Below are 72089 nucleotides of genomic sequence, written 5' to 3' on the forward strand. Positions count from 1 at the left end.
GAACTTCACACATAAGTGTCTCATCAGAACTATCATCATTTTGACCGGAGGCAGGCTCTGTAATGATATCTTTCCGTTCCATAATTGTAGCAACTCATTAGTCGCCGAACGAGGTCCCCGATTTAGCTGAGTGGTCTTGTAAGCTAGCAGCTTGCTCGATTTATGATAGGGGTCAGTGGCGAGATCTGTCCAAAGGGAGATGGGAGAGGCAGCATCGTGGTAAGTGTTCGGTGTTTTGTTTCCTAAAAATGGTGCTTTTCTTGTTGGCTTATTAACTCAACTGCTGCAGGTATCGGAGATTTTTCTGAAATAAAACCGTATCCTCCGGGAGAGGAGGAGAGATTGCTGGCCTCAGGATCGAGGATCGATGACAAACAAAAAGATGCTCCGGGGTGCGAAGAAGCTTGTAGTGGTGAGTTTTTGATCGTTGTAAGATTATTCCGGTCCCGTGCCTTTCTTTTTTCATTTAGTTTTCTTTCATAGGCCTTTGACATGCTCAAATCCGAGCTGCTTCACTGTGGGGACACGTTACAGGAGGTTTTGGGTAGGGAAAAATCCCTTAAGCTTCTTTGTGAGGAAAAGGAAAGCGAGCTGGTTTCCCTGCGGTGCGAGGTGGACCGAAGCCGGAGCCGTGAGATCTACCTAGAAAAATAGGTACTCTGCATTCCATGCTAGCTTGCACTCCCCTTTTGATCTCGGCGTCTTAATGTTTTGATATTTCAGTTAGAGAACAAGGCGGATGAGCTGGGATAGCTCTCGGGCGAGGTTAGTCGAGCCAAATGCGAATTTAACGAGATGCAGACGCATGTAAGTACCCATTTTGCGATCCAAGAGAGTTCTCTAGCCATAGTTTCTGCTCTTGAGGTGCAAATCAAGACCGTTTGTGCGAATGATTTTGCACGAGGGAATATGATCGCAAGGATTTCGTCTGAGCTTTCAAAGGTGAAGGTCGAGGTGCTGAATGTTCGGGATAAGGTTGTGATGAGCAATGCCAGGGCAGGACAGAAAGCGGCGGCCTATTTGAGGAGTGTTGCCATTGTTAAAGCTGAACTGAAGAGAGCCCTTGATTGTACAAGCAGTAGCAAGGAGTATATGAGGAGAAAATCTCGGAGGGAAGTTCTCGAGGAGATTCATGCCAGGGGCTTTGATCTTTCGGAAGAGATCGACCAAGCCAAAGGCGAGGAGTATGATGCCAAGTTCCTTCTGTCCGATGCTGAAGATAGTGAGGAAGGGGCCGTTGGGCCATAGTCACAGAGGGGGACGTTTACTTCCTACCTTGTTCTTGTGTGCATAGCTTTCACAGTATGTTGTAAATGGAGCTTGTATTTTATCACATGTATGTATAAGGGGGGAACCCCGCAATTTGTGTCTTCTGTGTTTCTGTTTGTCAAGATTTCAACCAGGTCGATTCGACCTTTGAGCTAGTAGAAATCTTTAAATCCGTGGTACGGCTCTGAGGCTTGTTAGGCTAGCGACAATAGCTCTTACCCTTTGCCCTCGGGCATATGCATTTTAACTACTTTGGGTTCAGTCTCCGAGTCGGGTTTTGACTCGAGCTCAATCGACCCTCAAGTTTTGCATTTGTGCGGGCTGGCGACAATGGCTCTTACGCCTTAGGTTGAATCGACCTTCTATATATGTGGCCCTGAGACTCATTAGCTGGCAACAATGGCTCTAACGCTTTGCCCTAAGGCATGTATAGTTAACTATTTTGGGTCTGGTATCCGAATCGAGTTACGACTCGAGCTCATTTTGACCTTCAAGCTTTCAAATTTTAAGCTAGAGACAATGGCTCTTACTTTTTTTGTCGTTGCGACCTTTTAGTGTGTGTGACCTGGGGCTCATTAGGCTGGCGACAGTGGCTCTTATGCTTTTCCCTTAGGCATATGTAGGCTTTGTTTTCCTCTCGTTAAGGACTTTTTGAAATGGTTTTTCCTGACCCATCGTCGGTTCGGGAAGAACCTCGATTTCAAGTTGTTTGCGGCGATGTTCGAGCACCTCAAAAGGTTTGGCTCGTAGGCTGAGTAGCTCGAAGCCTTGTGATTTGGAGCTGATATGGTCGAAGCTTTTTTTCCTGTCGAGGGTAGCCTGTTTAACCGGCTCTTTTCGAAGTAATGGCCTATGATTTTGTAGCCACGGTCAGGCATCCCCAAGTTGCGTTAATTCAGCTGGTACAGTCGTATGACCGTAGTTCTTTGTGTTAGGCCAGAGCCATTTTTGATCCTGAGTGTAGTTGTTTAGGCATCTACATCGAGGGTATGCCCTTTCGGGAGTCTTACAAATGCGACATATAGCCTAAACTTCGAGATTGGGTTTATGCCTGTAGTAAGGTCTTACAAAATTTTCATGCCTTTTGAGGCCTTACAGTTTTGTTGATACTTGGTACAAGTATGATTCATGTCTTGCTTGAGGTCTTACAGTTTTTGTTGCTGCCTTAAATAGGTCTTACTAAACCGAGTCTGCCCGCTCGGGGTCTTATGGCCTCGGGTTTTTAAGTGAATGGCAATTTAGCGACAGTCATCGAGTTTGCTTAGGCTCGAGGGTCGTTGCTCGTGAGCTCAGAATTGCCTCATTGGGGGCTTATGATTTTGGAGATTCCGACCTTGGGGTCATGCGCTTTCTGAGTTTGCGATGCCAGTCTCCGAGTGTTCGGGACATTTTTTCTTTTTTGGAGATGTTTCGTGATTTTCGTGCTGCCTCGTTAAGGGCTTATGAGTTTGGAGTCCCGGCCATGAGGACATACGGGTGCCGAGTCATTGGCGCTAGTCTCCAAGTATTTTGGGGCATTCTCGGTGGAAGGACATTTACTGTGAAAATGCCGAGTTTCCTTTGGAGTACGAGATGTTTTGGCGAAAGATATTCTTTGATTACTTGGCAAAAGTATATGTCGTTTTGGTGTTGTTAGTCCGCCTAATGCGGACACGATTCATTTGACTGTTTGTCCCGGTACATCATTTCCTATAGGAACCTTGTTCGTCGTTCCTTGGTTTTTCCAAGTGGATGACATCTCGAGAGGGCGTCCTCTAGTGTTCGGGGTCGATTGCAAAAGAAGCCTTCTATGCCTGTTGGATCTTCCTTAGGTGGCGCGTAGACGTTGCCTCGTTAAAAACCTTGCTGGTGAAACCCTCTTCGGGACAAAAGCTTGGCTGAAGTAAAAGAGTGCAAGGGATGCCTTTAAGGCCTTGAGATCTTCGGGTTGTGTCACGACCCTAAACCAGGACTCGGTCATGATGGCGCCTCTCGTGAAGACAAGGCCATCCGACACTTCCTATTTTTCCAATTATTAACAATTTAGCATTTAGAAACAGTCTAAACATGATTAGATAATCCAAAGTAGCAGATAATATCATAAATACACGGAAGAACAACCCAACACAGCCCTAACCGGGGTGTCACTAGTCATGAGCATCTATAAAACCTAGTACAAGTCTGAAAGGTCTACAACTAGTACAAAAGTCCGATATGAGATACAAATGATAAAGAGGGAGAAACACGGGTCTGCGGACGTCAAGCAGTTACCTCGTGAACTCTGAATGTTCGCCGAGATCTCTCAACTCGCACTGGCGGGATCAGCAACGCCTGAATCTACACACAGGGGTGCAGAGAGTAAAGTGAGTACTCTAACTCAGTGAGTAACAAATGTAAATAATGACTGAAAGTAAGAAAACATATAAGGCACAAGGCATTCCATAATGAGGCAGTAAAACCATTTAAAAGCGGTAGAACTGTCAAAAGTCAAGAAAAACCCTCTTTCAACAAGTAAACAAGTAATTGACAGTCAATTATGAAAAGTCAACACATAAAGGTTCGCCCCTTGGGCACAATATCACCACATCTGCCCCTCGGGCAACATCTCAAAACAATAACAGCCCCTCGGGCTCAATCTCACATCACGATGAGTACCCGCGCTCATTGGGGGTGTGCAGACTCCTGGAGGGGCCCGTACGGCCTAACCACAATAACATGTCATCTCGTGGCATCAAACTAGGCCCTCAGCCTCATATCAATCAAGCCACATCGTGGCGAACATTTCTCAGGACCTCGGCCTCAAATCAGTATCAGTGTTTCCTCGCAACATAGGCCCTCGGCCTTACTCAGTCAAAAATCCTCACAAGCCCCTCGGGCAATAGTAAAACAGTGTTTCTCAGCCCAAACATCATTTAAAATGTCATTTAAGTATTAAAATAGAGTAAACATGGCTGAGTAGTAAAACAGTGAAAAATAACATGACTGAGTTCAACTATAAAGTCAAAACAGTGAGGAAATATCAGTAAAAAGCCCTGAAGGGTTGAAACTATTGGCACGAAGCCCAAATATGGCTTTCATCCCAAATAATGATGATAGCAAACAGTTTTTAATCAAATACGTGGTAAAATCATCAATCGGGACGGACCAAGTCACAATCCCCAATAGTGCACTACCCCACGCTCGTCATCAAAGCGTGTGTCTCACCTCAATATAGCACTACGATGTGCAATCATGGGTTTCAAACCCTCAGAACATCATTTACAATTATTACTTTCCTCGAACCGGTCAAATCTCTTACTCGTGATGCCTTTGCCCCTCGAATCGGTCTCCACGCGCGTCGAATCTATCCAAAATCAGAACGAGAACATCAAAATATGCTAAGGGAACGAAGCCCAAGCAAAAACAATCAATAAATGGCACAAATCCCGAAATTATCAAAACCCAACCCCCGAGCCCATGTCTCGGAATTAAATAATTCTCACATCGACGGATTCCTTATCTCCCCACGAGTTCATACATACCAAGAACATCAAAATCCATCCACAAATGACCCTTCAAATCCAAATGTTTGGTCTCCAATTTCAAGCCCTAGCTCATCAATGTTTAGGCTTAGATTTCATGATTTTCTAGGTGGAATTCACATAATTATCAAGTTTTAAGTCCAAGAATCTTACCTCCCAACGATTCACCTTGAATCCTCTTCAATCTCCGTCAAATATCTCCCAAAATGACCAACTATGGAGGAAATGAAACCCAAAATCGCGGACAAGATGAGTTAAAAATATTCTGCCCAGGCCTTAATTTCCTTTTTCGAGAACGCGGTCAAAGCCTCGCGTTCGCGAATCACAAAAATAACGTTGACCATAATCCTCTTACGCAAACGCGATACAATCCACGCGAACAAAATGTTTTTCCCAGATGAACCTTCGCGAACGCGATCCTTCCATCGCGAACGCGATGGGTTAATTTCCACTGAAGCTTGACCTTTCAATTCCTTCTATGCGAACGCGACTAGACGCCCGCGAACGCGATGCACAACCTCGCAACCCTTCGCGAACGCGTCACCAGCCTCGCGAACGCGAAGGTTAAACTTCCACCTCCCTCAGTAGACTCTTCGCGAACGCGAGGGTCCTCTCGCGAACGCGAAGACCAAAATGTCTGCAACTGCTGGAACTCAAAATCTGCAATTTTTCCAACTTCAAAATGATCCGATTGACCACCCGAGGCCCCCGGGACCTCAACCAAAGGCACCAAAATATCCTAAAACCTTATTCAAACTTGTTCCAATCACCAAAACACCTCAAACAACATCAAATCACCCAAAACACATCGGATTCAAGCCAAACTTTCTAAAATCTTCCGAATTACGCTTTTGATCAAAAACCCAACCAAACTACGTCCAAATGACCTAAAATTTTGCACACACATCCCAAATGACACAACGGAACTACTGCAACTGTCGAAATTCCATTCTGGCCCCCATATCAAAATCTCGCCTATCAACCGGAAATCGCTAAAATATCAGCTTTGCAATTCAAGCCTAAATCTACAACGAACCTCCAAAACTCATTCCGATCACGCTCATAAGTCACAAATCACCTCCCAAAGCTAACTGAACCGTTAGAACTCACATATGAGCCCTCTAACTCATCAGTCAACATCTGATTGACTTTTCCAACTTAATCTCCCTCAAAAGAGACTAAGTGTCTCAAACCTTACCAAATTCCTTCTGGATTCGATCCGACCAACCCGATATCACATAACACGGATAAACAAAGCATAAAGAAGCTGAAATGGGGGAAACGGAGCGGTACCTCATGAGACAACTGGTCGGGTCGTCACATCCTCCCCAACTTAAACAAGCGTTCATCCGCGAATGAATAAAGAAACATACCTGAAGCCTCAAACAGGTGAGGATATCGGCTCCGCATCTCCCGTTCCGTCTCCCAGGTAGCCTCCTCCACGGGCCGACCTCTCCACTGCACTTTCACTAAAGATATATCCTTTGACCTCAACTTTCAAACCTGATGACCCAAAATAGCTACTAGCTCCACATCATAAGTCAAATCATCATCCAACTGAACCATGCTGAAATCCAGAACATGAGAAGGAACCCCAATATACTTCCGGAGCATAGAAACATGAAATACCGGATGCACACTCGATAAGCCACCTCCCCAATCCTCCGAATCACCTCAAAAGGCCCAATGAACCAAGGACTCAATTTACCTTTCTTCCCAAATCTCATAACACCCTTCGTGGGCGAAACCTTCAACAGAACCTTCTCGCCAACCATGTAGAACACATCTCGAACCTTCTTGTCAGCATAACTCTTTTGCCTCGATTGCACGGTATGAAGCCTCTCCTGAATCACCTTCACCTTTTCTAAGGCATCCTACACCAAGTCTATCCCCAATAGCCTAGCCTCACTGGGCTCGAACCAACCAACTGGAGATCTACACCGCCTCTCATACAAAGCCTCATATGGAGCCATCTGAATACTCGACTGGTAGTTGTTGTTATAAGCAAACTCTGCAAGTGGTAGAAACTCATCCCATGACCCTTCGAAGTCAATGACACAAGCATGCAACATTTTCTCCAATATCTAAATACTGCGCTCGAACTGCCTGTCCGTCTGAGGGTGAAAAGTTGTGCTCAACTCAACTTGAGTACCTAACTCTTGCTGCACAGACCTCCAAAACTGCAAAGTAAACTGAGTGCCCCTATCTGAAATGATGGAAACTAGGACACCATGCAAACGAACAATCTCCTGGATATAGATCTCTGCCAATCGCTCTGAAAAATATGTAGTACGTATAGGAATAAAGTGCGCGGACTTGGTCAGTCGATCCACAATCACCCAAATAGCATCGAACTTTCTCAAAGTCCGTGGAAGTACAACAACAAAGTCCATAGTGATCCCACTTCCACTCGGAAATATCCATCAGCTTAAGCAAGCCACCTGGTCTCTGATGCTCATATTTCACGTGCTGACAATTGAGACACCGAGCTACAAATCCCACAATGTCTTTCTTCATTCTTTTCCACCAATAGTGCCGCCTCAAATCTTGATACATCTTTGCGGCACCCGGATGAATGGAATACCGCGATCTATGGGACTCCTCCAAAATTAACTCCCGAAGCCCATCCACATTGGGCACAAAAATCCGGCCCTGCATCCTCAACACCCCATAATCGCCAATGGTCACATCTCTAGCATCATCATGCTGAACTCTGTCCCTAAGAACTAGCAAATGTAGATCATTATACTGGCACTCTCTGATGCGATCATATAAGGAAGACCGAGAAACCACACAAGCCAATACTCGACTGGGGTCCGAAATATCTAACCTCACGAACCGATTGGCCAAGACCTGAACATCAACTGCAAGAGGTCTCTCCCCAACTGGGATATATGCCAAACTCCCCATACTCAATGCTTTTCGGCTCAAAGAATCGTCCACCACATTGGCCTTTCCTGGATGGTACAATATAGTGATATCATAATCCTTAAGCAACTCCAACCATCTCGGCTGCCTCAAATTAAGATCATTTTGCTTGAACAAATACTGAAGACTACGATGATCAGTGAACACCTCAAAAGACACGCCATACAAGTAATGCCTCCAAATCATGAATGGGGTAGTTCTTCCCATGGGGCTTCAACTGACGAGAAGCATAAGCAATAACTCTACCCTCCTACATTAATACACAACCAATACCAACTCTCGAAGCATCACAATACAAGATATATGAACCTGAAGCTGATGGCAAAACTAACACTGGAGTTGTGGTCAAGGCTGTCTTAAGCTTCTGAAAGCTCTCCTTACACTCGTTCGACCATACAAATAAAGCACCCTTCTGAGTCAACTTGGTCAAGGGCGATGCGATAGATGAGAATCCCTAAAATAGCCTGCCAAACCAAGAATGTTGCGAATCTCTGTGGCTGAGGACGGTCTGGGCCAACTCTGAACTGCCTATATCTTCTTTGGATCAACCTGACTACCCTCGCTGGACACCACGTGCCCCAAGAAAGCCACTAAACTGAGCCAAAACTCACACTTGGAGAATTTTGCATAAAGCTTATCCTCCCTCAATCTCTGCAACACAACTCTCAAATGCTCCACATGCTCCTCCTGACTACACGAATACAGCAGAATATCATCAATGAAGACTATGACAAACGAATCGAGATAAGGCCGGAACACACTATTCATCAAATGCATGAACGTTGATGGGGCATTGGTCAGCCCAAAAGACATCATCAAGAACTCATAATGACCATATCGGGTCTTGAAAACTGTCTTAAAAATATCCGAGTCCTTGATCTTCAACTGGTGATAAATTTAACAGAGATCAATCTTGGAGAACACTCTCGCTCTCTAAAGCTGGTTAAATAAATCATCAATGCAAGGCAAAGGATACTTGTTCTTAATTGTTACCTTGTTCAATTGCCTATAATCAATACACATCCTCATAGTGCCATCCTTCTTCTTCACAAACAGAACCGGCGCACCCCAAGGTGACACACTAGGCCGAATGAACATTTTATCAAGGAGTTCCTGAAGTTGTTCTTTTAATTCCTTCAACTCCGCTGGTGCCATACGATACGATAGAATAGAAATGGGCTGAGTGCCCGGAACCAAGTCAATACCAAAATCAATATCCCTGTCCGGTGGCATGCCCAGCAGGTCTGCAGGAAACACATCGAGAAAATCCCTCACGACTGGAACAGAATCAATATCGGGAGTCTCAGCACTGACATCCCTCACAAAGGCTAGATACGAGAGACAACACTTCCCAACCATATGTTGGGCTTTCAAGAATGAGATCACTCTACTGGGAACATAATTAGCCATGCCTCGCCACTCGATCCGCGGCACACCCGGTATAGCCAACGTGATTGTTTTTGCATGACAGTTCAGAATTGCACGACACAGAGATAGCCAATCTATGCCCAAAATGACATCGAAATCCACCATACACAATAATAAAAGATCTACACAGGTCTCCAGACCCCCAATAGTCACCACACACGATTAGTACATACGGTCTACAACAATAGTATCACCCACCGGGGTATATACATGAACAGGTAAAGCAAGAAACTCACGGGGCATACCCAAATAACGAGCAAAGTATGATGACACATAAGAAAAGGTGGAACCGGGATCAAATAATACAAAGTCATCTCTATGGAAGACTGAAACAATACTTATAATAACATCATCTGAAGCAATAGCATCGGGTCTGCCTGGAAGTGCATAAAAACGGGCCTGACTGCCACCTAATCGACTTCCCCCCTCTAGGGCGACCCCTAGTTGACTGACCTCCACCCCTAGCTGACTGGACGGGGGGTAGTGAAGTAACTGGCGCTGAAGTCGATGACTGATTCACCCACACGTCTCAAACTGGAACCAACATAGCATATAACCGTGCAATCGACTAATTAATAGTGGACTCCCCCACTTGGCTCGAAGCTATAGACCAAAACATACACAATAACTCATAACGCATATACTTTATTGCTACCATAATACCATAGTGAGATTAAACTCAATCCTTCATAAGCTCGTGGAAAACATACCATCTGGTACTTTATATCTTCTGCAAATCTCGCATTCACTCTCGCAGTAGTCAAGCCTACTCTCTTGAGTAACCCAAATTCAAATTGTAAAACATATATTTCCTTGGTAATAGAGATCTTCCAATAAATGACACAAGGGATTACACAAACTTCAGAACAATCCGCAGGAGATAACCCCACCTGCCTTGCCTCAAACTAACATTTTTGTATATTTTCCACTGTCATAAACATTATGCAGTCACTTAAACTTCCTGAGTCTGAACTCAGGCCGCAACATGAAATTTACTCCACTCCCCATTAGGAAACATAGAAAGATTCTTCACACACCCATAACTCGGGGCTATACCTCAAATCAAGATGAAAATCGATCACCTAATAGTCCTTCTATCCTCTAGCAGACCCTTTCGGTCGCTTCCAAATCACATGAATACATCTCGCAGTCACATCACACTCATCATGTAACTATCCAGTCATCACCTCCCTTAATAGGGACACAACAGAACATATGGTTCCAGAAACACGTGCTCACGAAATCAATAGTTTAGGGCTCAAGCTATAGGCAAAAATCCGGCCTCAAGTCTTCTCGACTGGCCCAACATCAACACATAGAGATCACATCTCGCCCCTTGATCGGGGAATCACAAGCCATCGATACACCTCGGATACTGAGCGCTCATGCGCGCATACGAACCCTTGGAAGGAATTCAAAGAGTTACATTTCAAGCTGAATCAAGTACGCACAATAAGAATTTCAAGAATATGAAATTTTTTCTAAAAGTTCTGCAGCCTCTCGAGGATAAATACAGACGTCTCTGTATCGATCCGCAAGACTCTACTAAACCTGCTCATGACTCGTGAGACCTATGTAACCTAGGCTCTGATACCAACTTGTCATGACCCTAAACTAGGACCCGGTCATGATGGCGCCTCTCATGAAGACAAGGTCAGCCGACACTTAATATTTTTTCAATTATTAACAATTTAGCATTTAGAAACAGTCTAAACATGATTAGATAATCCAAAGTAGCAGATAATATCATAAATACACGGAAGAACAACCCAACACAACCCTAACTGGGGTGTCACTAGTCATGAGCATCTATAAAACCTAATACAAGTCTGAAAGGTCTACAACTAGTACAAAAGTCGGATATGAGATAGAAATGATAAAGAGAGAGAAACACGGGTCTGTGGATGTCAAGCAACTACCTCGTGAACTCTGAATGTCTACCGGGAGCTCTCAACTCGCACTAGCAAGATCAGCAATGCCTGAATCTGCACACAGGGGTGCAGGGAGTAAAGTGAGTACTCCAACTCAGTGAGTACCAAATGTAAATAATGACTGAAAGTAAGAAAATACGTAAGGCACAAGGCATCCCATAATGAGGCAGTAAAACCATTTAAAAGCGGTAGAACAGTGAAAAGTCAAGAAAACCCCTCTTTCAACAAGTAAAAAAGTAATTGACAGTCAATTATGAAAAGTAAACATATAAAGGTTTGCCCCTCGGGCACAGTATCACCACATCCGCCCCTCGGGCAACATCTCAGAACAATAATAGCCTCTCGGGCTCAATCTCACGTCACAATGGGTACTCACGCTCACTGGGGGTGTGCAGACTCCTGGAGGGGCCCCGTACAGCCTAAGCGCAATAACATGTCATCTCGTGGCATCAAACTAGACCCTCGGCCTCATATCAATCAAGCCACATCGTGGCGAACATTTCTCAGGACCTCGGCCTCAAATCAGTATCAGTGTTACCTCACAACATAGGCCCTCGGCCTTACTCAGTCAAAAATCCTCACAAGCCCTTCGGGTAATAGTAAAACAGTGTTTCTCAGCCCAAACATCATTTAAAATGTCATTTAAGTATTAAAACTGAGTAAACATGGCTGAGTAGTAAAATAGTGGAAAATAACATGACTGAGTTCAACTATAAAGTCAAAACAGTGAGGAAATATCAGTAAAAAGCCCTGAAGGGTTGAAACTATTGGCACGAAGCCCAAATATGGCTTTCAGCCCAAATAATGATGATAGCAAACAGTTTTTAATCAAATACGTGGTAAAATCATCAATCGGGACGGACCAAGTCACAATCCCCAATAGTGCACGACCACACGCTCGTCATCAAGCATGTGCCTCACCTCAATATAGCACTACGATGTGCAATCCTGGGTTTCAAACCCTCAGAACATCATTTACAATCATTACTCACCTAGAACTGGTGAAATCTCTAACTCATGATGCCTTTGCCCTTCGAATCGGCCTCCACGCGCGTCGAATCTATCCAAAATCAAAATTAGAATATCAAAATATGCTAAGGAAATGAAGCCCAAGCGAAAACAATCAATAAATGGCACAAATCCCGAAATTACCAAAACCCGACCCCTGGGCCCACGTCTCGGAGTTCAATAATTCTCACATGGACGGATTCCTTATCTCCCCACTAGTTCATACATACCAAGAACATCAAAATCCATCCACAAATGACCCTTCAAATCCCAAATATTTGGTCTCCAATTTCAAGCCCTAGCTCTTCAATTTTTGGGCTTAGATTTCATGATTTTCTAGGTAGAATAATCGAGTCTTAAGTCCAAGAATCTTACCTCCCAACGATTCCCCTTGAATCCCTCTTCAATCTCCTTCAAAAATCTCCCAAAATGACCAACTATGGAGGAAATGAGCCCCAAAATTGCGAACAAGACGAGTTAAAACATTCTGCCTAGGCCTTAATTTTCTTCTTCGCGAACGCGGTCAAAGCCTCGTGTTAGCAAAGCACAAAAATAACGTTGACCATAATCCACTTACGCGAACGCGATACAATCCATGCGAACATGATGTTTTTCCCATATGAACCTTCGCGAACGCAATCCTTCCATCGCAAACGCGATGGGTTAATTTCCACTGAAGCTTGACCTTTCAATTCCGTCTATGCGAACGCAACTACACGCCCGCGAACGCGATACACATCCTCGCAGCCCTTTGCAAACGCATCACCTGCCTCATGAACGCGAAAGTTAAACTTCCACCTCTCTCAACAAACTCTTCGTGAACGCGAGGGTCCTCTCGCGAACGCGAAGACCAAGATGTCTGCAACTGCTGGAACTCAAACTCTACAATTTTTCCAACTTCAAAATGATCTGATTGACCACCCGAAACTCACTCGAGGCCCCCGGAACCTCAACCAAAGGCACCAACATATCCTAAAACCTTATTCAATCTTGTTCCAATCACCAAAACACCTCAAACAACATCAAATCACCCAAAACACATCGGATTCAAGCCAAACTTTCTAAAATCTTCCGAATTACGCTTTTGATCAAAAACCCAACCAAACCACGTCCGAATGACCTAAAATTTTGTACACACATCCCAAATGACACAAAGGAACTATTTCAACTTTCGGAATTCCATTCCAACCCCTATATCAAAATCTCGCCTATCAACCAGAAATCGCTAAAATATCAACTTCGCCAATTCAAGCCTAAATCTACTATGAACCTCCAAAATTCATTCCGATCATGCTCCTAAGTCACAAATCACCTCCTGAAGCTAACCGAACCATCAGAACTCACATTTGATCCCTCTAACACATAAGTCAATATCCGGTTAACTTTTCCAACTTAAGCTCCCTCAAAAGAGACTAAGTGTCTCAAACCTTACCAAATTCCTTCCAGATTCGATCTGACCAACCCGATATCACATAACACGAATAAACAAAGCATAAAGAAGCAAAAATGGAAAAATGGAGCGGTAACTCATGAGACGACCGGTCGGGTCGTCGCAGGTTGGGTTAGCACTTTTGACTGCCCTGACAAAGCGCCTACATATGGGTTAGTGTAAAATAATGAAAAGATGGGGGTGGTATTACTTTATTATGGGATGTGTCGTCGATGTTCCGAGGTCTGATGTGTCCCTATTGTTTGGAGCGAGGACACTTTTTTTAAACCCCTCCCAAATTAGGAGGATCTATAGGGTTTCCACACTTCCCCTCCATGGTGACTCGAACCCAGGACCTAACGGTCGTAAGTGGAGGTGCTTTTACCAACTGAGCAAGCCTCACTTGTCTGGAGCGAGGACTCGGTATAGTCCTCCGTAGTGTTTAGTCGGGCTTAGCCGAAGGCGTAGTTTGGTTATCCTTTGGCTCTTTTGAGAGTGGAGATATTAGTGTCGGCGCTACGTTACGTACCGCGAACACTTCCCTTTCCACGTGTTGTTCCTCGTAGATGGTTTTAACCCCATCTTTAGTTCGAAAATTTCATTATTTGGTGGAGGGTGATGGTACCTCTCTCATGCAGTGTATCCACGGCCGTCCGAATAAGGCATTATACCTCATGTCTCCTTCGATGTCATGGAATTTGGCATTTCGGCCATGCCGGCCACGCTGACTGGGAGAGTGGTTTCTCTTTTTGTCATTTCGATCGCCGTGTTGAATCCATTAAGGATTCAAGAGGCGGGCACGATATGGTCTAGCAGTCCGAGCTGCTCTATTACTCTCGACCTAATAATGTTGGTCGAGCTACCTGGATTCACAAGCGCATGTTTTATTTGAAATGAATAAATGAAGAAAGAGGTTACCAGTACGTTATTATGAGGTTGGGGCGAGGTTTCAGAGCCTTCCTCACTGAATGTGAGGGCATCTTCGGGTACGTATCCCCGGGTTTGTTTTTTTCTAGTGATGGATATTTTTTTCCTCCTCATCACAGGTTCCTGGGAGTGTCGACCCCCTCCAATATCATGTGGATAACATGTCATGGCTCATTTGCTTCATTTTTCTTGGCCACCTCTCTTTCTCGGAACTGAATTTTAGCCCGATCGCTCAAAGATTCTTGGCAGTGACTTTTATTGAGTAGCCTGGCTATTTCCTTTCGGAGTTGGTGGCAATCTTCGGTCCTATGGTCGTGCATGTTATGAAGTTCACACACTAAGTTGTGATTCCTCTGGGAAGGATCCGACTGAATAGACCTGGGCCATTTGGTATCCCTAGTTTTGTTAATGGTGAACACGATATCCGATACATCGACGTTGAAGTTGTATTCTGATAGACAAGGTGGCCCCGTTGGACCCATGTCCCCGTCGAATCCACCTCTATTGATGAGTCCCCTAGGGTTCTGTCCTTGGTTCACCAATCAATAGTTGCGAGGCGGATTGTGTCTCTGGGCATTCCTCGTATCTTTGGGGCACGGCTGATACCTCTCTTTGTTCGGTTTTGACTCCTTCACTAGGAGTCTGCTTGGATACACTGAGCCCGAGGGGGCTCCCAGCTGGCCATCCTCGACCCTGATCTTTGACTGATGCTGGTTGCGGACGCCTGACCAAGTTACGGCGGGAAACTCGATTAGATTCTCTTTCAGCTGCCTTGAGGCCACTGAGCTTCATTCATTCAGGCCTTGAGTGAAGGCCTACACCACCCAGTCATCAGAGACTGGGGGTAGTCATATTCGTTCTGTTTGGAAACGAGATACGAATTCTTGCAACATTTCATTTTCCCTCTACTTAATCTTGAATACGTAGGACTTCCTTGTTGCTACTTTGATGGCACTGGCGTGTGCCTTTATGAAGGAGTCTACAAGCATGGCAGACGAGTCTATGGAGTTGGGAGCTAGGTTGTGATACCACATCATGGGCCCCTTAGAGTGTTTCTCGGAACTTTTTCAGTAAGACAGACCCGATCTCATCGTCTTTCATGTCGTTGTCCTTTACTGCACACGTATAAGAAGTGGCGTGTCCGTTGGGATCTGAGGTCCCATTGCATTTTGGGAGTTCCGGCATTCTAAACTTCTTAGGAATAGGTTTCGGGGCCGCTTCTTTGGGGAACAACCTTTGTATGGACTTCTATGAATCCACACCTTTCAGGACTGGGGGTGTGCCCGGGATCCGGTCGACCCTGGAGTTGTAGGTCTCGACCTTCTTATCGTTGGCTGCTATCATTTTCTTGCCAAATTTGATCCTTTTGGTGAGGTCTTCGAGCATTTTTACGATGGCAGGGTCTGCTATCGATCTGTTATTGCTCGATCTCTTAAACATCTATTCGTCTAGGGGAGCTATCCCCGGTGCTACCATGCTGGGAGTCTTTGGATGGCTTTGCAGCTGAGCGATAGCCAGTTGTTGTGCCTGCAACATTTCAAAAATAACATGAAGGCTAACTTCTCGTTCTTCCTGAACTAGGGGTTTTTTGGGCTTCCTGTCGGTCGCCGTGTTGTATTCTCCTGTCGGTGTCTGAGGTTTCATTGACCTATTATGGGTCTTGTGAACCCGCGTTCGCTGGAATCGGTCCAGGCGCGTTGTCAGGGTTCTGTGGTGGTGCGCCAATAATTGGAATAGCTATACCGTTTTCTCCGTGGTTTTCAAGGTTGTTGTTCTCAACTCTGTTCACTGAGCCAGACATTTTGACCTGGAATAGAAGATCTTGGACAAGAAAAAGTGTGAAAGATAACTTGCGTTATGTAACGAAACCAACAAGAGGATAATCACTATTATTTTAGCCCCACGGTAGGCGCCAAATTGTTTACCGTGAAAATAGTAATAACAATTAAATTTGGTGATGGGACTCTAAAAATGCGGGATCTATTTTTATGCTAGTTGTTAAGCAGTTGATGTTAGGTATCTGAAGATAAAAGATAAAATGCGAGCTAAAATGGAATTATAATCGAACCGGGGGTTTTGGCTATTCTGGCCTCTAACTGACCGATGAGGGGCCTCGAGGTCGATGCCTGGGCTCGGGCTCAAGATATTGGGGATATTCGGGTAAGGGCTAGCAGTTAGGATGTAATTGAGGGAGGCTCTTTATGGCCAATGACAAGCAATAAATGAAGAACAAGTATGCAGGCAATAACTATGAACAATAATACCGAGAGAATATGGTAGAGAAAAAAGAAAGAGTTCTTGTATATTTTATGTAGAATAGTTGGAACAACAGAGTTTACAAAGTGCCAAGGATCCCTCTTATATAGGAGGGGGAATCCAAACATAGTACAAGATAAATTAATTATAAAGGTATGGAGATGGGATGGCTAAACATGACACCAGGCCATGCCAGTGCTATCTACTCGCCTTGGGAACTCCCCATCCTCGGCATCGTCGTTGGGTCGAGCGTAAATGGACATCGAGGGAGAGAAATCGACCGCAACCTCGCAGCCTCGAGATCTCGATATGACTTCCCGAAACACCATAATGACGAGAATTGGACTCTCTGATTTCACCGTATACATGGATTATTTTGATCCTAATGAGAGTGTGTACTTTGTATCGGATCAGACCTATTTGTTTTGCACAGTTGTTTCCATGTGTATATCATCAGATGGAATGGATGTCATTCACGCCTTGGTTTATGTCGTGTGTTTCTCTCTCATACTATGATGTGTTCTGAGGTTTACATGATTCTTCACACGCATATTGTGATTCAGTTTAGACTTCATGGCGCTATGGGCGAGGTGGCCCTTGTGATGTTGATTTGCATGTTACACCATAGTTGTGCTTGTCCTTCTCAGTATTTTTTGTTCCTAATGATTTTCCCCATCGTTATATTTTTGTGCACTCTATTGTGCTTGATGTTAACGCACATGTGATCAGTGAGCCGAGTATTATGGCTCAAAGGGTACCCTATGTGGATTGATATGATAGAATCGGGTTGCACGCCGCAACGGTATAGTGATGAAAAAGTGACTCCTTATTTCTACAACAACAACAACAACAATGACCCAGTATAATCCCACAAGTGGGGTCTGGGGAGGGTAATATGTACGCAGACCTTACCCCTACCCCGAAGGGTAGAGAGGCTGTTTCTAGGAGACCCTCGGCTCAAAAAAGCAACAGGAGCCGATATATTAGTACCATAAGAAATGCATAATAAAATAACATCAATATAAGAGATATGAAATACAGAATACGAAATACGAAATAGATGGCTGGTATAGTAAAACTAGCAGGTAAAGCCCTGCATCAATAGACGACCAATGACATTCTTAGTCTAACTCCTAACTGGCTAGTCTCACTCTATTGTGCTGTAGAAATATTCACACTTTCCCCTAACCTACAACCTTAATGCTCGACCTCCATAATTCCCTATCAAGGGTCATGTCCTCAGTAATCCTAAGTCGCGCCATGTCCTGTCTGATTACCTCTCCCCAATACTTCTTAGGTTGCCCTCTACCTCTCCGCGTGCCCACTATAGCCAGTCGCTCACACCTCCTCACTGGTGCATCAGTGCTCCTCCTATGAATGTGCCCGAACTATCTGAGTCTTACTTCCCGCATCTTGTACTCCATGGGGGCCATGCCCACCTTCTCTCGAATATCTTCATTCCTAATCTTATCCATCCTTGTATGCCCGCACATCCACCTCAACATCCTCATCTCTGCTACTTTCATCTTCTGGATGTGTGAGTTCTTTACCGGCCAACATTCAGTTCCATATAACATGGCAGGCCTAACCACTGCTCTATAAAACTTACCTTTTAGTAACGGTGGCACTTTCTTGTCACACAAGACTCCCGACGCTAACCTCCACTTCATCCACCCCACCCCTATACGGTGTGTGACATCCTCGTCAATCTCCCCGATCCCCTGAATAACCGATCCAAGGTACTTGAAACTACCTCTCTTGGGAATGACTTGAGAGTCAAGCCTCACTTCAACTCCCGCTTCCGTCGGCTCAACTCCAAATTTGCACTCGAGGTATTCCGTCTTCGTCCTGCTCAACTTGAAACCTTTAGACTCAAGAGCATGTCTCCAAATCTCTAGCCTCTCGTTGACGCCGCCTCGTGTCTCGTCAATTAGAATAATGTCATCAGCAAATAGCATGCACCATGGCACCTCCCCTTGAATATGATGAGTCAGTGCATCCATCACCAGGGCAAATAGGAATGGGCTGAGCGCAGACCCTTGGTGCAACCCCGTAATAACTGGAAAGTGTTCAGAGTCGCCTCCTACTGTCCTAACCCGAGTCTTAGCTCCAGCATACATGTCTTTAATCACCCTAATATAGTCAACCGGGACCCCTTTATCCTCTAAGCAGCTCCATAAGACCTCCCTAGGAACCCTATCGTACGCTTTCTCCAGATCAATAAACACCATGTGGAGATCCTTCTTCCTATCCCTGTACTGTTCCACCATCCTCCTAATAAGGTGGATAGCTTCTGTGGTAGATCGCCCCGGCATGAACCCGAACTGGTTGTCTGAAATAGACACCGTCCTTCGCACTCTCATTTCTACCACTCTCTCCCAAACTTTCATGGTATGACTTAGTAATTTGATGCCCCTATAGTTGTTACAGCTCTGGACATCACCTTTGTTCTTATACAACGGGACCATTGTACTCCACCTCCACTCTTCAGGCATCCTATTAGTCTTGAATATAACACTAAACAATGCAGTAAGCCATTCCAAGCCTGCTCTACCCACACACCTCCACAGTTCAACCGGAATTTCGTCTGGCCCGGTAGCTCTGCCCCTTCTCATCTTACGCATTGCCTCCATGACTTCATCGATCTCAATGTCCCTACAATTACTTAATTCATGGTGACTGTCGGCATTCCTCAATTCCCCAAGTATAATATCCTGATCCCCTTCTTCACTTAGAAGTTTATGAAAGTAGGTCTGCCACCTCCTCTTAATCTGGTCATCTCCCATCAAAACTTTGTCGTCATCATCTTTTATGCACCTCACTTGGTCCAGATCCCGAGTTGTCCTCTCTCTCGCCTTAGCGAGTCGGAATAACTTCTTCTCCCCACCTTTGTTCCTTAGTTCCACATACAGATGAGCAAAAGCTGTCGTCTTAGCCTCTGTCACTGCCATCTTCGCCTCCTTCCTAGCTACCTTATACCTTTGACTGTTCTCTCTCTTCTCCTCCTCGTCAGTGCTCCCTACTAACCGCAGGTAAGACGCCTTCTTTGCTTCCACTTTACCTTGGATAACTGCATTCCATCACCAATATCCTTTGTGACCACCATTGTGGCCCGTAGATATCCCTAACACCTCTCTCGCCGCCTTTCTTATACAGTCTGCCATTGTCGACCACATTGTGTTTGCGTCCCCACTACTTCTCCAAGATCCCATTGCCGATAACCTTCCTTCGAACTCCTTAGTTAAGACACCCCACCTAATCCTGAGGCGTCCTTGTACTGACCTCTTCTTCCTCCTCATCCTAATACAAATGTCCATCACCAAAAGCCTATGCTGCGTTGAGAGGGTCTCACCTGGGATAACCTTGCAGTCCTCGCACAACCTTCTGTCACATCTCATGAGGAGAAGATAGTCAATCTGAGTCTTCTCCACCGAACTTTGGTAAGTAACCAAATGTTCATCCCGCTTCATAAAACTCGAGTTCGCAATGACTAGATCGAAAGCCTTGGCAAAGTCCAACAGCGAAATGCCCCCTCCGTTCCGCTCCCCGAAACCAAAGCCGCCATGCACCTCAGTGTACCCACCTGCAGATGACCCAATATGACCATTGAAATCTCCTCCTATGAATAACCTCTCAGAAGGCGGTATACTACGAACAATCTCATCCAACCCCTCCCAAAAGCGCCTCTTAATATCCTCATCCAAGCCTGCTTACGGTGCGTACGCGCTAACGACATTTAAAGTACCCTCACCAACCACCAACTTAATAGTCATTAGTCTATCATTCACCCGTCTGATCTCTACCACGGACTCTAAGATGGCTATCTACCAGGATACCCACTCCATTCTTACCCCTCAGGACACCAGAGTACCACAACTTATACCCATCCATGTTTTTCGCCCTCGATCCGACCCACCTAGTCTCCTGGACACACGCTATATTAATCTTCCTCTTCTACAGGATTTTCACCAACTCTATGGATTTACTCGTTAGTGAACCTATGTTCCATGACTCGATTCTCAACCTATAGGCTCTCTTGCCCCCTCTACCTCCCCTGCTACCCGACCCACCCCCTGACCCCAGCCCCACACTCTGCCCCACCCGAGGACATGTCCTTGTTCTATCATCCCAGACTGCAGCCACTACACCTACAACAATCTAGAGAAGACTCGCTAGTGCACAACGGACAACAAATCAAACTAGAAGGAAACAAGTGGTAACTAGTATCCTAGTTGAAAGGTTTAACTATTGCGAAGTAAAGTAACAGTAATTTAGCTAACACCAAAAGGGAAACAGTAAAACAGGAGGTACCAACTCTCGATAACAAAACCTGTGGTTGATTTGCTGTACTCGATGTAGTTGTACGTTCACGCACCACTTCCTACCGCCCTTTGCTGACACTCGCCCAGGTTGCTTTCCTTTGCCAGTGCTCGTGTTCCCAACTTGTCTCTAATACTCCGAGAATTCCTGAATCCCAAAACGTCTCCGTTTCAACTGATCGAATCGAAATTTCTTCAGAACCTGTTATGGACGTTCCTGCCGGAGAACAACAAAAAGAGGAAACGGATCTGTTGGAGAAATGGCTGCCTCCTCCGCCAAAGGAGGAGTGTTCAGACGAATTGCAAGAAAAGATAATTAAATTGCTTGTTCTAAAGAAGACTACTGGCAGAAGCTTTAATGCAGAATTACGCAACAAAAAGGAGTATAGGAATCCAGATTTGTTGCTACTGCTACAAGATTCCAAAATCACAGATTTGGACAGCTATGTCCTTCTAGGTCTATGTGAATGCCACCACTGTTTGTTGTTTGAACTGTAGAGGCTCTTCTACGCCTGTTGCGACTGTTACTTGAGGCCCTAGATGAAACGCCCTCTCAATTTTGGTCTCTAGGAAGAGAGAATACAGAAGGGTTTTAATTTTGGTGTATTTTGCTTTCACCTTGTTGAGGATAGTTCATAGTAAAATGTTAAAATTTCCCCGTCTACTTAACTTTCTTAGTAGTTTTCTTATCTATTTCTTGTACTGTTATCTGCTTTGTCTGAATTATTACTTGTTAGTGTTCGGAACCGGGTTGTGTGTGGCTCTATATGTTTATTGTTGATACTTGTCGGTGTGGCTACTTGTATTGGCTGAGATGAGGTTTCTAGACCTGAGGTTTGCGTTGTTGTACTGGGACAAGGAAGGTTTGGAAGAATAATACTATGCTTTTTTAAGGATTTGGACAATGGCCCTGGTTGGGCAAGCGAGTTTCTTGTCTTATTGATCAGATGAGTGGTTAAGCGGTTATGCGTGTTTCTTTTGTCGGTGGTAGGGTATGAAGGTTTTGAATGGGGTTCCAATCAATATGAGGCTTTCTACCGGCACCGGACTCGTGTTTGGGCAGTATTGGTGGTCATCAGTTCCTATGGTGAGTGTCTAAGTGATAGGGTATATCATGTGATTACATCTTGTGTTATGATTCTATCTTGATACGGCTTGTTCAGACTTATACAGTGTGTGGATGTGAGATTCGAGTCTTGTAATGAATTCTGGGTGGTAGAGATAGAGTTCTAAGGTTTAAGGGCCAATGCCGAAGCAAGGATCTCTAATGGTGTTGTGTTGGCGGGCTTATGTGAGTAGGGTGACATGGGATCACCCTCGAGTTTATGCTTAGTAAGGTTACATCGTGATTGGATGGCTTTGGAATGACTCCTGGCACGTTCGAGTACGAACGTGTGTTTAAGTGGTGGAGGATGTGACGACCCGACTGGTTGTTTTGAGTATTTGCACTTCGCTTGGTATTTAAAGGGCTCGAGTATCTCCGCATGATGTATTATGACTTGCATAAATCATCGTTATTGGTTTTCAAGTTATCCGGAAGCAATTTGGAAGAATGAACTTCAAGATTTAAGTTGTAATTTGGCAGAATTGATCAAGTTTGACTTTTTAGTATTTGACCTCAGAATGGAGTTTCATCAAGTCCGTTAGCTTCGTTGGGTGATTTTGGACTTAGGAGCGTGTCCGGATTGTGATTTAGAGGTTCGTAGTTGAATTTGGCTCGAAATGGCGAAAGTTAGAATTTTGGAAAATTTGACCGGGAGTAGACTTTTTGATATCGGGGTCAGATTCCGATTTCGGAAGTTGGAATAGGTCTGTAATGTGAAATGTGACTTGTGTGCGAATTTGAGGTCATTCGGAGGTGATTTGATAGGTTTCGGCATCGGTTGTGGAAGTTAAAGTTTCAAAATTTATTGATTTGGACTTGAGGTGTGATTCATCGTTTTGAGGTTTCCATGTGTGAGTTGAAGCTTCGAGTAGGTTCGTCTTGTCATATGTAACTTGTCTGCAAAGTTTGGCGCCATTAGGAGTTGATTTGATAAGGTTCGGATGCTCGGTTGTGACTCAATAAGTTCTTGAAGTTTAAGTTTGATTTTCATATGTTTTGGCGTCCGATTCATGGTTTTAGAAGTTATTTTGATGATTTGAGCGCGAGCGAGTTTGTGTTGTATTTTTAGACTTGTGTGTATATTTGGTTTGGATCCCCGAGGGCTCGGGTGAGTTTCGGAATGATTTTTCATAGTTTTTGATAGCTGGAACTAGTATCATCGCATTTGCGATGTATTGGTCGCAAATGTGAAGTCGCAATTGCGAAGCAGCCATCACATTTGCGAGGACTGGGCTGCTGGGCAGAGTTTGCATTTGTGAAGGACTCTGCCGCATTTGCGAAACTCCTTCCATCACATTTGTGAAGTCTTTGTCACAAATGCGACCTCGACAGGAATTCTCCAAGTTCGCAATTGCGATCAATTTTTTACAATTGCAGGTTCGCATTTGCGAATCCCCTGTTGCAAATGCGACATCTACAACCTGTTAAGTGCTGAGAATTCCGGGTTTTTGCTTCATTCTTCATATTTTTGAACCCTAGCTTCGATGTAAGACGATTTTGAGAGGGGATTTTCAAGCCAAATCATTGGGTAAGTATCTTTAATCAATTTCCAACTATATTTCATGATTTTATACAAGATTTAACATCAAATTCATGGGAAAACTATGGAAAAATTTGGAGATTTTGTCAAAGTTTTGAAAAAATAAAAATTTGAGATTTAAGAGTCGAATAAGACTCGGATTTGAAAACAAAATACATATTTGGACTCGTGGGGATCTAGGTAGTCAAGACCTACCTTTGGACCCGGGTTTTGACCGGGCAGGCCTAGGGTTTGAATTTTGTTGACTTTTTAGAAATTGAATAAAAATCATAGCTTTATTAATTGAAATTATTTCTTTTTGCATTGTGTGATGTATTCAAGTCGTCTAGGGCTAGATTGAGATGAGCGGAGATGAATTTGTAGAGGAAAAGGCTAAATTAAGTGTTGGAATAGCCGAATTGAGGTAAGTGTTTTGCCTAACTTTGTTGAGGGAATTTTTCCTCCTATTATTCATTGTTTGCTACATGCGGGGGTGATACATATATGTGGTGACGAGCGTATATATATGTGCTAGGGTTAATCATGCTCGGGGAGGTGGATTATGTTATATTAAGTGGTAGATATTAAGACTTAGTTTGTTATAAATTGATCAAACTTGATGGAAATTGTAAGAATACATCAATGTGTCTAATTCGTCCATCTCTATGCGAAATCATTACTACATTACTATAAATGATATTCTTGAGAAGCTAGACTCTATACTTGTGTTGTGGATCATTTATGAGATTTGTGGAAGTATTGGAATAAAACGGTTCTTGAGGATTATTTAGCCATTGTTGACTTGGAAAGTTATGATTGGGAATTATTTGGAATATCCATTAAAACACTCTCCTTGATGTCATTTATGCTTCCAACCTTGCTTGTCCTTGTTTTATATGTGCTTGGTAAGGAAGAGTGTAAAGCACGAAGGGTGATGTCGTGCCATTATTTATACATTATCATGTGAGGGAGAGTGTAAAGCATGAAGGGTGATGTCGTGCCATATTATTGAGAGTAAATGCACGAAGGGTGATGTCGTGCCATATCATTTAAGAGTAAAAGCACGAAGGGTGATGTCGTGCCATATTATTGAGAGTAAAAGCACGAAGGGTGATGTCATGCCATATCATTTGAGAGTAAAAGCATGAAGGGTGATGTCATGTCATTTCATTTATATTGTTATGCTTGTATATTATGGTGAGGTCATGGCACGAAGGGTGTTTCCGTGCAAGAGAGGACGAGGGACATGCATTATGATGTGATATCTGTTTTCCGAGTATACATTTGTGCCCTTACCTTGAGCTGTTATTGTTGTATTTACGTATTTTGTGTAACTTGTTGTTATTGTCCTGTACTTGACCTTTATCTCAATTGTTGTTGCACTGTCCATGTCTTTTACTTGCTTAACTTGCGAATATCGTGTCTACTTCCTGCTTTTATAATTATACTCATGTTGTATCTATTCTATTGCGCTTTAGTTTAAGTCTTTCACCATGTTAGTCATTCATGCCCTTACTTGTTAACTTGCGAAGATCATGTGTTTCCGTCTAAATTGTTATAATTGTACTTAGGCCTCCAATATTCTAGTTAATTGAAGTTGATATTCCTTGTTTTCCAGTTGTTGCTATTACTCATGTTCTTTCCGTCTAATTTTTTATTGTTGCACACATCTATATTCGTATCCATTGTTGTTAATTACGTATTCCCTACTTTGTAATTCCTGTTATTGCGTTTCTGTCATATGGTGGGTTCTATTATACGTTCATTTGGAAAGATGAGTTAAACGCACGAAGGGTGTTGCCGTGCTAATTGAATTGTTACATAATCTATATCTATATGGTGAGGATGAGATAAAAGCATGAAGGGTGTTACCGTGCCATGTGATTTGACAATTGACATTCTGGACATATCTTTCATACCAGGAAAGATCGTAAATATTCTATTATGGTTCTTTTTGTAAATTTTGACTGTCTCGCCGAGATGTTTATGGTATTTTTATATATTATGTTTCAAACTGCTTTTACTGTTAATCTAATGTACAGGTTGTAGTAGTAAAGATCTTTTAACTCAAAACCTCGTCACTACTTCGGCTAGGTTAGACAAAATACTTACCAGTACATGGGGTCGGTTGTACTGATACTGCAGTTCTGCACGTCCCATGCAAATTTTGGAACGGAGCTGCTGGTGATGTCGGGTGCTGATTTCAGAAGATGTTTGTGCGTTTGGTTAAAGCTACCACTTGTCCTTGGTAGTTTAGATTATTGCTAATCTATTTATGTAACCTTCAAACAGAATGCGTATTTATTTGTATCAGTTTTGAAATTCCCAATTTTAGAAGCTCATGACTTGTACTATCAGTTCTTGGGTAAATTTGCGAAAGTTCAAATAAATTCTAACTTCCTTTTTCTATAAGTTATTTGTTTTGTTTCTTTTGGTTAATTGGCTTACCTAGCGGGTCACGTTAGGTGCCATCACGACCAGTGGTTTTCGCTCGTGACACAAAATGATTTATTGAGTGCCTCAACTTAATAGCTAAATTATTGCTTATGAGAACAAAGTTATCTATATCAGTTTGATATATATTATATACGAAAGTATATTACATTCTCCCCTCACAAGTGGTTCAGGGTTAGGAATAAAATAATTTCATCTTATTATTATTGATGTGCGGTGTATATTTTGATTAACACCATAACACAGAAAGGTGAGTTTCCGAAATTGAGGAAGAAAGTTAGTTTTTCTAACAAGATAAATAGTTGAGAAAAAGTTACGTGGAATGAATTATCATTTGTACATCTAGATCCTCGAATAAAATAGTATGAACTTGAAGTTCATAAAAAGATAATTCATCGTCAATATTTGCAAAGCATACCAGACACATTTGCTGACCCAAAGAAAATAACTATATTCTCACTGCAAATGTTCCCCTTAGAGTAAGTCCTAAAAGGGCAAAGTCTATGATACACTTAAAGCATACAGACAAATCGATTTCAAATAAAAGTCTTGATAAAGAAGATAAGCAAATGATCAACATGATCATAATAAGGAGGCAAGTGATCTAAAAGATCACATGACATAACACTTCATAAAATTTCATGAGAGATTCAGGCACCTGAATATACGAATGAAGAGATCTCTATCTTATGTCTTTAAGAAAAATAAGGAGGTTGGAACCAATATAAAATATTCGTCGATGACATTTATGATAGCGCTATATATATATATATGTTAAACCCCATATTTTCGTACATAAAAGTACGCCATAAAAAATTAATGAGAGTCGGGAAGTAAGGTGTCACGTCCCGCAGTACTACATTACGACGATGTTGCACCCTGTAGTGTTGTACGTTAAATTTGTCATAAGGTAACTGACATCAGTCCAAGGAAAAGATTATTTGGAGATTATAAGGATTATGCTATTTCAATCAAGTAATAAGTAAATTCGTAAAGGTGAAAGGGGAAGCAAGTCAAAGAAACGAGTTTCGTTGAAAATGGGCAATTTGGAATAAAATATGGGTCGAGCGATAATACCCGATAATTATAAACTAATACCATTCAAGGTACCATATGACCACGGTAGTGTAATATATAAAGTATATATCAAATAATTTGAAAATAAATAGAATTTTAACTAATTTGTGATAATTCTTAAATTATGCGAATAATAGATTAATTATCGGGTAACGAAACATTACTCGGTTAACTAATAGGTGGATAAAATTAATAAAATCATCTCTCCCAAACCAAGATGTGGCAGTACACCATCATTTAAGTATATGCCTAAGAGTCATATCTTCTTAGTATGATACCAACGTGTAAAGTCATTTATGACTCATGAAGATAAGTTATTTTTTTAAAGGAAAGACTTGAAGTATTGAATTCATTTTGGACAAATGATTAGGAAGTCACTTGGTATGACTCTTGGATAGGTTTCAAAGACCTTTTGCCTTTAAGAAAAAACATGAAAATCCAAATTCCTTCCAAAAATTCAAAACCAACAAAACGTGAATGGCAGAATCATTTCCTCCAACAATTCAAAAATTTCTATTGAAATTTCGGAAAAAGCCACCAAATTTTGTTTCTAAATTTTAAGAGATTCAAGCATAATTTTGTCCATATTTTTGCGGAAGCAGATTCATTCAAACAATTCAAGAAACGGGTATGTTAAGGCCCTCCCTTCTTTTTTTTGGCATGATCCATACGATACGAACGAAATGTGTAAATGCACAAATTCCATAAGTGACTCTATTCAAAGAAGTATTAGAAATATCTATGTTCTTTAATTTCCATATGTCATAATATTTTATCATCTGTTCACGGGTCTTAGAAAAATACGAAAGTTGAAAAGATGTTACGTTATGATATTGCTCAAGGGGCAAAATGGTCTTATGACATTCCGAATGATTTTATTGACATACTTTTCATGCATTGCATTCATGTGCATTTACTCATGACCAGATGGCGTTATATACGCGTATATATGTAAATATATGTATATTGGATATGGGAAAAGGTTACGACATTATATACGCACCACCACCTGATCAGTTGGTATATGATGATGATATTGCCCACAGTGGCTAAAATATGATTTAAACGGTGTTATATACGCGTATATATGTATGTATTCAAATGGAGTTATATACGCGTATATATGTATGTATATATATGTATATGGGATATGGGAAAGGTTATGGCGTTATATACGCACCACCACCTGATCAGCTGGTATACGATGATGATTTTGCCCACAGTGGTCGATATGATATGATGGGATGCCCTCAGAGGCTGATGATGCTATGAAACATGTACCTATGCATGACATGACATTCATATGCATATGCATGACGCTAAAAGTAATTTATGATTTACAAAGTTATTCAGACTTACAGGTTGAGTCATGTACTCTATATTTCTTCCATGTCTCTTATGGATTTATTTATGTGCCTTACATACTCGGTACATTATTTGTACTGACGTCCCTTTTGCTTGGGGACGCTGCGTTTCATGCCCGCAGGTCCCGATAGACAGGTCGAGAGTCCTCCATGTAGGCTATCAGCTCAACGGAAGATGTTGGTGCGCTCCATTTGCTTCGGAGCTGCTTGTTTGGCTGGTATGATTTAGACGAGTATTGTTTGGTATGGCGGGACTCTGTCCCGACCTTTATGACATTTATGTATTCTTATAGGCTTGTAGACATATATCATGTACGTGAAAGATTGTACGGCCTTGTCGGCTGATGTCTTGAGTCTATAAATAATCACGTTGGCCTATTAGGCCCATATGTCATGTGTATATGATAATGTAATAATAAAGATACGTTACATTGGTACTCGATTAAGTAAGGTACCGGGTACCTGTCATGGCCCATCGGTTTGGGTCGTGACAAAAGTGGTATCAGAGTAGTTATTTCCTAGGGAGTCTACAAGCCGTGCCTAGTAGAGTCTTGTTTATGGGTGTGTCGTGCACCACACTTATAAGCAGAAGGCTACAGGGCATTTAAGATTGTCACTCTTTCTTCTTACTCAAGATCGTGTGGTAGAGCTCAGTCATAGGAATTCAAATTCCTAAATCCTATTTGTAATGAGACGATACCTATATCCGGAAAGAAGGTTGGAAAGAGAGATTGTTTTGGAAGAGTTGAGTCAGAGGAACTCCATTTTTGCATCATGCTTAGGATGAATAAATATGAGGTATTCGGCAAATCATGTGTATACTAAGATGTGTAAGTTTCTTGATAAAGATTCCAAAGGAAAGAATGTCTATACACTCTTACGGTAAAAAGGAACAAGAGAATCGGAAGGTAGATACAAGTTTTAGCAAGTAAAAGAAGCAAGGTGAAGAAGGGTACGAGGTGCCCAGTTAATGAAGGTTAACAACGTTTATAATTGAAACAGAGGAACATAAGCTTTTTGAGTTATATTCAATAGTAACAAAGGTATATACAATTGGTCACACCCATTCCAAATATGTCATATGGGGGTTAATAGAAGTAGTATAAGAAGATATGATCGATGAATTGTTTGTGTCAGTTGACATTTCCGAAGGAAATTGCAAATATGCCAATAGATCTCTTTGTGAGACACCCAGATGGTACACTTTAAAATAGTACAGCCAGATATGAGTACTATAAAGACATACACTATAAGCCTTGAAGGGATACATATTACCTTAGTGTGGTTCGCGTCCCTAGTAAAGCAAGAACGTTAAGCAACTTGAAGAGCCACTGGATGGAGCAAAGGGAAGCAAAAAAGCAAAAAAAAAATTATCTTGTTCGAATTTTCAGAATAAAGTGATAGGCATAAATATTAGCGGGAAATATGAAAAGAGTTAATGAAGCATTATGAGTAAGATGTGGTACATGGATGACAACAGTAGATCAAAAGATGACAATATTACAAAATCTATAGTCAAGTGAAGGAAGAGACGAGGGGTGACAGGCCTTAGGACAACAAAAGAGTATAGGCCATAGAGCCATGTCCTCATTTCGAGAAATAAGTTCGCAACTCTAGCGCAATTACCAAGAGGAAAAGTTAGACCCCAGAGTAATAGAAATCAGTTTGGGCTGGTAAATAAGATAAACTAAAAATGAATTAGGGACTGAATGATTGGAAAGTACTCCGCATCATGGGAATTTCAGATTTCGTTCTGAATGTAATAGAATGGACCACAAAAGAAAATTCATGATGAATTCAGAGGATGGTCATTCAGGGAGATGCTTCCTTAGAGCAAGCAATGTGAGCAAAGATAAGCTTAAGGAACTGTATGTACCAGTTACATTAAGTGTCACCCTCGCGAGTAAGGGAATTTTTCATCCTTGGTACAGAAGGATTGTCGCAAGGCAAGTAAGGATCATTGATGTTTGAGAAACGAAGCCAAAGATGAAGAGGTAAAACATCTATAGGTAGATCCTCATGGCTTCAGCTCTTAGTACAACCCAAAAGGGGGGATATGGAGTGATGTGGCATTAAGTCAAGATAAAGGGGTTCTAGTGACTATGGAATGGTAAAGGAAGAATGCAATAAATGAAAGAGGAATGAGAGGGCACTTATCCAAATCTTACAGATACGCTACGATTCAAGAATATTGTGCAAGCACGATGTCAAGAAGAGGAAGTAAAGGTTCCTACCCGAGATGTTATTAATAAATAAGGAGTTAGTGCGAGACGTAAGTTAAGACAAAGGAAGTAACCCAAGAAAGATTACGAGGAACATTGACATGATAATAGGCTAACGAGTAGTTAGTAATTGGTTAGGAAGATCCCAGTTATGGCTAAACAGGAGGTTACAGACGAGTCATCAGATCGTGTAAGATAAACATAGTATAAACCAACAAAGAGAATTCAGCCTCAAAGAATATCATTATAATACGTGAGATATATTTAAACAAGAGTAGGGGTAGTTAAAGGTACCGTATGAATGTTATAGGAATAAAAGAGAGTGCCACTAGGGAGACAGTCAAAATATCAGTTCAGAAGCAACCCTACAAGCACAACGGCATAGAGGTAAGCAACTACGAATAATTATAGGCAAGGAAGGACATCAAAAGGTCCATAATAAGCTCACAACTTTACAGGAATCAAGGGTTCTCCCTAAGTACTGTAACGAAAGACTAGCTCAGGAAATAAGGAAGAAGGCTTCAACCTAAGCACAACGACCTAAAAAGGAAAGGGTCGTGTAACAACAGTCTCACAACAACATTGTAAGCACTCCAAAGGAAAGTGGCCCCTACCATGGACAATGAAAGGGAAGAAAAAAATTAATTAAAGGCAAAATTCGAAGGTCATATGAGTTGCACGAAAACTATAGCATGCATGAGAACTAAGATAAGCTAAGTATGCACGCAACAAGGGGCAGAAAGACCAGGAAAGGTAGCTTACATTGAAGAAATCTAAGAAGGAACAAAAGAAATTATTCAATCAATGATCCCGAGTTGGTGACGTTATGAACACACTTAAGAGTTTGGAGTTTAATACCTGCATCATATACAGCCGTAGAAGATTCTAGTATACGTTAAAAGAAAGAATTGAGCCCGGGGCATAGACAAAGGATTGAATTGTTAGAAGATTGTATCACGGATATTCCATAATGCCCATGAAAGGCTAAGGTAATAACTGATACCATGAGCCACCGATCGGAAGATAGCTTAAGCCTACGTAAAGGCTGATCAGAAGGAAGAGGAAACTAAAGGATTACATCACTTAAGTAAATCAGTAGTCTGATTATTGGACTTAGAAAAATTATAGAAGTTGTGATGGAAAACATGACAGAATCACTCTTAATATCATATGTTCCAGGGAAATAACACAACAACCATAATCTATAATGGCTCTACAAGGAAGCCAGTTAGAAGAAGTACCAGCCTCATAAGAAGTCAGTATGAAGCTCCCACCGGATTGTGTATGTACCAGAGGTGCGAGTATTATAATAGAGCTTCAAGTTATGGACGTGAATTATACCTATGTGGAAGGGAGGTCATGAAAGAGATAGAAGATACGATGCGAGATTTTAAGGTAAGTAAGGTAAAGGTGAACAGCGTACGAGATACTCAAAGGTAGAATGTGTGAATAGTCCATACTTCGGATAGAAGTCTAGAAGTCCTGGGATTCAATATCCAGGAATGATAGTGACATAATCAGTGGCATATCTCATAGCCTATGGTTTCTAGGTATCGAGGAGGCTAATTAAGACAGTAAAGAAGCGTTAGAGACGATGTAATGTCTCGCTTGATGTCCCAGAATGACATAAGGAAATCTATGATGCAAGCAAGTTGAAAGGTTGCAAGTTATATAAATAGAGTTGTGTAGGTAGCAAGCCATTATATGGTGAAGTGACAAGATTCTAGAAGACAAGAGTAAGGATAAGAAAGGGTGAGTGAGAAGGTAACGAAAATGGATAAGTCCTCAAGATTAAGCTCATGAAAACAAGAAGAGCAGGTGGTTTCGCTAAATTATACGAAGCTCACTATAGCCTTAATGAACTCAAAGGAGTCTAAGATTAATAGCATTTAGAAGGAATGAAATGCTGACCTGGTAATAAAATGAGGGTATAATTGTGACAGGTATAGGATGACGGTTGGGCAATCGATTGAATAAAGATTTTAAAAAAAAAAAAATAGAAGGAGAAATGATTTCGCTGGCGGCATGAAATTAAGATACCCCCATAAGGTGAATCACATTGAGATACTATGAAATACGATTATGAAAATCATTTCAAATATTCCTCAATGCAATGTAAGCCTTAGTGCAATACATTACGTAAGAAATTTCAAGTCTTCAAATGGTAGATTGTAGAAAAATATTGAGGTGAATCAATAATGGAGGGGTAAAAGTTGCAAAGTACGAGATGAGACTGGGCCATCAGCCTTAAGATGAACAGTAATGAAGAAGCGTTAAAGGATTTAGCTTTATGCATATAAGATAAACAACAAGAGTAACCTGGAGTTCGGTTGCAGACTTCAGTAACGATAAATCGAAGTAAGAATTATGGTATAGGATGACCTACTTAGATATAGTAAAGCTAATGATGCCCAGAGGGACATCTTGACATAATTTTGTATATGTTCATAAAGTGAAGCCTAGAGATTGGTTAAAAGCTGGAGGAAAGAGAAAAGAAGAGTCGCATAGCCGCACATACAAAGTTAGAGTCGTAAAAGTTGCATGATAGAAGGTAGCAACAATTACGAGATCAGAAGGATTCCAACTACAAGTCGTGGTGTGAGAAAGAGGCTTAAAAGGGGGGAATGCCCTAGCCTTTGAACTTATTCACAGAACAGTTGCCTAGATGGAAAAAGGACTACTAAACTATTAGCAAGAGCTATGGGATATGAGGACGATAAGCGCATCAGTCAACATTCGAGGACGAATGTTCCAAAGGGGGGAATGATGTTACACCCCATATTTTCGTACATGAAAGTATGCCATAAATAAATTAATGAGAGCTGGAAGTGAGGTTTCATGTCCCGCAGTACTACATTACGACGATGTTGCACCCTGTAGTGTTGTACGTTGAATTTGTCATAAGGTAACTGACATCAGTCCAATGAAAAGATTATTTGGAGATTATAAGGATTATGCTATTTCAATCAAGTAATAAGTAAATTCTTAAAGGTGAAAGGGGAAGCAAGTCGAAGAAACGAGTTTCGTTGAAAATGGGCAATTTGGAATAAAATACGGGTCGAGCGATAATACCCGATAATTATAAACTAATACCATGCAAGGTACCATATGACCATGGTAGTGTAATATATAAAGTATATATCAAATATTTTGAAAATAAATAGAATTTTAACTAATTTGTGATAATTCTTAAATTATGCGAATAATAGATTAATTATCGGGTAACGAAATATTACTCGGTTAACTAATAGGTGGATAAAATTAATAAAATCATCTCCCCCAAACCAAGACGTGGCAGTACACCATCATTTAAGCATATGACTAAGAGTCATATCTTCTTAGTATGATACCAACGTGTAAAGTCATTTATGACTCATGAAGATAAGTTATTTTTTTAAAGGAAAGACTTGAAGTATTGAATTGATTTTGGACAAATGATTAGGAAGTCACTTGGTCCGACTCTTGGATAGGTTTCAAAGACCTTTTGCCTTTAAGAAAAAATGTGAAAATCCAAATTCCTTCCAAAAATTCAAAACCAACAAAACGTGAATGGCAGAATCATTTCCTCCAACAATTCAAAATTTTCTATTGAAATTTCGGAAGAAGCCACCAAATTCCGTTTCAAAATTTTAAGAGATTCAAGCATAATTTCGTCCATATTTTTGCGGAAGCAGATTCGTTCAAACAATTCAAGAAGCAGGTATGTTAAGGCTCTCCCTTCTTTCTTTTGGCATGATCCATACGATACGAACGAAACGTGCAAATGCACAAATTCCATAAGTGACTCTATTCATAGAAGTATTAGAAATATCTATGTTCTTTAATTTTCATATGTCATAATATTTTATCATCTGTTCATGGGTCTCAGAAAAATACGAAAGTTGAAAAGATGTTACGTTATGATATTGCTCAAGAGGCAAAATGGTCTTATGACATTCCGAATGATTTTATTGACATACTTTTCATGCATTGCATTCATGTGCATTGACCCATGACCATATGGCGTTATATACGCGTATATATGTAAATATATGTATATGGGATATGGGAAAAGGTTACGACATTATATACGCACCACCACCTGATCAGTTGGTATATGATGATGATATTGCCCACAGTGGCTAAAATATGATTCAAACGGCATTATATATGCGTATATATGTATGTATTAAAACGGCATTATATACACGTATATATGTATGTATATATATGTATATGGGATATGGGAAAGGTTATGGTGTTATATACGCACCACCACCAGATCAGCTGGTATACAATGATGATTTTGCCCACAGTGGCCGATATGATATGATGGGATGCCCTTAGAGGCTGATGATGTTATGAAACATGTACCTATGCACGACATGACTTTCATATGCATATGCATGACGCTAAAAGTAATTTATGATTTACAAAGTTATTCAGACTTACAGGCTGAGTCATGTACTCTATATTTCTTCCATGTCTCTTATGGAGTTATTTATGTGCCTTACATACTCGGTACATTATTCGTACTGACGTCCCTTTTGCTTGGGGACGCTGCGTTTCATGCCCGCAGGTCCCGATAGACAGGTCGAGAGTCCTCCATGTAGGCTATCAGCTCAACGGAAGATGTTGGTGCGCTCCATTTGCTTCGGAGCTGCTTGTTTGGTTGGTATTATTTAGACGAGTATTGTTTGGTATGGCGGGACTCTGTCCCGACCTTTATGACATTTATGTATTCTTAGAGGCTTGTAGACATATATCATGTACGTGAAAGATTGTACGGCCTTGTCGGCCGATGTCTTGAGTCTATAAATAATCATGTTGGCCTATTAGGCCCGTATGTCATGTGTATATGATAATGTAATAAGAAAGAGACGTTACGTTGGTACTCGGTTGAGTAAGATACCGGGTACCTGTCGCAGCCCATCGGTTTGGGTCGTGACAATATATATATATATATATATATATAACCTTAAGTCTGAAGAAACGATTCAAGTAGAATTGGTTTTATATGAAAGACATAAAGTTTTGGACCTGCAATTCAAACACTTGAAATATAAAGTCAATGGTGTGTGCAATCACCTTTATCTATCTTATATGTCTAGCATAACATAAAAACTTTTGATGTAAATCTAAAGTCCATTTATATGGCTGATATGACTTAACTTATATGACAATCCTGAAGGATTTAAATTGCTTAAACCATATAAAATTTTTGTTCATGAAGTACTACATCCTAAGTGTAATTTGTGAACATATGTATCTTGTTATAACTATAAGCATGATAATGTGATAGCGAGAATATCTCTATTGAAAAGGCTATTCTACGACATTATATGAAGATATTACATATCTATCAAGAATGATGATTTCAAGGTGCATCATATTCATTCAAGTTAATATGGCTGATTGTTTATCAAATCTCTACCAACGATCTTTTGAAGATGGTGCACAAGATTAGAATGCAAAGACTCAAATATCTGAATTGATGTTCTCATCAGGGAGAGTTAATATGTGTTTTACTCTTTTTCCCTTACAATGTTTTGTCCCATTGAGTTTTCCTTGCAAGGTTTTTAACGAGACAACCAAAAGGCGTATTGTTAGATATGTGTACTCTTTATCGTTCACTGGAATTCTTTTCCCACTGGGTTTTATTTTAGTTAAGGTTTAACGAGGCACATTATCTGTTGAATAGACATTCAAATGGGGTGTTATAAATAGAGTTTTATTTAAGGTGAATGTCTATATTTTAGAGGGATTGTAGGAATTTTACTTGATGGCTAAATCACTCTTTTCCTGTAAATAAAGGGGTCTTATTCCATTGTAATTCATCCCAAATCAATAAGAATTCTCTCTCTATTTTTATCTGCAATACTCTTCTTCTGTTACTGTTTATAACATATATAAGGATGTTGTTACTATAAGGGGTGACTGTATACTTCAAGCGGTGACTAGACATTAATTAGCGGCTCAAAAATTAGACAGTTCACGCCGTTTATCTATGTAAGCCTGTTTACATATCCAACCTATGATGGAAATAAACAGCCAGTTCAGCTATTATGGTAATTCTCAGTGGCCCAACCTATAAGATCCCACAGAGAGTAACTACTGGAAAATGTTAGACCCACGATGAAATGAATTTTAAAAAGAGTTCATGAAGAAGATCGTGAGAGACGAGTAACTTCAGCCTTGCCAATGGTCAAGTCTCTGTTTTCTGCTGGTAGTGATTCGTCGTTTACTAAGTGAACAAGGATCATTTGTTTTAGCCCTTGGTGGCCACTTGTGCATTTTTTTTTTTAGTATAAGCATTTGAACAGAAAAAAACTTATCTGCATCTAACATTTTTCCTGAATGGTATGTGCGCCAAATAATTGAATGCAAGACATATCTTGTATATAAGCTTTTGTCACTTTACTATGGTCAAAAGAATATTTTTCCCTTATGTGGGGAGAGGGGGTGCAGAGGGTGGGGAAGGGATGAAAGGGTTGAAATCATCAGTTGGAGAGTTCCAGGAACTATTTTCCCTTGTCATAGGGATATCACTTCTAGAAATAAAAGGAAAATGTGTCTCTAAGGAATATATTTTTCAAAATATTTAATCCAACAAAACATAAACACACCCTTAAGCGTGTTGTGCAAAAGACTTTTACTGTTATCCACAACTCTAAAGCCGCAATTTCGCTTATACCCAATTAAATATTCAATTAGATGTAACAACCACCCTCTCTCACCAAACAAACTCAACTTTGACAATTATGGAAATCTTACTTCATGGGAGACCATCAATAACAATTTTTGGCTGGGTAAACAACTAAATGTATCAGGTGTGAGTTGAAGACATTTCTTTCATGCATACCACTTTTACTTCAAACATGAAACGTGTAGACCACAACTCATCATTAGAAAAAGGGGTACCCCTTCTACCATCCTTCCTTCACACCTCATCCCCAACAACACCAAACTTTCAACAAACACATATTTGTCTCAGAACAGCAATAGACAAATCATTGCTTCATCCATACTCTTTCCTCAACCATGAAAGTGAAAGCATTAGGTCCCTTCAAATGCAAGCTTGTCAATCCAATCAAGAAAATACTTAGGCTTTTCAAGTTCAGACTCAGAAAGCCCCTCTTTATAAGTAGACTTAAGTTTCGTCGTTCAGTACACGAAACTGATAAAAGCACACGTAGGAACCGATCTTCACAGATTCTGTCAGTTTTTCGTTCTCTAAGAAGAAGAGGGAGAGAGGAGGACCAAGTCATGGAGCTCAAGAGTTTCTCAGAAGTAGAACATCACAAAGCACCCTTTCCCTCACCCCTCACCCCAGCTTACGTTAGATTGAGTACAGCCACTAAAAAAGAAGCATCAGTTCAGGATGATGTAGAAGATGCATGCAGAAGCTTTGAGAATTATCTGGTGGAAATGATTGTGGAAGAAGGAAAAATGAGGGACTTGGCGGATGTGGAAGAATTGTTATACTGTTGGAAAAATCTCAAAAGCCCCGTCTTCATTGACCTGGTGTGCAGATTCTACGGAGAGCTATGCAGGGATTTGTTTTCGAATAGCTATGAGGATGACATTAACATTCTCAAGTGACTTATAATGAAATTGCTTTATCTTATCGTTTGAGCACAACCTATGTCTTTACAGCCCTTTCTATGTATGTATTTGCAGATCTGTAACAGCAATAGCAAAAAGCAGCAAGCCCAACAACCAGGGGATTTAAAAAGTTCATCACATACATTATTTCAATCACATTCATGACCACCACTACACCTTTTCCTCAAAACAGCCCCCACAGCTAATTACTAACAACAACAAACTCAGTGTAATCTCATAAGTGGGGTCTAGGGAGACAAACCCGTTGAATAGACATTCACCAATCTAGTTGTTAGTTATGAAGAGAAACTAAGTATGATGAAACTCTCGATTATTGGACAGTTGTGCTAACTGTTGTCCTGTCGCTTAGAGTACTAGACAAACACATCGATATTGAAAATAAAGATTAAAGTTATCTCAAATTTCTTAAATTAAGACCACAAGCTGCAATGATGAGAGGTGCAGATTAAAATGTAAAATGATCAAGCAAACTAATTAAATGCGGAGTATTATATTTACACTTCAAACTTCAAAGGCAAGGAACTGCTTATAACAGTATGGGGATATAGGAAGGCAATACCTCAAAGATACAAGCTGAAGGATCTATCTGTGAGTACATGCCCATCTTTCTGCAAGCTGCAACTGCTAAGAACAATCCCCAGTAAAACTGACAAAACATCAAAAGATTTTTCCTAGAGTTCAGGTCAGCGACGTAACAGTACTTTCTCCTAATGCATACCACTATCACTCATCCATATTCGAGAGATAAACTCGAGACCTAATAACTGTGTTCCCAATTAGGAACCCAGGCATGACCATAAGTTCAACTCTACATTTCTCATGCCCAAGATTGAGCACAACATCTTTGTTAAACTCCTCCACACTCTCCATATACATATTGGAGAAATGACTTCCTCTCTTCACTCCAAATATTTCACCTCTAGGTTCAACTGAAGCTGCAGCAGCCTGCAGAATCCAGACACATCTTGCCATTTTCACAAATGCTCGATAGAATGGTGTTTGGGGATGCATCCCGTTGCTTACTAATGTCCTATGGTCGACACTACCAAAGAAAGATTTTTCCATCATAGGATGAAGTATGGACAGATACTTTTCTCTGCAGAATTGGGCAAAAGCGGATTGTGTATCTATAATCAGGGCATCAATTGGATCATCGAGCTTCATAATTCTGTCGACATTGCAAGATTGAGGCAAGAATTCATTGAACATCCTCCTAGCAATATAAGCTTCAAAAGCATATTTCTTGTGCGACCTCTTCGAATACACAACGGACCTTTCAATTGCCTCGGCTGCTTTGTCTAGATCCCAGTCTGAGACTTTCATCAAGGCAATTAATGGCTTGGAAAAATCATGGACAGCCTTTGACACAGCTTCAACAGTGGCCTCAAAGGAAGCGAAACTCAGCATTCTCGAACTCTCCTTTACACTCTTGTTCAAAATTTCAGCCATCTTCCTGTTCCTCAACTCCAAATCATGAAGCTCTTGTCGAAAATTAACAACCTTGGACTCCTTAATCTTAAGTTGGGATTTCAACTTGTCCAGAAGTCTCTCTTTAACTTGAATTTCTGCAAGCAAGAGAGCTGAAGTGGCTGAGAACGAGTTCAAATCCTTCAACTGCCGCTCTTTGTACGATAGCTTAATCTTGCACAGCGACTCAAGCTGAGAGACAATAACTCCATCAGCAGCTCTTATATTATCAGGATCATAAGGAATGTGAGCTTTTTGGAGCTGAACATAAGCTACTTTCAATGCTGAAACAGTGTCAAACAATTTCAAGATTTGGTCAATCCGACCAGATCTTTTAGCATCACTCTGAGGATCAACTTTAATAGCATCACATCCAGCTTCCTCACTACTGCTTTCTTCAACCACTTTGGGAAAGTTGTTGTCATTATTCAGGTACAGTTCATGTTGATTATTGTCAAGGTTTTCAGAAGTGAAGACCCCAATGGACCTAAATTTACAAACTTTGGCAAATTTGGAGACGATTTCAGAAATGTTTGAAGATGGTTTAGCTGCAGATTTCATTCCCTCGCCCATTTTCAGATTTTGATTAAAAGATCTAATCCAATGGCACTGTTAGAATATGATTGTACCAAAGTGGCAAACAAGAACCAAGATTCCCGCTGAAATAAATATGCTTATTATTAGAATAGACACCGGGAATTAAGGGTTCAAAGTTTCATTAAATTAAAACAAATCAAGATTCTATTTTTGTGAAACAGGAATTTAGAACAACACTTAAAACCTTAAAATAATCAACAGGAACTGTATGCCTTTGCAGTTAAGGTCACAACAAGCAATCAAAAACAAAAAAGAAAAAGAAGTAAAGATTTTTGGAGATTTCTAATAGCAAAAACACTTACCCCACAGGAAAGAAATGCTAAATAGGTGCAACAAAGTAAAGGACTAGACACTGATGGCTACTTTACGACGTCGTTACATACAACAGTTTTTAACTAGGGGTTCAGTTGGACATGGACAAGATATTCAGCTTAGACAAAAAACAAATCCAGCTTTTAACACTCCATACCATGAGTAAGGGAGATGGATATGGGTTTTTGGTAGAAGAAAAAGGAAGCCGAGAAAATGGTGGGATGATGATTTCTAGGGACAAAGGAATCTTCAAGTCTGTACTCTGTAGTGTGTACTCGCAGAGGGCTAGCACTGAGTTGTAGAGTTTGAATTCTTTAATTCGTTGCTGGCTTTATTACAAGTCCCTCAATTTTGAGAAAATTATATTGTTCCTCAAAATTTCGACTTCTGTCTAGTTTTGGCTTAATTCGAGGAAACAAATATGGTTCTTATAGGTTGGGCCGTGCCGAATTACCGTACCAAAATCAAAAAATTTTGTATTTGGTATTCGATATTTTGGTATTCGGTATGATATTTGATTTAAGTTTTAAAAAATATTGGTATTAGGTATGGTATTTGGTATTTTAAAATGAAATACTGATATTGTACCGAAGTATATATTATATTACACAATACATATTATTAGTTATAACATAAATATAAAAATCTAAAATTTTACTTTTTTCTTTATTCTCTAAGTTCATCAATTAACTCTAAGCAAGTAACAAGACATTTCTAATGATCAAATTTATTCTTTTATGTACAGTTTCCTCTCTCTGAGTTGGTATTTGCTAGTTTTGGACAAAACTTTTGTCAACAAATATTTTTAGTTTTGTAATTTTGAGTACGTTAATTTAGAATATTACAGTCTATGACTCTATGCACTAGTTAGTATTCGAACCGAATAAATCAAAGTTACCAAACCGAAAAAACCGAAACCGAAAGAAGAAAAACCGAACCGTACCGAATTTAATTAGGTACGGTATTGGTATTGCATTTTAAGAAACCGAATACCGAAAATACCGTACCGAAATATCTAAATATCGTACCGTACCGACCGACGAACACCCTACTTATAGGGACTACCAAGGAGCAATTTGGCTCACACAATAGAAAATACAATAGAATGGCAAAATATATGGGTGGGCAGTTTGGATTGGATATGACATTTTCGGATTGAAAAAATAATATCCAAATCCATTGAGTCTATAAGTTGAGATGCTTATTCTTTCCTACAAAAATAGATATCCAAATGAAATATTTATTTAAACTGCATAAAAAGTTCATTATTCTCACCGCAATCATCTAAATAAAGTATCATCATTTAGGAAATCCAACATAGACGCCAATAAGGCCGATTAGAATTATAATAGTATTTACCCTCAAAATCGGATAACAATTGAATTGTAAGTGGTTTTAAGGATATACGGATTAACTTGACACAAAGCGGTAAATTAAGTTGTAATTGAAATAAACAATAATAAAGTAAATTCAAACCACACGAATTGAACAGTTACAATCTTAGAAGGTCAGTCATACTCAAACTACACTTTGATCAGTATCAAGAAACAGAAGAATAAGGGCTTCAAGAGAAAAATAATAATGTATTGTTTTGGAATGTATATTACCCTCCCCAAACGAATTATCAAACCCCCTTTACATAGTAGAGGAGACCTACTTTAGGTACAATTCTATAAAAGGTAAAAAATCTCTTGATTTGCCGATTGTTAGTTCCTTATTGATACGTGCCGAGATTTCCGTTGTAATATTCGACCGGTCACAGATATTTCGGTCTTCTGTTGGCTATGCTATCAATGTTTCTTTGAGCTCGTTCAGGGCCAGGGTCAATTCTGGGATCATGGCCTCGATATTCTTGAAGGCGCCCATCCTAACCTCGGGTTCTAACCCGGTGGGACTTGGGGTCGATCTTTAGTCCTTCATTGCCATGTTCCGAGCCTGACCTACCATGTCGTATGTGAGCTAGATTTCGACCGTATACAGATAGTCCTCTCATTTTTCGGAGAGTAGATGACGAGAAACGATATAAGCTTCTGATTCTAACTTTGATATCCCGCGACAGAAATGACAAAACAAAAAAACGTCTCGTCAGTCAAGTCTTAATGGCATTGCATGCATGTCAGCCGTCGGCCGACCATTTATGGATGTGAATCGCCGCTGAATTACTATAAATACTTCTTCCTTTGTTCATTCAACTTTACATCCAAACCTTCTACCCTTGTACCTTAGAAATCTCAATACTTTTTGGAACTTATATCCTCATTTTTTTAGATCTTTTGTAAGAACTTTTGTTCGTCTTCATCCCAAACCATCAAGTTTACTCCTTTAACTTCCTCTTTTTCACCATTTTTCCTCCATTTTAATAGAAAATGGCGAAGACTTCAAAAACTGTTCCACAAAAAGAAACTCCTTCTACTTCGCGGCCGGCTATCGAGGAGACCGTTTCGTGTATTGTTGTTGAGGAACCAGTATCGGAACCTCCATTAAAAATGTTTGTCCCTGGAGGATGCTCGATGGCTGCCAATTTCAAGGTTGAAAAACCTTCCCCCGTACAAGGCTAGTGTGAGGAGGTCTCGAGATACATATACTTGATCACTGAAGAAGTCCTCCCCACGGTCAAAAAGGATTGCAATTGGGTTGACAAGCATGTGGTGGTTCCCGATTCCGATGAAGATATCACCACCCACGTCGAGGGATACTTAAGTGTTTACACTTATCCCTTTACACTGGGCACATTGGATCCGGTCATCATCTACTTCTGTAAAATATACGAGGTATGCCTCGGTCAAATTCACCCTTCATTCTGGAGGATCGTGATTATTCTTCGATTCTTCGTGAGCAAGATCGATTGATGCTCGTTCACCGTTGATCACCTCATGCGTTATACTGTCCCCGAATCTTGTGTGGAGGGACTGATCAAGCTCACGCATCGGGCTAGTAAACCCTACTCTCGAGTACTGATGAAGATCGGGATTGAGGCTGGCTAAGCCGTTTTATTCGAGTGAGGACTTCGGACTTGATCTCAACTGAGCGCAGGTTGTTCCCCGAGAAGTAGAATACATCACATAAGTAAAATTTCATTTCACGCTTTTTTCCTTCCTTCTTATCGGTGTTTTCTGGTGGTGCAGCTGTTGCTCGGGTCCCGAATGCAGTCCCTCAACTCAAGAAGTGTATCGAGGGCATCGTGTTACAAAGGCCATATTCTGAGTGCTCATGGTGCGAACTTTCGAAGGGCCGGTGGGAGGCCCATTCCCATGGTGAGATTACCTTCCCCAAGTGAGCAATATTTGGGTTCTTCTCGTGTCATTAAGTTCTCACTTGTTTCATTTCCTTTTGCAGGTTTACCCAAGGATGTCACACTGAGGCCTCCATATGGTGGTGAGAACTTCCCCACCGAGGCTCCTGCTCTAAGACAAGGTGATGAGAAGAAAAGGAAAAGGCTCCACTCCAAACTCCGAAAAGAAGAAACCAAGGAGAAGGCTGGTGCGCAAATCCAAAAAAAGTACAAGTGCTCGAGCACCATCTTCAGGTTCGATCTATCGGTTAAGGGACGAATTCGAAGAAGAAAAAGAAGAAGCCTTTGATCAGATGGCCCGCGTGTCATCGCAACCCGAAGGGCAAGGGGCCTCTGAACCGCAGAGAGACGAGGTCGATCTGCCTCAAGTTAGGGAGGCCGATGAGAAGGCCGGGGCCGAGGCTTCCCGGGATGCTGGAAATGCCCCGAAGGAAGTTCACGGTGTGATAGATATCATTGAGTCGCCTTCGTTCACTGAGTCTATGTATAACAAGGCTCAGACGGTGAAAGAACGCCCGAACAAGGGGGATCCTGGGGTGGACGACCCCTTCCGCAGATTTTTTTAATGGCGTGGATTCTATCGTCACGGAAGATGTCACCGGATTGGGTAACTTAGAGGTGTCGAAGAAGAGTCCATCTTCAGAGACCAGCGGGCCTTCCTCAAGCTTGAAACTAATCAACAGGTTCCCAGCTCCGAGTGTGGATCCTGACCGAAAGCGATCGATCTCATCTCCATTCCAGAGGATGTCCGGGTCCTCTCTGGCCCCGTAAGGGTGGGCAGCTACCTTCGTTGTCCGGTGACCGAGGAAGATCAAGACAAGATGAACGATGTGGATGCGGTCTTCCTATTCAACGAAGCACAACAGACGCTAAGCTGGGTAACTTCAGATACCTCTTGATGACTTTTTAATTTGTGCTTAGACTAATTTATAGATAATCCTAACATTTTTATTTGTGTCTATAGGACTCGGTGATTCATCATGAGACTTTTCTCCGATATTGGGACGAGCTGAACCAACTTGAGGCTAAGGTCTGAGGGCTCACTGAGAAGATATATACTTACAAACTTCTCAGCGAGCAATGTGAAGGGGAGGCAAGAGCCTCCGAGTTGAGCTAGAGGTGGCTCAGAAGGAGCACGCCGACCTAGTCCAGCAGGTAAAACTATTTGAGGTTAGTGACGATGAGCTAGACCTGGTGACTAATGGCCGGAATTCGCAGGTCCAACAAAACATCAATCAGATCGACCAGCTCTGAGCTGAGATAGATGTCGTCAAGGCTGAGACCGACGAATGAAGAGGCATGATGGACTGCCTGGCCTCGGAAAAGGAGATTGCTCGGGTGCAACTGACATCGGCTGAGGTCCAGCTTCATGCGGCAAAGTAAAAGGCCGAGGTACAGGACAAAAAGGTTGAGGAGCTCCAGTCTTAGCTAAGTTCAGCCGTTTCTGATCGAGAAACTCTGGCCAAGGAGCTTGAAACGGCCAAGTTAGTGGTCATGGTTGTTAAAGTAGATGCCAACGAGATAGCGGTCCCATATAAGTCCGATGCCGAGGTGGACCAGGATCAAACTAAGGATATCGTCGAGCACACGAAGCAGCAATCCCGAAGAAGGCCCTCGAGGAAATTCATGCTCGGGGTTTCGACTTGTCGGCCAAAATTAAAAGTGTTAAGGGGCTCGAAGTCGAGGTCAAGAAGTTGGCTTATCCTGAGGATGAAGAAAACTCCGAAGGTTCGAGTGGATCTGAGGGTGGAGGAGAATCTGAAGACCCTGGCGATGAGGCTGGCTCTGGTGAAGACCAGGCCGTTTATGTGCCTTATACATTTTTCTTTGTTTTTTGTATTTTTGTACTAGTGTACTTTTGTTCTTTTTGTCAAGGTCGTTTGGCCTTTGTAAAGACTATATGTATATATAATACAAGCCTTCTTTTTCCTTTTGATAATCTCTGAGTTTTGTTTTCCTTTGCTTTATTATTTATATTTGCAAAGATCAGAATGCCTTAGCATGAAATAGTTAGGTCATGTTCGGAGGTTCGAACAGGCCTTGCATTCGACATTATTTTGTTTAAGACATCATGGGGGTTCGGTATGACCGACAACTTTTCCCAAAAATACTTATAATTTTTTAGATTATAGTTTGCCGAGGATAGCCTTTAGAACTAGTTAAGAAATTTTGACGGCCTTATTTTTTTATTACGGGTCTCGGACGTCTCCAAGCCATATTAATATGGTCGTAGCCTTTTTAGTTCAGGTGTTGCCCATTAGGCTTGTTACCCTGAGTTATCCGGGCTTGCCTAAGATAACAGTCCCAGAATAGGGATGGACGTAGCCTTTAAGGTTCGGGTGCTGCCTAATAGGTCATGTGCCTCCGGGCTCTGATAGACCGGGCCGTCCGAGTTTGTCTTTGGACGGCAGTTCCCGAGTGGAAGTGATCGTATGAACTCGGATTAAGGCGGCCCTTGGGCTCGATACCATTAGGGGATCGTATGTAGGAAATTCCTTAATAAAAAAGAAAAAAAATTTAAGGGACAAGACATTTATCTGCAAGGTAGAGACTTCTTTTTATTCTTGTACGTAATAGTTACACATATGTACAAGCTTTGTGCCAGGGTTCGAGCAGTCTATGCGGGCATGGTTCATATGACTATTTGGCCCTTACTGTAAATCCTATCGATCGAGCTGAGACCATTCAATCACAAAGTTTCTTTCCTTGCTAAAGTCGTTATCCGAGGATAATGCCCCCTCCCCAGTGTTCGAGGCCGATCTTAAAGAGGCCTCGAATACTTCTGTTGTGATCTTCGATATCAGCTCATAAACGAACTTCAATTCTAAGTTAGCACGATTTATTGTTGCCTCGTTAAAAACCTTGGCGGAAACCCCATTTGGGACAAAAATGGTTTAAAGGAAAAAGAGTGCAATGCGTGCTTTCAGGACTAAAAGTTATGTCGTTCTTTGATGGTTGCCTGCAAGTGTTAGCTCAAAATGCAAATAAGTAAAAGGAATGAATGGGGTCGTAGCTTAGCAGTATTATCGCTTCAAGTGAGTTATGTTCCAGTTGTTCGGTAGTTGCTCGCCGTTCATTGTTCTGAGTTTGTACGATCCCTTACTAGTGATTTCGATAATTTGATAAGGACCTTCCTATTTCAGTCCCAGATTCCCTTCGTTCGGGTTTCGGGTGCTTAGCGTAACCTTTCTTAACACTAAGTCCCCGATATTAAAATATCGAAGGTTGGCTCTTCGATTGTAATACTTCTCAATTCACTACTTTTGGGCATCCAATCGGATAAGGGCGGCTTCGCTCCTTTCATCTAATAGCTCTAGGCTTGTATTCATGGCCTCGTCATTTGATTCATTGGTTGCATATTGGAATCTCAGACTTGGTTCTTCGACTTTGACCAGTATTAGAGCTTCGGCACCATAAACCAGTGAGAATGGGGTGGCCCCAGTACTAGACTTCCAGGTCGTATGGTATGCCCATAGGACTTCGGGCAGGATTTTCTTCCATTTCACTTTGGCGTTAGTTAACCTCTTTTTGAGGTTTTGGTGTATGGTTTTGTTGGTCGTTCCCACTAGGGTGGTAGGGTGTTGATAGGATCCTTTTGATCTTATGATCTTCGAGAAACTTTCTTAATTTACTGTCAATGAACTGCTTCACGTTGTCGCACATGATCTCGGCCAGCATTCCGAATCGACAGACGATGTGGTCCTAAATGAAATCGATGACTCTTTTTCTCGGACCTTCTCATATGCCTGGGCTTCCATCCACTTAGAAAAATAGTCGGTCATAAATAATATAATTTGAGCCTTACCGAGTGCTCATGGAAGGGGGCCAACGATATTCGTTCCCCACATCATGAACGGCCATGGCGACAAAACTGAATGCAACAGCTCCCCGGGTTGATGAATCATCAGTGCATGTCTTTGACATTCATCACATTTTCATATGAACTCCTTTGTATCTTTTTCCATATCGATCTAGTAGTAGCAGGATCTGATTCATTTCCGAACCAATAATTCGGTACCTGAATAATTTCTGCAGGTGCCTTCGTGGATTTCCCTTAGAACGTACTCGGTATCTCATGGCCCTAGACATATCGCGAGCAGGCCATCGAATATTCTTCTGAACAGGCTTCCGTCTTCGAACAAACTCAACTGGGTTGCCTTCATACGTAGGGCCCTCGATTCTTTTAGATCCAGAGGTAGTTTTCCCATTTTCAGATATTCTATATATTTGTTTCTCCAGTCCCAAGTTTGGCTCGTCAAATTTATATCGGCATGGCCTTCTTCCACTATCGATCTCATGAGTTGTACGACAGCCCCCGAGTTAAACTCATCATCCTCGACCACTGACCCTAGGCTAGCAAGGACATCGGCCTTACTGTTTTGATCCCGAGGTACGTGTTGGAGAGTCCACTCCTTTATTCGATGTAATTATACAAGTAGCTTATCCAGGTACCTTTGCATTCGTTCCTCTCTAATCTCAAATGTCCCATTAACTTGGTTCACCACAAGGATGGAGTCGCATTTAGCTTCGATTACCTCCGCCCCAAGCTTTTGGCTAGTTCGAAACCTGCAATCATGGCCTCATATTCGGCCTCGTTGTTAGTTAATTTTACAATGTGAATAGATTATCTAACTACATTGCCCATTGGTGGCTTCAATACGATGCCAAATCCGAACCCTTTTGCGTTCGAGGCAACGTCCGTAAAGAGGGTCCAGATCCCCAGAGAGGTCCCTGAATTCAACAATAATTCTCTTTCGACCTTGAGTTAGGGCCGGCATAAATTCGGCCACAAAGTCTGCCAAAATTTGAGATTTAATGGCGGTCTGGGGCCAATATTCAATATCGCACACACTGATTTCCACGACCTATTTGGCCAGCCATCCTGAGAGCTCGGGCTTATGCATAACATTCCTCAACAGGTAAGTAGTCACAACACATATGGGGTGACATTGGAAGTATGGTTTTAACTTCTAGAGGCGCTTAGCAAAGTGAGCGCCAGCTTTTCTAGGTGAGGGTACCTAGTTTCGGCCTCGCCAAGTGTCCTACTAACATAGTAGATTGGGAATTGCGTACCTTTCTCTTCAAGTAGATGGTTAATTCAAACAAAGTGGTAAAACTTGTAATGTGGTTGCCAAAGAAACAGAATTATAGGCTCAAAGAGGTTAACTACGTTACATAATAATTAGGCGGGTAAAATATACATATCTGGCTCAACAAAGAAATGCCTATATCACTTCCAAGAATGAAAAAAACTACTATTTCTCTTTGCAAACACACGGGGCAAGTTCTAGACATCAAATGGAATGCATAGAATAACACAAAATCTTACACACACATGGTACATAACTCACTCAGATTGGACTCATCAAGACACTCTAGTCAAAGCAGTTAAGCAAATTTAAAATCATACAATTTAAGGTACTTATACAAGAGTCAAAAACTGAGCCTAAGTGTCACGGCCAGAGTACTTACTATTCTCAAGGCATAACAAAGTTAAGAGATATTGATTCAATTCAAAACACAACACAATGGCTCCTATTCCCAAAAACAAAAACTATCTACACCCGGTTCAAACAAAACCCTTGGAAAAGAACCGCGGCATAAAGAAAAACCAAGGGGTAATTGCTACACTATCTAACAAAAGAAAATATTTCTTTTCTTTAGACTTAAATCCCTCAAGAAAATTGTCTAATAGATCCATCGTCAGGCAAAGTCTAATCATTTTTAAAAAAAAAGTATTATTCAATTAAACTAACACAGCTAAAGTAGCATAGAAAGTCACCCAGACAATCTCCTCACCCCACACTTAAAATTGTGCATTGTCCCCAATGCACACCATACTGATAAGAGGGTAAAAAAACTCCCTGGTAGGCCAAACGCCGAAGCACTAACAGCTCAAGGGGTACTCAGACTTCTCCCAAGCTTGGTCCTTCGTGTAGGTACCTCACACTTAGTTCCAACCATCCGGTTTGTTGTTGCATCCTTTCAACAGCTTTGCTTTTCATGCTCCTAGAAAATAAAAAATCGACACTACAAAAATAATATAATTAAAAAAATTAATAAAAAAAATAAAAGAAAGTAGTAAAGCTGGGTTGCCTCCCAACAAGCGCTTGATTTAACATCGCGGTACGACGCGAATCACTTTTTGCCTCCACTCTGAACTTATGAATTGGACCCCTAGTTTTGATTCTTCTCTATGATCATGCTCCTGGGGTGGTGGAACGAATCTGACTGGCCCAATAAAATAATGTAGTATTCTGCACTTCTTAGCTTTTAGATGAGGTGTGTAATCCCGACTTTCTGGCAAGAAGAATTCCAGAATGTAAGCACCTTGTTCCTCATTCCTTGACTCCTCAAGTGGCTCGGACGACTCTATTTTCCTATCATCATCCAAATACAATGTGGAAAAATGCTTGGAGTGTGGACCAATGCGCTCAACTACATGAACATTGGGACTGTCTATATTCTCAACACTAATGACAATAGAGTCAACTAAATATGTATCCTCAATATCCTTGGTTAACTCTAGTATCTCTTCTACAATATCGGCATCCTCAAAATCTAGTTCGATTGATTGTTGGTGTTCTACCCTAGTCTTCTCCACTAGCACCTCAATTTCTGTATCTAATTCACGCTCTTCTTGGATACTGTTCACAATACTGGCTTGTTGAGCATTAAAATCTTCAACCAGTTGACTCACGTGAACTTTCAAGTTGTGAATAGTTTCCTCTTGCCTTTCTATCTACAGTTGTAATTTACTATATTGTTCCAAAAGACACTTTAACATATCTTCGATCTTCTTTAGGTCAGCTTCCCTGGGTTCTTTGTTCATATTAACTTTACCAGAAAAAGAAAGACCATCAAAGTAAGGGGTTATGAGAGGATAAGACACATAAGCACAACCATGAAAGTGACCATCTTGACCACCACACATATCACACACATTCCACACATAAGATTGAGTTGGTGCATATAACTCGCTCTCGAAAATATTTTAATAATTTTGCCATGAGTGATTTTCTTCACAATATGCATAAGGAGAATTTAAAGTAGAATTACCAACATCAAAATTCTCATAATTCCACGATGTCATGTTCTTCAAATCAAAAATCAATTTTTTTTTAAATAATCAAATACAAGAAAACAAAAATAAAAGTTCAAACTTGCAACCTAGAAATATGTACACCTACAACTGCACCGTTAGTTCTCCGGAAACGGCGCCAAAATTTGATCATGCCCAACTATGCCTTATAAAAAGGACAAAGCGATCACTGCAAATATATTCCGGTTAACAAGTGCGGAGTCGAATCCCACAGGGAATTAACCTATCAATCACAACTATTGGACTCACAGAAATTCACGTATTCAATCTTCAGAGATATTTAAGTAATAGAGTGTATGTTTACTAACTAAATATTACGAAATGAATATGCGGTAATTAAGAGATAACTATGAACGGTTTGTAAATAACAATTGGAAGGATCTAAGGTTCTGATTTCCCCTGTTGTCGAAATCCTTTCCGCTATGTTTGCTATAAATTCACCTAAGTTTTCTCTATCGATCGTGAGCACTCTGACTATCGTAACTCTCTCCCGAGTAATTACAATAATATACTAGACATATTCTTCCAAATTACGCTAGCTAGCTTTTAAGTACAACTCACTTAGATCTCATCCAAGGTTTCGTTATCCCTAATCCCACCTTTAAACCCTTCGTATTGATCCCTCATATACGTTAGGAGTGATGATATTCAACAACTACCTAAATATGAACTCTCTCCCGAGTAATCCACACTAAATAGGAACAGTTAATTGAGGACCCTTCAATCAACTGCAATAAGCATGTAGTTGAACAAATAGAGATAATACTATGGCAACTTTATATTAACATAACGAGAAAATTATCCTTCAACAGGTTCCATCAAAACCCTAGACTAGGAATTTAGCTACTCATACTTATAGTAACAATTTCCCAAATAATTTGCATAATTAAATTTCAAAGCAAAGATGAAGGAATGAAGAATTCGATGCCAATCTCCTCCAGAAACTGCTCAAACATTTTCTCCTCCGTGGGAATTCTCCTTAGCCTCCTTAGATCTAAATTATGTCAAAAGTATGTCCCCCTCCTCAAAATAGCATTTTTACATGTATTTATACCAAGTAGGGTCGGGCCCAAACGAAAATACCTTCTCCCGGGCAAAATAGGACACTCACTTTGTAAAATTTGCACTACCGCGTCGCATGGGGCGACGCTCCATGCGAGGCGGCAGTGGAAAAGCTCAGATTGCTGATTTTGATAGGCTGCAAAAAAAATTCACAGGCGTGTCGTACCATGCACCGCGGTAGTGGAAATTTGCAAAAATGCAAAACATGAAAGTTGTAGTCCTTTCAAATACCTTTCCAATGATATATTGTGGAGCCCAAACGGAGTTGTGAGTAAAAGGTTATGTGCATTTTACTAGACAATGCACCGTATGCCCGCTCGATTCTTCGTTTCGTTCTTAACTATCATTCGTCGATCCCCGAACACGATCCCGGCTTGATTTCTTGGGCTTTTACTCAGACTTCAAAGCTCTAAATCACTTGAATTCATTCCATAACATCCACATAGCTCAGAATCACTCCTTCAAGGCATAAAATACATAATTAGTGCAAAACATTAGCGATTAAAGCTCAAACTCAATTAAAGTGCAGTAAATTAGAGTGTAATAAGCGACTAAAATACGCAATTATAGCCTATCATCAGCATAAAATAGCTAGAGAAGGTAGAAAAAAGGGAGAAACTCCAATATATAGCTTCCATACGAATGTCTTCCATGTAGTTGCACATTAGAAAACAGGAGATTTGAAAAGAGTGAAACGCAGTATATTATCTCAGAAGAGAGAGAGAGAAAGAAAAAAAATTCTGAGAGAGAATCGTGTGTTATTGAAAGAAAGAGAGAGGAAAATCATAAATAACGTATTTCATGCTTCAATTATAGTATATACCATAAATACCTATTTTTCTATAAAATATAAAAGGTAATTATAGAAAATAATATTTTAAAATAGTTTTGATTTATAGTAAATAGGGTGTATACCTTTGCTATAGGAGGTAAAATTTCCTTAAAAAATTCATACACCTTATATGTAGGCTGTCAATCTTTTCAGATACTAATATAAGACTTTTCGCACACCCAACATATTTTACGATCATACTTCCAATATGGGACTCTTGAAATCTCCTTGTTGTTTTCGGGTCAATATTACAAGCTTAGCTTTATGATTGATTCTAAAATTTTATATTGTACTCAATATTCCTTCATGATTATAATGTTGACTTGATATTAAAAAATTCATGTGTCAGAATCGAAGATACTGAATACGCTATCGTTAATGCATCCGCCCTTGTAGGTAGACATTATAGTATTGGGTAATTAAGGACATTTAAAGAATGGCCAGAGACCAAAAGAAATAGTAATTCGAGCTTAGAGTATATATGATGCATGAATTTTACTACCAATCTTAGTGGGCGTTTGGACATAAGAATTGTAACATTTCAAAAAAAGTGGGAAAAAAAAGTTGGAGTTGTGTCTGAACATGAATACAATTTTGGGGTGTTTTCGAATTTTTATGAGTCATCTTACGTGGAAATTTTGAAAAATAGTTTTTTGGAGTTTTTCAAATTTTAGAAAAAATCCGAAATTTATCTTTAAGTGAAAATTAAAAATTTTATGGTCAAACACTAATTTCGTAAAAAAAAAATCGGAGAAAAGTGAATATTTTAATGGCAAAATGGGTCATATCGTTGTGTTTGAACATGAATACAATTTTGGGTAGTTTTAAAAAATTTTGTGAATGATCTTAAGTGAAAATTTTGACAAACAACTTTTTGAAATTTTTGAAATTTTCGAAATTTTTTGAGATTCATCTTCAAGTGAAAATTGAAAATATTATGGCCAAATATTGATTTCGAAAAAAAACGAAATAAATTCTTTTTAGGCCAAACTGGCCCTTAACAACACAATGAAAAGGATGACATATAGCTACAGTATTAAAGTGCAGCACATTGTATGATGTGCCTTCCCCTGAATAATATAGTACCACTATATATAATATTTGGTCAGAAGAATCGTGCTTGTCATGATATATTAAAGCCAAATCTTGCTGCATTAAACGGCATGAAGTATAAGACGCGCGACTTATGCCTACTAATATTAATTTGGGTATTATTATTTTTAGCTCGCGCCAAAAAATATTACGTTTACTAGCCAAAAAAGTATATAAAATTTGTATAATTTTTATATAACATACAGAATATTTATATATACAAAAAATATATTTTTTAACTTTTATATTAAAAGCGGCTATACAAGATAATCTTTCATGTGGCACCGATCTATTTTTTTTCACTCACTTGTCCAGACATTTTTAGACTCCTATTTTGCAACTACTAAAAATTAAGCTCAGCTTCGCGGCAATTAAACTTACGCATTGGGGCTTGAGCTAAGCAAGTCGAGTTCGAGCCAAGCCTAACCAAACTTACTATAGTACCAAATCAAGTTGAGCAGTTGAGCTCAAGCGAGCTTGCTATAGTATCGACCGAGTCAATTTCAATAATATCACCAGTGATCGAGAACATAAGGAAATTATCATTAACAGTCAAATAACTCACGGCAAGGGTAGCTAGGAAAGTTGCCCTTGAAAGATCGAGTATCATTGTTTGAAATTTTATTCGGACCATCGATCTCATCCAACATATTTTTTACATAGCGTTTACGGTTTTCTCACCCAAAAAAAAAAAAAAAGACGTTTACGGTTTACGTCAATCGAAAAACCGTAAAAGAATAAAAAATAAAAAGTTGACCAAATCGGCAAAGATCGGAACCAATTAAATTTGTTCTTTAATTCTTTTGTTTAACCATATGGTATTTGTGAAAAACATGGCTCGATTAATCTAAATTATTCGCGCTGCGTGTGACCTATTTAAGGGAGAAGCGCTCCCTACCAAGAGTTGTCCGCGTTTGTAGTAGGCCCATTTGTAATATTTATCTGTTAGTCTTCAACCGACCCATTATATTTTGTAATAGAGTCAATTATAGACACATACTTCAATTCATTATTTTTTCTCTCTCAGAAATAATATCTCAAAGCTTCTCTCAAAGACCTCATGAACTCTAACCATTACTTTGTAAAATTTCGCATAGAACTTAATAATTAACTTGGTATTAGAGCGTATATCTTGGAAGATCATCTCTTCCGCTTCCGATCGATGTTACTCTCGGCAAGTTTCGTCGGTGTTTTCGATTTCAGTAGTGTTTGTTCAGTTTGGGATCTTCAGTAGTTTTTCTCATTTGATTTGGGGATTTTCCTTGGGTCTTATCCCTGCTACTCTTCTCCATTTTATCGTTGGTCACCAGAATATTTCTCACAAGACTGTTCTCTTTTTGGTTGCAAAGGAGGGAAGGGTAAATCTGTTCCTTCTTTCTCCTATATCAATTTGTTTGCTTATATTTCCTGTTAATACGTATTTTCCATAATAACGAATGATACTCCTGTAGCTACGTCCTTTGCTACTTCCTCTGTGACATCTCGTGCCGTTTTTCATGAGGATGACTACACACATCCCTGTCATCTCCTATATGTCCAACCATCATACGTGCTGGGAACGTCTTTAGTTTCTAGTCCGTTTGATGGAAGTTCTTATGGTAGTTGAAGGAGAAATGTTTCTGGTTGCTCTCTCCATTCAGAATAAACTTAACTTTATTAATGGAACCTCTGTGAAACCTCCAAGGATCTCCTTTGGCTAGACAATGGCAATGTTGTAATGACCTTGTGGTCTCCCGATTGACTAATTCCCTCTCAAAAGAAATCTCTCGTAGTGTAGAATAATCTGAATTTGCCAAGGATATCTGGTGTGACTTAGAGGTGAGGTATGAGAAGGCTAATGGTGCTAGAGTGTTTGAGTTCAAAAATGAATTAACACATATATCTCAGGGATCACTAGACATAGCATCTTATTTCAACAAAATTAAATAATTGTGTGATGAGATAGCTTCTTATAAAGTCAGAGTCTGCACTTGTGGGGGGGGGGTAAGGCTGCTGAAAAGGATGGGCAGAAGGTTATCAGTTTCTTATTATGGGTTTAAATGACACATACATCCGAACTTGAAGTAATATTTTAATGATGAAACCTTTTCCATGTGTTGGGACTGTGTATAGTATTTTGTTGTCTGATGAGAAGCAAAGGCAAATGTCCTCTGCATCTCAATTCTCTACAAATTCTGCATTATTTACTGTTGGTACTTCCAAGCCTAATTTCACCTCCAAAATTTCCTTTGAGGCTCCCAAGTCTTCTACCACATGCAATTATTGCAAGAAACCTGGGAACACTAAAGGGCCTCCCCCTCGCAGTACCGATGCACATGTTGAGGTTGACACTTCTGGTGTTTCTTCTGTGCATGGTAGGTATGATGGTTCTGCTGACAATGACCAGTCTTCTGCTATTCTTGGCCTGACCAAAGATTAATACTCCCAGCTGATGATGTTACTACAACAGTCTTAGATCTCTACTTCCCCACATACTCCAAATCTCTTGGGTTTTGCTAACTTTGCTGGTAAGCTACTATCTTATGAGGGTGTATCTTGTGGAGCTTGCATGCTCTCTAGTGTGAATGGTATTTTTTGGATAATATACTCTGGAGTAGTGTTGTATGGTGGGTCGGGCTGGGACCGGGACCGGACCGGGCCCGCGGTCCTAACGGGCTAAACAGTCCTGGCGGGCCGGTCCTTAATGGTGCAAAAATCCTGGGGCGGGCCGGGTATGATAAAATAGCCCACGAGCCCAGGACCGGCTGGCGGGCCTAGGCCGGTCTTACCGGGCCTAATGGGCCTAACAGCTACTTTTTAAAAAAAAATAGCAACGGTCAAAAATTAAAAAAGTAGTCGTTGGGCTGCAATTTTGACCGTTTGGAACTTTCAAAAATAGCCATTTGGCCCCCAAACTTTATTTTAACCCCAAACTTTATATAATTATACTTTTTCCCAATTCTCAACTATAAATACCCCCTCATTCTTTCATTTTTACTCACCAATTCATCAATCTCTCTCAATCTCTCTACTATAATTGCTTATTTTATTGTTGAAATTTCGTGAAAAATTGTGAAGTTGGTGAATTGAAGTATTCAAGTCTTCAACGATTTTCAATTTTCAAGAAGTTGTTCGGCAATTCGGTAAACTCGTTTCAACTCTTAAGTTTTAAGAATATATTTTTGTGTGTTTTAGTTTGCATAATTGTAATTAATATGACATCTTTGATAAAAATGTTTGGTGGTAAGGGAAAAGCTAAAACTGGTGAAAGTAGTGGCCAACCTACTACCCTTCCCCCGGCTCCCCGACCCAGACCTGGTAGATGTCCTGCTGCTCCTATTATTCTTGATAGTGATAACCACTGTTTTCAATTTTCCGATAGTCAATTTTGCCATAATGTTGCACCAGGTGAAAATTTAGATGATGAAACTATGAATGCTCTTTATCCTAATGAAACTATCTTTGAAAATGAGGATGAAGATGAAACCCAACCGGATTTAGATGATACACCTACTAGTCCTTTTAATAACCCAACTGATGTACCGCCCGACCCACCTGTAGAAACCCCTAGTTTTAATAGACAACCTCCTAAACGCCTAGAAACATCATTAGTTTGGAATTTTTTTACTCAAGTAAGAGAACAAAATAAGGCTAAGTGTAAAACATATGGGAAATTACTGGCGCATAAATATACTGGAGACCGTAGCGGCACGGGTAGTTTGACTAGGCACATAAACACACACCCTAGAGATAAAGTTAGATATTTACAAATGAAAGCGCAGCTAGAGGGGACACATGTAGATTGTGCGGATAGCCCTAGTACAGGTTCAAAACTAGTTCAACTAGGAATTAACACTGTGACCGGAGGTATTTTATATTACGATCCAAATAGAGATCGTGAAGAATTAGCAAAGATGGTTACCGTTATGTGCTTACCCTATTATTTTCCTTCTAATCCTAATTGGGTGCATTATATTAGAAGAGTTCTTAATTCTACTTATAAAGGTTGGCCTCGCGCAACAGTTAAGAGCGGAGGTATTTAATCCTACTCAAGATTGGAATAAAATTCTTATAGATTTTTTAGAACATTTTCAAATTGCTACAAATGCATTTTCTGGGCAATATTATCCTACATTATCTATTCAAGCTTCAACTGTTGCATCAGAGAGCGCTTTCAGTCAAGCAAGACTTCAAATAGGTGATCATAGAGCGTCTATGAGGGAGAGCTCGGAAAAATCTATACTGTTCAGAGATTGGATCCGCTCGGAAAGAAGAAACTTTGGAATTGCGGAATCACAACCGGCGATAGATGAAGCTTATGAAGAAATGATGGCGGAACTTACGGAGGATGCTGCTTCGCCCGGAAGTGGTGATGAACAAGCTTCTTTTCCACCACCACCAACGCAACCTCCTCCGAACCTTGAAGGATTTATGAGATTTGTTAGAGATACAATGTAGATTATGGTGTAACTTGTACTTTGGCACATCTTCTTTTAGTTTTTTCCCTTTTAATGGTGGTATTAGTACCTTGTTGTGCTCATTCCATTGGGGGAGGAAGACTAAGAAAGATATGTCATTTTTGGTAATAAAAATTATAAGACATGCCCTTGAATATCTTTTTGTAATATTTTTTTGTATTTAACTTGCAATTATTTATAAGCTATAATATATATACATAACATATAATATATACTACAAGAAAATATATAAGGGAATATATATACATAACATACAATATATACTACAAGAAAATATATAAGGGAATATATATACATAACATAACATACTATATATATATATATATATATATATATATATATATACTACAAAACATTATAAGAAATTATATTTGGAAATATATATACATAACATACTATATATAGTATACTATACTAGTATACTATATATATATATATATATATATATATATATATATATATATATATATTATATACTATACTAGTATACTATATATACTACAAAACAAGATTTTTCAAAATTCAAAATGAGGGCCCCACCCCAATGACCACCAACGGCCATATTGCACAAATAGCCATTTTTTTCAGTTTACAAAACTAACCTTCTCTAACACTATAAATACCCCCTCCCTCTTCTTCATTTCAATACTCAATACTCATTTCTCAATCTAAATTTCTCTCAATCTCTCAATCTCCAATTTTCAAGACTTCAAGTCTCAATCTTAATTTTCAAGTTACATCATGCCTCGTTCGGAAAGAGTGCGCTTATTTGTTTCGCACTACTATGAAGTGCTTGAAGAAAATGAAGAAGGCCAAATATTAAAGTGCAAGAACTGTGGAAGAGTCTTAAATTTTCGTTCAGGGTGTACCACATGCATTTTAAGGAGGCATATAACGTATTGTGTTGATGGTATTTATCCGCAAATTCGTCTTTAAGATTTTTCAACAATTTGTGTTATTTTAAAATTATTAGACGTATTTATGCTTCATGTTGTACTTTCTTATTAATTTATTATGCATGGCAATTTAGTTTTACTATTGTTTTGTTATTTTACTTTTTTGTCAAGCACTTTAATAATTAGATTTCTACATATATACTACATATATATTTTTTTTATATAGCCATGATATGGTTTACAAGAAATTGCCTTAAACAAAAAAAATTTAAAAAAAAAGCCCGGAAATAAAAAAGCCCGTTAGGCCCGCTAAACCCACGAGCCCAGCCCATTTAGCCTAGGACCATATGGGCTTAGGCCCGTCACGGGCTGGTTCCACCCGTTGAGCCCACGAAGCCCGGGACTGTGAGTCCCGGGACTGCCAGAGCCCAGGCCCGCTAAGTCCAGGCCCGTTAAGCCTGGCCCGTTTGGCCCATTTAAGCCCGGGCCCGACCCAGAATACAACATTACTCTGGAGCTACTGATCACATGACTTTCATTAAAAGTTTGTCTTTTGATATAATCATTCTGCCTATTCCCTACCTTGTGTCTCTTCCAAATGATTATACAATAAAAGTTACCAATGTTGGCTCTTTAGCTTTATTTCCTGAATCAGTCCTTCACAATGTCCTTTACATTCCTAGCTTCAAACACAATCTCATATCTGTATACAAGGTCTTTTTTCATTATAATAATATTGTACAGTTTACCAAGTCTTCTTGTACTTTACAGTGCCCTTCAATGAAGAAGCCAGTGGTACTTGGTAGATCGGATAATGGACTATACATGTTATTTCAACATGCCACTACTTTATCATGTCAATCTATTGTTGATTCTATTTCTTTTAATTCTTGTTCTGTCCCTACAGTTTCTGCTAGTGTTGATGTTAAGAATTCCCTTGTAAATACCATTGATAAATCTAATAAAATGAGTAAAGATAAAATTGTTTGACATTACATGCTTAGGCATATTCCTTTTTCTAAAATAAAACTTATTTCTGGACTTACTTGCAATTTATCTTCTAAGCAACCTTTTACATGTCCAATCTGTCCTTTGACAAGACAAACTAGGTTGCCCTTCCTTAATAGCTCTATTCAATCCACTCATCCCTTTCAACTCATCCATATAGACACTTGGGCCCTTACCCTACACCCATGTACACTGGATCCAAGTATTTCTTAATCATAGTTGATGATTACACCAGGGCAACTTGGACACATTTAATGGGGGCAAAGAGCAATGCTTTTGACCTGTTAAAAGCTTTCATTTCCATGTTGAAACATAGTTCAAGCTAAGATAAAGACTTTCAGAAGTGATAATGCTTGGGAGTTGGGTACCAGTTCTTCTGGTTCTCTTTTGTTTTCCAAGAAGGGTATAGTGCATCAGACCTCATGTTCTCATACCCCACCAACATAATGGTGTGGTGGAGAGAAAATATAAACACTTGTTGAAAACTTCTAGGGCTCTTTTGTTTCAGTCTTATCTCCCCTTTAGGTTCTTGAGTGATCGTCTTCTCACTGCCACCTACCTCATTAATAGATTCCCTTCTACTCTTCTTCATCATAAAAGTACCTATGAATTGTTGTTTGGGAAAGCTCCTCTCTACCCTCATCTCAAGGCCTTTGGCTTCCTTTGTTATTTTGTTGTGCCTAAATCCAACAGGGATAGGTTTCATCCTAGGTCCATTCCTTATGTGTTTGTGGGATATCGTCCTGGCAAAAAAAGTTATAAGCTTTATAATCTAGCAACTTAAAACTGTTTTGTATCTAGAGATATGATTTTTCATGAACAAATATTTCCCTTTTCTAAAATCTTCTGTTGATTCCTCCCATAATCTTCATGCTCTTTCTCCTACCTATTTTGATGATTGTCAGTTTTCTCCTTCTTCTCTCCCTGCCCATGTTTCTTCTCCTTAGTCTGCCCCTTCTTCTCGTGTTTCTTCTTTTATTCCTGTTTCCTCTCCTTTTCTTTCTTCTCCCAGTTCCAGCTCTACCTCTGATCCTATTTTTTTCCTCTCCACTTCCACTAAGAAGATCTAGCAAACCTCACGGTGCTCGTGGACACCTTCAGGACTATGTCCGCACCACCCTTCCTCCTTCTTTAGGCTCTAAGTCTGCATCCTACAAGGTAACCACTCATCAGCTCCATATTCCTAAGCCTTATACTTACTCTTAGGTAGCAGTTGTCCCCGAGTGATAGGATGCCATGAGAAAGGAGTTTGAGGCTTTGAAGGCTAATAGAACTTGGGATATTGTTGAACTACCCCTTGGCAAGAAGCCTATAGATTGCAAATGGGTATATAAAGTCAAGTACAAAGCTGATGGGAGTTTGAAAAGGTATAAGGCAAGGTTGGTTATTAGGGGTGATGCTCAGGTTGAGGGGGTTGATTTTCATGAAACCTTTTCTCTTGTTGTCAAAATGTCTATCATGAAGTCTTTAATTATTATAGCTGTTAAACAACACCGGCCTCTGTTTTAACTTGATATTAATAATGCTTTCTTACATGGTGATCTTGATGAAGAGGTCTTTATGAGGTTGCCTCCTGGTCTGTCTATTCCTTCCTCTTCCTCTTCTGCTCCTTGGTCTGCAAGCTTCTTAAGTTCCTCTATGGTTTGAGGCAGGCATTCGAACAATAGTATGCTAAGTTATCTCAAGCCTCATGCTCTGTCGTGCCCCCTTTTTCTCGCGAAATCGGGCTTGTGACATTTAGGAGGATAACTCGTTCCCTCTTGGGAATTGGGTTTTGGAACTTGAAGAGTCGCCACCTAATGATTAAGTGCATTAGGACACTAAGAAAGGTTTGAGTTTGAAGGACCAGAGTTCGGGTAAGGGCTAGAAATTATCTCGAGGGGAAGGTGTTAGGTACCCCTCAAGATCCACTAGTGTGGTTCCCGGCCATGTTACAATTGTGACTTCACATAATCAAATAAGCAATTAAGGGCTCAAATAGAAGGGGATTTTCCCATATTATCGCAAGCAAATTGAAAGTTTGGAGAGAATAAGGAAACCAGAAATAGTTCGGACAATAAGACAAGTTAAAAGGAAAGGGGGTCCTAAGTTTACAAATAATATGGATCACATCAATGCAATACCCGGCAATCGCTCCTCAGAAGAGGGGTTGCGCGTGGTATTAGCGCACCGGTCATCATATCCATATCTACCCTTCCCACCCCGTTAAGGCAGTAAAGCGTGGAATGGTATCGTTACTTATTGCATGCTAGTACCCACCCCAATCCTATCAGTCCCGGAGGCATTTGGGACTACTAGTCCTAAAGGAAAGGGAAATTTGGCTTTTCATAGTTTTAAAAGGATAAAATTCTAGGGCGACAATCAAAACATATAAGGCAAGTATGGGATAACACGTAACAGTTAACGGGCTCAAACATGCCTCCTCATTTAAAGATAGATTGTTTAGCATGTCTTGTATGTACTGGTTATGGTCTGAAATCAAATTAAAGCGTGGGATAGGCTTTCTCAGATGAGGAGTCCGAATTAGCCTTCCCTGGTTGTAATTTATCAAAGACTAATGCAGTTAATTAATTACCTAATGGTTTGCCTAAGTGAGACTTATAGGCATGATATCTAACAGTGCTTGCTCTGATTTTAAAGAAAACTTACTTATTATAGAAAAAACGAAAGTTCCGCAGATTTTAGACAACATTGCAATTGATTTTAAACTTGCAGATGACATAAGCGAATCAGATTCAAAGGTTACTCTTATAGGCATGATTTCTAGGCGTTGTTGGTTTTAAAACGATTATGAAAGTGCAGGTGTCCTATAGACATGGTATCTAGAATGCAATTGATTATTATTTAACCTATGACTGTTTGCCTAATGATAGATGTAAAATGCAAAATCCTATAAACAGGTTATCTATATGATACGCGGAAGTGAAGAAAACCTATAGACATAATCTCTATATATGCAGAAGTGCGGAAAACATATAGGCATAATTAATATATAAAATGCATAAGTGCAGAATCATATACTCAGGATTTCTATATGAAATATAGAAGTGCAGAATCCTATAGTTAGGATCTCTATATGAAATGCAAAAGTAAAACAGGCTGTGATTGCAGGAATAAATACCTAAGATCATGATGTCTACCCGTATGCATACATAAGTGACCCTCCCCTTTTCACTAGAACCTCATAAGTTATTACAACATAGTACAGGCCATAATGAATTAAGAAAGGGTGAAATTACATCAGAAATTAAGCTACAACCAAGGAGCCTAATTCAGACTCAAAGTCCAACAATATGAGGTGAACCAACTTCCAGGAACAGATTTCCAAAGCCTTCTCTTATTTGGGATGTGTCAAAGTTCCCTAAGAGCCTCGAGTGGACTCCGGGCAGTGCTTACAACCCAAATATATTGCAGAATCAAGAGCATAGTGCAGTGTGGAAATGCCAGCCCTCAGATGTCCAAGTTCAGAGGGAACTCAAGGTCCCAAAGCAAGGCTCATAAGAGGGGGGGGGGCAGAACTTAGAATCTAAGAGTAAGTGTAAGTGCATAGAGGGGATTTAGGGGAAGGCCATGACAGGCTGGTGGTCATGCCCATCAATCAGGAGTGCTGGCATACCCCTGACTAGCCTATTAGACACATTTTGAGAGTTGGGATCCCTTGAGGATCAGGTTCAGACCTAAGCAGCAATTCGGATGTTGTCAGGCCATAAACCTTAACTCAAACACATAGAAGAGAGTAGGGGTATAGGGAGTTCATAACAAACAGCAGATGCAAAGAGAGATTAACATATTCAATACAGAACATGGACAACAAAGTAGACAAGAGCGTAACAATTGTAAAATAAACACATAGGGATGGTACTGAAATCGAAATTAAGGCATACCAGTTTCAGGGAAAACAAACAAGTAAAAGTAGTCTTGAGATAGCCAAGTTGCAAGCAGATAGTACAAAAGATCTCAAAAGAGAGTAGAGTATTGAAAGAGTATTGTAATTGAGAGGTATGTGTGTAAAGTGTTGAATTCGAAGTATTGAACTGAAGGTTCCAGGTTGTCTAAGTGCAGAAGGGTAGTGCCCCTTTTATAGTGCAGAAAACAAGTAAGAAAAGGTAAGGGAATAGTTTGCAATCAATCACACAGAATCTCCCTTTAGTTAAGAGATTCTGATTTCAAATGGGTAGAAGACAATTAAGGAAAGAATTGGATTAAAATCTTTTTCAAAGTAGTACAAGAAGGGAAAATACATAGAAACTATTTAAGGAAAGAGTTTGATATCAACACGGTTTGTGCAAATAAGGAAAGACAATCAATCAAAAGCCAATAAAATTAGAAATTGAGTTTTGTTATGAATGAATCCAACCAGAAAAGGTGAAGAAAGGTTTAATTAAAGAAAATCAGTAACAATCAATCGAACCTTATTAAAAGGAATTCTGAATCAATTACAAATTGGCAAAATCTCTTTTGAAGGAAGAATTCCTCATATATAAAGCATACAGACATATCAAACAAGAAAGAACTGTCATGCTAATTAGAAAGAATCTAGCATAGAAAAGAGTTCAGAGTCAAAAAGGGATACAAGTTCAGTTTGGCGGACTCATAATGAGTCTGACAGTCCAGGGTTCCAAAGTAAAACCCTAGTCCAAGATAAAACTTGCCAAAACCCAAAGCCTAGGATTTTCAACTTTAATCAGAAGTAGAGACAAAAGGACAGATAACAGGCTCAGAGACTCATGAGAAACAAACAGACATGATACATAGTAAAGAGCATAGAGAACACGTTTTGAGAAAAACTCAGAACTTAAACAAGTTCAGAAGAAAAAGTGATACAAACTTAACAAGCGGTAGATAAAACACATTTAGCAAGAACACGAACAGAGTCCAGTAAAGCAAACAAAATTGAAGAACTTAACAGTAAACACATATAGTAGAAGAGTAATGAAAATATAACAAGGATAATCATGTGAGCACAGGAGTAACATGTATAAAAGAGAAGTAGAAGGACGGTACATTCGTAGTAAAAAGAAGTCACACGAGCATGATATATACAAACACACATAAAGAAAAGAAGAAGAAGAATCAGAAAGATGTTTTTGAAACTTTTTCAGAAACCCTAAATCGAAGAGAAACAAATTTTGAAAGAGAAGATTGGGGAAAACGTTTTAAAACTACAGTAGAACACAGATATAACATGGATCTAAGAAAACACACAGAGAAAAACCTTGAATAGCTAGGGCTTCAGAGAAACCCTAAAAATGAGAAAGACTTGGAAGAAGGTCCGATCTTGAGTCGGATGAGGTCCGAAAAGGTTTCTAGTACTTGAATATGCCGGAGCATGGCCGGAGAAGCCATAGATCTATAGATCTGAGCAAGATCTAAAGAGAACCATCAGAGTCGGGCTTCAAATCATCGAACAACTTAGGTTTGATGGTGAGAGAGGGTGAGTACAGGCCATCCATGGCCTGAGAAGCCATGGATTCCGGTGAAGTAACGGTTGAAAAGGGTGGAAGTTGACTAGGGTTCCGAAGAACCTTCGAGAGAGTTTGAGAGACGAAGGGATTCAAAGGCGGCTAGTTAGGCGAAAGTGATTAGGGTTAGGGGTGTTTGGGAAATTAAAAAGGAAAGGGGGAATTATGGCCGTTGATCAAAATGAGCAACAACCTAGATCAAAAGGGAATCCGGGTGGGTTTTTTAATTGGGTCATGGGTCGGGTAAAAGATGAAATCGGGCCGGTCCAGCCGGGGTTAGGATTGGGGTCAAATTGAGGTTAAAATTGAAATGAAATGGGGCTAAATGTTAAATAACCAGTTTTTCCTTTTATTTTATAAAAAATAGTAAAAATGATTTTAAAAGTAAATTAAAAGTACTGAGCCAATTAATAATATATAAATATCAATTTAAAAATACTTAGACCAATTGTACAATTATAAAACGCTATTAATCTTAAAGTAGGCTATAATTGCAATTATATGCAATTTAGTCTTTTAAATGCCAAATAAATTTGTAAAACATGTACAAAAATTATATTAACTATATTTTGGTATAACTATGGGAATAAAATAAATCATTCACCAAATTGATGATTTTGGGAATAATTATGGATTTTGTATTGCTAAAATAGACAATAAATTAATTTTAAAAATCTTAAAAAATTAGAAAAAATACCAGAACTCTTGGGCATGCTTATTTATGCATGTACATGCTATTTTGAAAGTATTTTATATATAAAAATATATAGAGAAAAATTGGGTATCAACATGCTCTAGAGGATATTCTCATTCTTTAAATGATTACTTCTTATTCACTAGGGGTTCTGGGAGTTCTTTGGTGATTTTAGTTGTTTATGTGGATGATATCATATTGAGTGTGACTGATTTGCTTGAAATTTCTTCTTTAAAAGATTTTTTGCATAAGCAGTTCAAAATAAAAAATTTAGGTTCTTTCAATTATTTTCTTGGGATTGAGACACTTTATTCTGATTATGGGGTTCTCTGCATAAAAAAAAATTATCAGTTAGCTATTGGATTCTTTTAATTCTTCTACCTGCTCCTGTTATTTGTCCTCTTGAGCTTAATGTGAAGTTGAAGGCTTCAGTTGGGGACCCTTTTGCCCAAACCTGAAGAGTATAAGTACTTGGTGGGCAAGTTGAATTTTTTTAACCCACACAAGGCCTGATATCATTTTTGCAATACAACATCTGAGTCAGTTCATGCAGGCGCATTGTGTTCCCCACATGAAGGTTGCTCTGCATTTGTTGAGGTATTTGAAGGGTACTTCTAATTTTGGCCTCTTCTTTAGCAATTCCTCTTATATGTCTTCTGAGTGTATTGTGATAGTGATTGGGCCTCCTGTGCTGATAGTCATAGATCAATGCCTGGGTTCTGTGTGTTCCTTGGTGAATTTTTGGTGAGTTGGAAGTCCAAGAAGTAACAGATTGTCTCTCTTTCCCCTGCTGAAGCTGAATACATGGCAATGAGCAAAGCTGCAATAGAGGTCACTTGGCTTTCTCGGTTGGTAGCTGATTTTGGCATCTCTTTTTTCTCTCTCTTATTCCTTTGTATTGTGATAATCATGCAGTCCTACGTATCGCGCGCAATCCAGTCTTTCATGAACAGATTAAATATATCGAGTTGGATTGCCATTTCATCAAGGGTAAGCTTGGTGATGGACTAATCAGTTTGGGCCATGTTTCTAGTGATGCTCAGGTTGTTGATGTCCTTAAGAAAGCTCTTCTTGGGCCTGTATATCATTTTCATCTTTGCAAGTTGGGGGTCTTGTCACCCTCCAACTTGAAGAGGGTTGTTAGACTAGGCCTAGTTGACGTAGGTTAATATTTGGGCCACATTGTTTAGGCCCACATTTGTAGTAGGCCCATTTGTAATATATATCTGTTAGTCTGTCGGGTTAAGAAAAGAACAAACCCATTATATTTTGGAACAGACTCAATTGTAGACACACACTTGAGTTCATTATTTTCCCTCTCTCATAAACAATATCTCTAAGCTTCTTTCAAAGATCTCATGAACCCTAACCACTACTTTGTCAAATCTCGCATTAACACTAGCTAATATTTTCTATGTGTGTGTTAATACTTGGCTCATGAAATGCGTAGGATGGTTATTTTGAATGGAAATTAGATTTTACCTCTAGCAAAGGAATTGCTTTAATAATATGTGTAGGGCAAAAACGATTCAGCCTACACCTTTGCATGTATATGTCAATATTTGGCTCATGCATGAAATGCATAGGATAGTCTGAGAATGGAAAGGCATGCATAGGATAGTCTGAGAATAGAAACTAGAGTTTTAGCTCTTGTGCTGGGGAATTGTTTAATTACACTTCTAGGGGAAATAAAAGTTTCAGCTCTACTACACCAAAAGGAGTTCAATCTACTAGACTTGCAAAGGTTGATTTTGAAGCTTCATACATGCATACAATGCATATCGAATGATTTTAGTCGTTTTTACCCCATGATACATAAGATATTCTATGTTTCATGATCATTTTAGTGTCAAAGTACTTAACTGGTCAAATATCGTTTAGTTTTCTTACTCCTTGTAATTTAATACGAATTCAACGAATATAATATAAATTTTTTCTGATAATAATAAGAAGCAAATGATGAATACTTAATTATCTCATTGTCTCTGCCTTTATTTTTCTGAAAAAAATCTAAATTCAAACATGACAAAGATTGTTTAAGAAGTTTATATGATCAATTTTGGACTACAATCATTTTCTTAGATCGAATTTTATTATTACTGAATAATAATTTTCAAGTTAATGCATTGAAAAATATCGCATGTTTAATCACATATCACAAGCAGCACGGAAAACTACTAATAAATTCTTTTACATTTCATGAGTATTTTAGTTTTAGACTTAAACCCACTCAAAATATCATTAATTTTTCTGATTCCTTGTAATTTAACATAGACCAAAATATGATGATATAAATTCTTTCTAATAAGAAGAATATTGGAATACTTAGCTCATTGCCCTTATTTTTTCGAAAACAACAAAAAATAAAGCCGTTTGCAACCGAATTCATACTTGACCCCTTTAATAAGTCTTTATTTTTTAATATAAGACGACAAATTATTCAGAAGTTCATACGTTACACGTTCAATGGTATTTATTACAACCTCATCTTTTCAAATATATAGTTAAAGTAACACTCGTATATTACACACATATTTTGGACTCTATCATTCTTTTGAATTGAATTTTGTTAGAATTGAGTAAAAGTTAAATAATTTTCCAGTTAAGTTTAGAAACTTTCCATTTTTTTACCACACATACTATCAAAACAAGTGCAAAAGCGTGCAAAATAAAAATTATAGTAACTTCAAAAGTGAATAAAGTATTTATTCAAAATATAAATATTGTTATGGTGTACAACAATTATTAATAAAAAATCCTTCCATGTGAGCATGAAAGAGAAGTGGTCAAATAGATATATTCTCCAAGTCCTAACAACTATGAAGAATAAAAAGGAAAAACTATAGAAGAAATCCCTCAACCACTCGACAAAATTACACACAGTAATAATTTACCCTAGTCCCAATAAATTTTAGTCAACTGTTGGTATAGTGTAATTTGACTTACCATTGAGTCCATACTTTGTAAGAATTTTGACGTCATAACTTATATTATATACAAAGAGACATGGGAATCCACGAAACTTTAGGGTCAATATATATAGTAGCATTCATTGTCCGAAACAAAAAGGAAAAAAGGGACAAAAAAGTAAAGCAAACAACGGTATCTTCAAGTATCGTGCATGCATTTTGTTGTGCTCTCTGTTTTTGTTTTTTTGGTTTGCATGCACACACGCTTTCTCTCTCTAAAAAAAATCATCTCTTTCTCACTCTATACATACATAGTACTATAATGCAATCTGAAAAAGGAACCGCTGTATATGTAATTTGGTCATCGAAACTACCACCTATCACCGCTGCCGACCACCGCCGTTTTCTTGAACTCTGATTTGACCATTTTCTTGTGTGCATATTCACTTCAAGATTTCCATAATTTCATGCCCATGCCACGCAGCCTACTCTATTTTCTGGGTGCACCAGTAGATTAGGCAAGGTGAGTTTTTTTTTTCTTTTTCTTTTGGGGGGTTTGGGATTTTTAATTTTGGGTTTATTTGATCTAAGTCAATGATTTCTTGAAAGGGTTTTAGGGATTTTTGGATTTGGAAATCTTAAATATGGGGTCAATGATATGCATGAATGAGGTTTGTCGTAAGACGACGTCGTCTGAATGGAGGAAAGGTTGGAGCTTGAAATCCGGTGGATTTGCAAACCTTTGTTACAACTGCGGGTAATTTCTTCTTTTAGTCAAATATTTCTGTTTCTTTCATGATGCAAGGGCAGTTTGGGCCTTATTATCCCCCCCCCCCCCTAAAATTGCTAATGATTTTCTTTTTATTTGCATTTTGAAATTGTTCCTAAATTTAGGATTTTCAGTTATATGTGAACATTTGTTGTTATATATAGTTCGTGAGTGGGGTTTTCCCTCCCTTTTACTCTTTTATCAGAAGTAGGAGCAGATTTATTTTATTTTATTTTATTTTGTTATGTGAATTATGTTGCTTCCCAAAAAAAGAAGCCTCCTTTTGGGCAAGAAGAGGAGATGGGTCAAAGTCAAAAAGACTGTATGTTTCTTGTTGTTGCTTCCTCATTTCGGGGGAAGGAGAAAAGGGTCAGAAGTCAAAGGACCATATGGTGGTGCCTTTTTGTTCTTGCTTTATTCATTTATGTTTTCTAAAAGAAGACGAGTGAGGTGTGTTCTAATTACATGATAGCTTATTGCATATACCTTTCCATGTTATCTTTAAATTATTAAGGTTACGACTTAGTCCCCAAGATTAGAGGCGGATGGCGTAGCATCTAGACTTCAACTAAACCCAATATTTTTAACACGGAACATGGATGCATATGTAAAAATTATCACTAAATTTCAACAAATATTAAATTCTAAACTCATAATTTCAAAAGTATAATGAGTTTAATGCTAAGGACCTTAAAGGTAGAATCCATCATGCGTAAGTTTTGGATCCACATCTACCCAAGATGACAGCAAACTGGCCAGGTGGCTACAATTCGAATCGCAGTGTGGCTCGCGTCTCCCTACTCCACTGTTAACTATGTGAAAGAAAAGAGCTTGGACTTAAAACAACATGAAAATAACCTACTCATAGAACTTGAGTCTGAGGACAATGTTGCTTTCCTGGCCTAGAGTTTTTGCTGCTTTGTCGGGCTTCAAGTACTCGTGATTCTTGAAATCTCTCTGTCACCTTTCTGTTGGTCTTTGTTGGCGAAAGAGTATGCTAGCCTTAATGTCAACTGCTTTATTGTTAACTTGGCTATACGACTCTTAAAATCAGTAGGTAAATATTAAGTAGGTAGAAATTCCAATTCCTCCTGATTTTCATGGTTCATTTCCTCCTGTCACCCTTCTATCGCTTAACAGCTTGTTTGGATGGTTGTTATGTATCATTTCATAATGTATCATATAGTATTATATTGTATTGTACTGTATCGTTTTGATGTATATGATATTTGGATAGATGGTCTTGTTTGCCGTCGTTTCATGATGTCATGCACAAACAATATGAAAAATAAACTTGCAATATTATAGAAAAAAGTAAGCTATGAGGTAGAATAATTATATTAAAAGGTAGGGTAAAAGATAAAATATGATTATTTAACAATAAGGAAGGGCTAGATGAGAGAAAAAAAAAAGAGAAAAAAAAATAATAAGGCAACGACGCGACAACACCAAATCGGTTGTTCCAAAAAGTGACACTTTTCGTCGTTACGTAACGACGGATTTAACGATATACAATAAAATTTAAGTAATAATCAAAACATTCATTGTATTTAAAGTAACAATATGATACAATACAACATGTAACAACCATCCAAACAAGCTGTAATTGTTAATTACTTGGAGCATTTTGATCAATCTAAAATGTAATTGATTTTTATTAGTGCTTCTGGTGGATGTCTTAGTTTCTGTTATGCTAACTTAGTAAATCATTAAACTTTATTTTGGCTCCTGCCTTCATTGATGTCATCTCATTTGAGTGCAGATCTGCTTTTGAGAACTTAACCTTCTGTGAAACTT

The 72089-nt window shown here is 39.7% G+C and overlaps 4 protein-coding genes across 10 annotated transcripts in view; 2 read left to right on the forward strand and 2 right to left on the reverse strand.

The window, feature by feature from the left end:
• Positions 1 to 19756: 19756 nt before the first annotated feature.
• Positions 19757 to 20146, reverse strand: LOC138873636 (uncharacterized). The gene has a single exon (XM_070152111.1). It carries the CDS (start codon positions 20144 to 20146, stop codon positions 19757 to 19759), a length of 390 nt encoding a protein of 129 aa, XP_070008212.1.
• A 17532-nt stretch (positions 20147 to 37678) lies between these two features.
• LOC104241005 (transcription repressor OFP17-like) lies at positions 37679 to 38473 on the forward strand. Its single transcript, XM_009795905.2, has one exon. It carries the CDS (start codon positions 37757 to 37759, stop codon positions 38315 to 38317), a length of 561 nt encoding a protein of 186 aa, XP_009794207.1. The 5' UTR covers positions 37679 to 37756; the 3' UTR covers positions 38318 to 38473.
• LOC104241004 (protein GRAVITROPIC IN THE LIGHT 1) lies at positions 37885 to 41019 on the reverse strand. 2 transcript variants are annotated; one of them, XM_070152693.1, is made up of 2 exons: positions 40875 to 41019; positions 37885 to 40467 (listed from the first exon to the last, which is right to left on the reverse strand). In XM_070152693.1, the coding sequence occupies exon 2, from the start codon at positions 40379 to 40381 to the stop codon at positions 39065 to 39067; it is 1317 nt and encodes a 438-aa protein (XP_070008794.1). In that variant the 5' UTR covers positions 40382 to 40467; positions 40875 to 41019; the 3' UTR covers positions 37885 to 39064. The 2 variants fall into 2 exon arrangements, with proteins under 2 accessions (XP_070008794.1, XP_009794206.1); XM_009795904.2 differs by having other exon boundaries at positions 40708 to 41019.
• A 28682-nt stretch (positions 41020 to 69701) lies between these two features.
• Positions 69702 to 72089, forward strand: part of LOC104222243 (B3 domain-containing transcription repressor VAL1-like) — a 22245-nt gene continuing 19857 nt past the window's right edge. For 5 of the 6 annotated variants that reach the window (XM_070150673.1, XM_070150676.1, XM_070150675.1 and 2 more), the window contains exons 1-3: positions 69702 to 70046; positions 70141 to 70280; positions 72055 to 72089. The exon at positions 72055 to 72089 is cut by the window's right edge and continues 47 nt beyond it. In XM_070150673.1, coding sequence (XP_070006774.1) covers positions 70168 to 70280; positions 72055 to 72089 — 148 coding nt within the window. In that variant the 5' untranslated portion in view covers positions 69702 to 70046; positions 70141 to 70167. Of the gene's footprint in view, positions 70047 to 70132; positions 70281 to 72054 lie in introns of all 6 variants that reach the window. The other variant, XM_070150674.1, reaches the window with a different exon arrangement.

Source organism: Nicotiana sylvestris, chromosome 7, assembly GCF_000393655.2.
Source record: "Nicotiana sylvestris chromosome 7, ASM39365v2, whole genome shotgun sequence".
Taxonomy (NCBI): Eukaryota; Viridiplantae; Streptophyta; class Magnoliopsida; order Solanales; family Solanaceae; genus Nicotiana; species Nicotiana sylvestris.

Coding starts and splice junctions, on each gene's coding strand:
- LOC138873636 (XM_070152111.1), bottom strand. CDS start 20,146: ATGAAGCGGGATGAACATTTGGTTACTTACCAAAGTTCGGTGGAGAAG.
- LOC104241005 (XM_009795905.2), top strand. CDS start 37,757: ATGAAAGTGAAAGCATTAGGTCCCTTCAAATGCAAGCTTGTCAATCCA.
- LOC104241004 (XM_070152693.1), bottom strand. CDS start 40,381: ATGGGCGAGGGAATGAAATCTGCAGCTAAACCATCTTCAAACATTTCT.